General features: G+C 36.3%; 4 protein-coding genes across 5 annotated transcripts in view; 3 read left to right on the top strand and 1 right to left on the bottom strand.

Moving 5' to 3' along the window:
- Nucleotides 1-20,696: 20,696 nt before the first annotated feature.
- On the bottom strand, nt 20,697-53,313 carry LOC149566151 (cytochrome c oxidase subunit 6b-3-like). 2 transcript variants are annotated; one of them, XM_089819573.1, is made up of 5 exons: nt 53,156-53,291; nt 52,758-52,883; nt 21,702-21,793; nt 21,361-21,442; nt 20,697-20,837 (listed from the first exon to the last, which is right to left on the bottom strand). In XM_089819573.1, the coding sequence occupies exons 2-5, from the start codon at nt 52,791-52,793 to the stop codon at nt 20,784-20,786; spliced, it is 264 nt and encodes an 87-aa protein (XP_089675699.1). In that variant the 5' UTR covers nt 52,794-52,883; nt 53,156-53,291; the 3' UTR covers nt 20,697-20,783. The 2 variants fall into 2 exon arrangements, with proteins under 2 accessions (XP_089675699.1, XP_089675700.1); XM_089819574.1 differs by lacking the exon at nt 52,758-52,883 and having other exon boundaries at nt 53,156-53,313.
- On the top strand, nt 26,757-27,683 carry LOC149566153 (uncharacterized). The gene is made up of 2 exons (XM_089823360.1): nt 26,757-27,139; nt 27,279-27,683. Exons 1-2 carry the CDS (start codon nt 26,757-26,759, stop codon nt 27,541-27,543), a joined length of 648 nt encoding a protein of 215 aa, XP_089679486.1. The 3' UTR covers nt 27,544-27,683.
- LOC149566152 (uncharacterized) lies at nt 27,765-29,589 on the top strand. The gene is made up of 3 exons (XM_089819572.1): nt 27,765-28,320; nt 28,458-28,863; nt 28,998-29,589. Exons 1-3 carry the CDS (start codon nt 27,931-27,933, stop codon nt 29,576-29,578), a joined length of 1,377 nt encoding a protein of 458 aa, XP_089675698.1. The 5' UTR covers nt 27,765-27,930; the 3' UTR covers nt 29,579-29,589.
- An 18,057-nt stretch (nt 53,314-71,370) lies between the features above and the next one.
- The window catches only part of LOC149566150 (uncharacterized), a 1,266-nt gene continuing 547 nt past the window's right edge, over nt 71,371-72,089 (top strand). Inside the window, exon 1 of the mRNA XM_089816437.1 lies at nt 71,371-72,089. This exon is cut by the window's right edge and continues 547 nt beyond it. Coding sequence (XP_089672563.1) covers nt 71,371-72,089 — 719 coding nt within the window.

Below are 72,089 nucleotides of genomic sequence, written 5' to 3'. Positions count from 1 at the left end.
TCAAGAAGCAATATTTAAAAACCTACTTCCTTGTACTTATTCAAGATATGTTGTATTTGATATGCAAAAAAATTTCTCATTTAATGGTACCATTCCAACTATTGATATTTAGATATAAATTTTCCATTAATATATTCTTCATTAGAGATATAACAATCAAATTAAAACACTTTTTCAGGTTGAAATTCATTAGTGAATTCCTCCTTGTTGATTCAAAATAGTATGGATTTAAAAGAGTATGCAGTAGATCTTATTACTAACTCATGATTAATCTTCACTTTTTGGTACGTGGGGAAAGAATGGCTCGGCTTGGATTTATTTATACTCAACATTATTAAGATTTTCTCTTTTCACTTTTTGAATAACTCCAGTCCCACATATATGTGTCCTTCTTCTAGTAGTCCGTAAAGAGATATTTAATCCTACTGATTTAAGAACTAACAGGATGGTACGTTTTCATCATTTCTATTACCCTCAACTTGTGCTAGCTATCACTTTTTTGTTAAGAACTCACCATTTTTCCAATGCTTATACATGAACAATAAACCACTAAAACACAACGCAAGCAAGATTTGAGGATCTTCCTGCTATGAAAACTCTAGAGGATTACCACTAATAGTATATTTGAAATACACATGAAAACATAGTCACGTCCCTTTTCTTCCAGAGGAGGAAGAAAATAAGTAAATGTCCTTAAGGTCTAATCACCCAAAAGGTTTTCATCATCATCTTGCACCATTTTTAGTCCAACATTTCTTGTTATTTGGGAAAACAGAAAGAAAAATGAACCAAAATTTAAAACTTCATCACACTAAATGCTAGTTCACATTATTGGGAATCCTTAGTGGACCTTACAAATCAAAATTATAGTCCATTGGAAAAATTTAACTTTTGAGTCCTTTACTGCAGATTTTGTCAATGGGTATCTGTGTTATAATACAACATTAAAACATTATCAACCAAGTTCATACCATTACAGTTTTGGAACAGAGATATAGCTAGGCCATATATTACATCAGTTATGATACTTATTAGGAACTACTATAAATACAACAGGTTCTCAAATTGATTTCATAACTTGGTGGGAAACCAAAACCTTCTTTTAAGTAATGAAAATAGTCTATTTTTATGTAGTAAGCACCATTGATTAAATTCAAGCAGTCATAGTATTTTCTTCTTGTTATAGCATTAATAAAAAAATTTAAGTCTACTTCAATAGATGCATTAACCAACATTTTCTTTGCCAAGTTTGGTGACTTTACCCTAGTGCTTTTTCTTTTCTCGTACCATTACAGTTTTGGAACAGAGATATAGCTAGGCCATATATTATATCAGTTATGATACTTACAAGGAACTACTATAAATACAATGGATTCTCAAATTGATTTCACAACTTGGTGAGGAACCAAAACCTTCTTTCAAGTAATGAAAATAGTCTATTTTTATGTAGTAAGCACCATTGATTAAATTCAAGCAGTCATAGTACTTTATTCTAGATATAGAATTAATGAAATCTTTTAAGTCTACTTCAATAGATGCATTGATCAACATTTTCTTTGCCAAGTTTGGTGACTATACCCCAGTGTTTTTTCTTTTCAGTTTAAAAATAAAATAAAATATGAGAAATTGTTTAAGTGCATTGGCAAATATAATACAACATTAAAGCATTATCAACCAAGTTCATACCATTATAGTTTTGGAATAGAGATATAGCTAGCCATATATTACATCAGTTATGATACTTATAAGGAACTACTATAAATACAATGGATTCTCAAATTGATTTCACAACTTGGTGGGAAACAAAAACCTTCTTTCAAGTAATGAAAATAGTCTATTTTTATATAGTAAGCATTGTTACCCATTTTGCCTCCCGCCAAAATTTGAACTTTGAACGCTTGCCCCACCCAATGGTCACCTTCCATTTTTTATATTATTTTAATGCCTAGGAAATACCAAATAAAATGATTAAAACCTTATAAATTTTTCTTCGCAGGCCTACAACTTTTTGTGCTATAGATCTGGTTCACATCTACGGTGGGCGCTTTCTCGCATTCTCCAAATCTATGACCTTTACACATTGCGAAAAAGCCCCTTTATGACATGTGGTTCGATGGGTCCTTGTTGTTCAAGTGGGTCCATTTTCTCTGAGCCATCACAGATAGGGTAGACAAGGTGGTTGCTGAGCTGGCAATTCAATTGGTGCCCACTTTCTCGCATTTTACCTTTTGTCAGACCTTTTGACAGTGTGAGGAAGCACTTTGGTGACACGTGTGCAGATGATGTCATGGCTGATCTCACAGAGGTTTAGAAGGCACAGATTCTAAGCACCATAGATTCAAATTAGATCAACGGCTGGCGCATGCCCTCAAGATGAAGATGTGAGGATTTTAAGTAATGCAGGTATGCGCCCTTGCGACACGTGGCTAGTGTGACATCATGGGCCCACTTTTCTCAAGAGGTAATGACAACTCGTCTTCCATGGCAATTGTCAAGTGAGTCATAGTACGACAAGGGCATTTCATTGGCCCATCCAGCTGACTAGGTATGCAGTCTTGCAGAGTTATGATCATCGTAGATTTAAAGAAGATCAACGGCTGGCGCATACCCACAAGATGAAGTTGCAAGAAGATTAAGGAATGTGGGCATGCCCCTTTGTGACACATGTCCCATGACCTCACATGTTCTTGGCCTTCCACCATCAGATCTCTCGAAATCAACGGCTGGCGCTTCCCCGCATTAACAAGATTCAAGGAAATTAAATAATACGGGCAAGCGCCTCGCTGACGCGTGTCCTTATGGGGTCGGGTCCATTCCACATGTTGCAGAGCAATGCCAGTTGATTTTCAGGTCAGATGTTGAGTGTCTCTAGGGCCCAAGAATTTTGAGGGGACAAATGTAGTATATGGGGATCTTTCATGAACGTTGATCTCGTAGAGATCAACGATCCGAGCTTTCCCGCATTATGGAGTTGCATGAAGATTAAACATTGCAGGGAAGTGCCCAAGTGACACATGTGTTTGCGGGCTCGACCAAGGTATTGATAGTGAAGGCAGCGTGATTAAGGCTGGCAGTTAGCGGTTACATCGTGGTTAGGGTTTAAGGAGGTGGCGCAGTCAATTATAAAGACATGGTCAACCATGTGGAGACTTGCGAGGTGGCAGAATGAAATAAATTGATTGGTCCATGTGGCCCATTTTGCTTGCAAAGTTTGGTTGACCTACTGATCTTACTGATTGATGAGCTAGAACTAGGGGAAAATCAACTTTTCTCACGCGATCTGATCCTTGTGATGAATTCCAACCATCCTCGAATGAATGCTAATCCTAGGAGGACACTCCAACTCCCTAGTTATCCATCTACCTGGTTCAAAACTATTTAATGGCGTTATTTCTATCTTCTCAGGGCTTGGTTCCAACAAGGTCAGATATCATTACATCTAGATTTGTACCCAGATCAAATTTTCTCCATGATTGTTCTCTGAAGGACTTAATGGCAATGGTTGTGGAGTAACTTCAGTAAGAGGACATCTCAGTTATGCCTGAACTATAAAGGCAATTTTTTTAGATTTTGTAATGGTCGACCCTTCTCTAACTTCTTTGATATTGCTTTGCAATTTCATGTGTAAATTCCCTTTGTCTCTGAACTGAATGACATCCTGCTTATCTCCTTCAGCCATTGGTGTGAAAATGCAAGAATCCTTTGCCTCTCATTGATGTTTTGTGGATATCTGCAATCTGCATGACTGTATCTCTGCTTACCTGTGAATGATATATAAGTGAATCTTCTCTTTCCTTGTGTCATTCATCTGGGTTTTTTGATCTGCATGTGGTTGTTAGATTAAATCAAGTCTGAATGTGTATATCTTTTGGTGTCATGACGGTTCAATAGTGCATGTATGGGTAGAGATTGGTTTGAACACTCTATTTTGGTGCATCACCCCCTTAGACTAGAATAGGTAGATTTTCTTTCGTGCATTCCTTCTCCCTTTTCCTCTCCAAGAATAGTTAGGTGCACCTTGATAGTAACAGGAAGTCGGCCTTCTCTGAAGATTCAACCTCACAGTTCAAGTCCCACATCTTGGAGGTTGTTTCCATGTTTCACAAGGTTGTCCTTAGGTAAGACTTTGGACAAGGGTGCAAAACTCTGTGACAACAAGCACCATTGATTAAATTCAAACAGTTATAGTATTTTTTTCTTGATATAGCATTAATGAAATGTTTTAAGTCTACTTCAATAGATATATTTATCTCACATGAATTCACCTGTAGACTAAGCATCATAACCAACATGTTTACTCAGGAATTAGATAAGGAGAGAAATCATTAGTGAAAATAAGAAATAAATTTAATCTCCTTTTATTATCTCTTCCTTTGCTATTATGAAGATAATTGTAAGCCGTATGAAGATAAGTCTTTCTAGTTCCTTTCTCATCCTCACAAAAAATGAACGGAGGGTGTGGGACATAGAGGGGACAAAGGGCAGGCATAGATGGATAGACAACACATTGAATTTTGGGATCCAATATAATTGAAGCAACTACAATTTATGAAATTAGAGCATTGCTATAGTTCAATAGATGGAAGAACTACACTAAACAACTAGATTAATCAAATGCATGAGCTTTCCTTTTGTGAAATTTATCATTGAAGGATGAGAAAGGATTACCTTGATCCTTTCTCACAACTTAGTAATTATGGTGTCTATCATTGCCATAAGTTCATTATTTGCAGTAGGATGATTATTATTTTTAAGTCTTGCTCTTTGACAATTGGAATTGGTCATAGGAATACATGGCTCAACAATATTTTCCTTTGTGTTTGCTTTCCATATCAAATTGTTGTCATTTTTTCTGCTCTATCATTCCACTCACCATAAAGATAGAAACATCTTTATTTTCTCCATATCTTGATTCCTTCCTTGTTGTGACATTGACATTAACTTGTCATAAATTTTCAACCTTGGATCTCCTCCAATATGTTGAACATAATTTTTTTATTAAAATTCATTACAAGTTATGGCTCCAAGGTGGACATGTAAAGAGGTTGGCCTATTGCTAGTGCCACAATCCTCATCTTTAACACCTATATTTATATTAGAGATAGGAAATGGCAGTGTTGGGTCTCACACAACTTTACACAACTCCAGTTCTGGCGAGGATGAAAAACAAGTAGATGGTGGAACTGAAGAGACACAGGATGGAAATGTAAAAGAATCACAAAAGTAATAATGTAAGTTGTTGCATTTGAATTAGGCTAAGAGCAACTTGTTTATGTAATACAAGATTACAATCAAAGAAATAAAGGTTCAGCTGCTACAGCTTTGTTTTTCCTATATTGACTAAACTTCGATGTCAAGTATATGTTTTTGTTGTTTCCTATAGTTTTTTAATCTCGATGAACACTCTTTTTACTGATATATTTGTCCTCGAGTGAGAGTTATGAAAATCTTGCCATCATTGAATGCATAGTCTTGTTTATAGTTTCCTTAATCAATGCAATCAACTTCAAGATAGTTCTTTGGCAGTTTCTCCAAAATGTGGATAGTCTCAAAACCATTTTTAGTAGTAACTAACATCACGATGTTTCACTTTTTAGGCCAAACATATGTTTCAAATGCTTTTAATTAAATACTAACCACAATGTAAAGGTGAAGTCAACAACCCAAGGCATAATGAGCATAACTAAAGCAATTGAAAGTTAGACCAGGCAGTCCATTATTCAAATTGGTTGAGTCCAATCTACTCTGGTTGCATGTGGTCCAAGTCTTTGTATGCAAGTAATTGACATTTGAAGTAGTAATAAATCAACTGAGTTATCTTTCACAAGATAAGAAGCTAGAAGATTGGAACATAAGAACAAAAATAGAATCAGTTGCTTAAAAGGAGTTGAACCGTGCATCACACAGTCAACTCATAGATCATAAAGCAAGATGTAAAATTCCAGTAGTTAGCTGGATGAAATCTTTCATCTAAAAGCAACAGATATTAAACTAGTCAAACATGGACATTGGAGAAAGCTCATTGTTTCTCCATGTTTGAAAGAACTTCCAAACAATATATGATGAGGCGAATCATTAATGACTTCAAGGAAACAGGGACCAAAATTTTGCTTCTTTAAAACAATCATCCAAGAATGATCAAAAGGCAATTGACCCTGTTCTATATACTTGGATCAAAACAAAGCGAAACACAAATTTAAGATGTCAAATTCAAGGGAAAATTTTTGAATAAAAATTAGCTAAAAAAAATCTTGGAAAAATCAAGATACTTGATTATTTTCATCAACGCCAACACAGATCAATAGTAATTTTGAATTTAAATCAATCTTGGAGAAACACTATTCCTAGCCTATTTTCATTAACAAAAAGCATAGATCCATAGAAAATCTGAATTTCTTGAACTGAGTGGCATCAAAAGACATTAAAACAAATCGAGGCATGTGTTATGATCAGCAATTTTAACTTGCAGCAAGTTTATCGAAAAGTCACAGCTGTATTTCCATAAGACTACTGAACTAACTATGTACATGTATACTACAAATTGGAAGAGAGACAAAACACTAGTACATATCCAGTGACTTAGATTGGGTGGTCATAGAATCTAATTTTACTCATAATTCCAGAACCTAACCTGTCATATAGTGGTTAGCTAGTATCCTAGAAATTTCAACATAAATTCATAATTAGGTGGAGCAAAAACCTAAGCTTTCCTAATGCCATCAAATTCAACACATTCTATCAATATACACAAAATTTCACAACTACTTGTACCATAAAAAGTATTGAAAAGAAATCAATAATACGATTGATGAAACTAAAAACAAAAGCTAGAGCGGCATAAATAAAAGCAACCAAAACTCTCAATTCAGTAAAATTAAGCAACCCATATATCTTTCTAGTCTAAAAGAAACTCAGTCATAATAGTAGATACCTTAGTTTTTTGTGAGCTTTAACATGTCTATCAGTATGCAGTGTTTTCTTCTCATCCCTGCCATGGTTCCACTAAATTCTAAAGGTATGAAAAGATGAGCTGGATTTTAATGTCCCTATCCAAGGGTTACAAGTAAGAACTGTGCTAAAAGCACTACTCGTTATGTGTTAGGGTTAGAAGTATGCAGAAGGCATGGCACAAAAATAAAAACACAGGATATTGGCAGCTACAATAAGCACACTATATAGTCATATTTTACTCTACAATCTCTACCCTAAAAAACTTATGAATGGTTAAAACAATTTTATAAATCTAAAACCCTTTAAATAAAATAAACCCTAAAATGGGGAAACGTGGGATGCCTAAAAATTACCAAAAGACCTTGACCCTAATCCAAACCCTATGTCAAATCTCCATTTACAAAATTTCTACAATGCCAATGCCCACGACTTTGTGTTGCATTCGGATAATATTTTCACCAAGAGAAGAGGAACTAAGAAGTTGTTCAAAAGTGATTCATTAGCCAGGGAAAATTTAACACTGTATAAGGGGCCAGGGACAACTGTGGTGGAAAGAAATCGACCCCCTCATCACCAGGCATTCACCAAGCACTAGTCCTAAGTATTTTCTCATGTGTCCCTTCTAGCTCATACAAATAGCCCAGGAAATATAAAATACTAGTCGTATGCCATGAGAGTAGTTGTGTTACGAGACTACCACAGAGACTATTACTCACACAAGATGAATGAAACAAGATGTGAATCCTTATGGTCATGAGTCTTCAACCACTCTCAGCACTTGACAATAGGCATCCATGAACCACAGGTCTGAGAATATTATAGGGAGAAATAGTCATATAATCGAGGCACATATTCACAATCATGACCTAATCAATTATAAGGTTTCTCTCTTAATTCAAGTAAATCCAATAACCCATGTTGAATAAAGACCTAATTAAGGTCTTAATTGATGTGCGCAAAATTGAATGAAGCTGGTGTTGGTCAAATTTTGACCAACATGAGATGGATTTTTTAAAAAAACATATTTTTCATTGCATAATCTGACCAATTTGACCCCATTTTAATAGATGGTCAAAAATGTTGGTCTAAAAATGGGGTCAAATGTACTAGTGGTAGAGAATAAATGGCATTACTGCCTTAATATGGAGAAAGAAATAAGGGAGTCTACATTGGCACATGTAATGTCGGACCTTACAAAAGGTCAAATAACTAAGGCTAGTAAGAAACATGGGAGCAAATTTGCACCCAAATACAAAGCCTTTAGTATTTTGTAGAATAAAATAGAAGATGTTGTAAAGAAATCCGCACAAATGTGGAAATTGATTTATGGATTAACTATTATCAAGGAAGGGCAGGAAGATCCCTTTGAGGGAAGAAACAATGAGGAAGAAGAAGAAAATAAGAAATATGAGGAAGGAGAGAAAGAGAAAGAAGAGGAAACAGTGGAGAAGACACAAGGTGAAGAGGCAATAGCTGAGGAGCAGTAGCCAAAATAGAGTGTCCAAGACACCCAATTGCCACCACCAAGTCCTCCACAGACAGCACCTACAGGAACTGTAATTGTAAAGGATGTTCCTAACACCTTAGGTCAGAACATCAATCCATTAACTGTAGAGGATCTCAAAAAGATCCTTCACCAAACCACATTGCAATCACAATTGTGCACAAATCCTATTTTGATGAGTGTGGAAGAATTGCAAAAATCTATAGCAAAGATTACTAGGGGGAAGGTGAACACACAAGAACCATCTTGAAAACCTCCCATAGCTACAGAAGATCAACCAAAAGAGCAAGTAGCACAAGATACAATTGCTAAGGTTGATCACATAGTCATAGCAATAATAACTACTAAGGAGCCAGCAAAGGAACAAACAGGACAAGATGTTCCTACAGCACAAAGCCAAGGTGCACCTCCTCAAATCATTATCATTGATCAAGGTAGTAGAGAAGAAGACCAGGAAGAGGAGAAAACCCCCAAGGAAAGAGAGCAAGAGGCAATACAGACATTGGTAAACTTGCCTAATATGGGAACTCCTACCAAGCAGTCGAGCACTGATGCAATACCACTGCAGATTTTAGCACCAAGCTCGAGCTCCACCAAGGTAGCAAGGGTACTTCACTATGGAGACCCTGCACTTGATGAGGAAATAGTCATACCTAGTTATGACTACAAAACAATGAACCTAGCACAAATAAATGAAGTGCAAGAGGCACTTGAGAGAAAGAAGAAGCAGGAGATACTCAGAAATGAGTATAGACAAAAGCAAGCATTGGTGGAAACCAAATATATATTCTTTGATGCATTCAGCTTACATGTACCTGATGAAACCAAACCCATCATGGAGCAATTGTCCAACATAGTGGACCAGGTGCAAAATGAAGATCTTGATACAAATGTTAAGTTATTAGAGTGGTCTGAAAAGAAATTTCAAATGAAAGTTAATGAGAAGATATCTAGTGAGATAGCACTTTCAAAAGTGGAATTGGATAAGAAAGCTGAAAAAGTGAAAATAATACTTGAGAATATATTCTCATTGTACTCCAAATTGTGTGACTCATCATTCTTCAAATAAGAAACTAGCCAAAGAATACTGAGCTTGGAACGAAACCTTAAGATTTTTAGCACACATCTACCCAAAGATCTAGCTCAAAGTGAGAAGTATTTTGCAACAACGCTTCACACCCAAAAGGAGTTAGTTGTATTGACAATAGAAGAGGCCAATGTTAAGGCCAAATTGATATAGATTGAATCTACTATTACCCCACATCTAGAAGTACTACATAAGGAAATGGCCTATGTAGAAAATGTTTTAAAGAAAGACCCTAATCTTTCTACTTTAGAAGGCCTAGTACATCTTGCAGCAGAGACAACCATCCAATACAAATCACTGGAAATTGCCTTATATAATTGGGATGCTTCTTTGAAGATGATAATGGAGGTAGATAAAACATTTTTGGCTAAATATTCTATTCATTCTTAGGACCCTTTGACATAAGTGTCAAAAAGGGGGAGATAAGAATTATGTAAATAAAAGGGAGAGAAATTGCATTCTTTGATGGAAGTAATAAAGAATATCAAAAGAGGGAGATATTCAAATTCAAATTTTGAGGAAGTAATAAAGAGATACAACCAAAAGGATGCAAAAACTGCAAGAAGACGTGAAAAGGGGAGCAAAAACAAAGGGGGAGTACAAACAAACACATACACAGAAACAAAGGCAAAGAGTATCAGACACATCAACATGAGACAAATTCAACACAAGAGTCTTTAGTTACAGGAATGGAATTTTGGTTACAGAAATGGCACATTAGCTCAAGGGGAGTTATAAAAATTTTGAGGTATACAAAATTTTGAACAAGTTTTTAAAATTTTGTACATATACCGAACAGAATGTGTAGTATACTCAGAGATTAGATTCATAATGCTTAGTTAAGTTTTTTTTCCACTCATGTCAAAGGGGGAGATTGTTGGTCTCAGATTGGTTTTGACAACTGAGTGTCAACACACTTAACCAATTCTCAAGATGATGTCGAGTATAATACAAAAGTCGAGCTACAGTGTGTGTCGAGCCAGAGATTCAATAGATGTCGAGTGAACTTGAGGTGCCAAGTGATAAGTGATGTCAAGTCACTATAGGTGTCGAGCAGAGGATAAATGTCGAGCAAAATTGAATTGCCATAGGAGCTGGGTGAGACAGAATTCCTATATGTGTCGAGCATTAGCAACTAGTAAGTGTCGAGTAACACAGAATCAACATATGAGTTTGTGTCTTCACAAACTCAGATGTAAACCATTTTTGAGCCAACTCAAGATGAATCTCGAAGGATCTTGAAGATAAGATCAAATCTTTTGCATTACCTATGTAATTAGCATGCAGCCAATAAGAAAAATGGAGAAGGCATGCAACCAATAGGAAAAGTGCAAGAATTGAGCCGAAAATATAGAATGAATATTGATTGTAGATTCATACCTCACCCTAAGTCTTTGAAGCCTTTAAAAGGAGGATGAAACCCCATTATGTGTGCGCATGAGAAAAGTGTATGGGTGAATTATAGTGAAGTGTAGAAGGGTGTAAAGACTTCAAGAGAGCAGAATAGCATTACAGAATTCAATTGATCAAGAACAGAGTATCAAAGTTTCAAAGAGAGACATATCAAATCAAGTAAGGATCAAAATAGACAAAGCAGAACGAGGATCTAGAAGTAGCAATTAAGGATTGCAAGTCATCAGGTCAAGACTTTCTAATACTCTCTAGCCATTGTATTAGGAATGAAAATCCTATGATGATAGGTTGGTTTAATAGCCATGTTGTAAGCCTTTAAACAAGGTGCTAAATCCTTTAACAGGGTAACATTCCAAGTGAGTGTTTGTAAATCCTTTAACCAAGTCGCTTTTAACAGGGTGTAAAGTATTTAACAAGATAGGCCTTTCATAGGGCAGAACATTGAAAGTGGTCAAACTTTGTAACCTTAAACAATTACATATTGTTGCAGTGATACTTTGTGGGTGTCATCCCCACACCAGTTTTACCTTCTCATTTTGGAGGGTTTATGGGTCACCAAATTCTTGTGTTATCTATTTTTATGCATGTCTTTACTTTTATGTTTATTAGATGAATTAGATGCATGTGAATGATATCAACTAAAAGGTCTTGAAAAAGTTTAAAGTTAGTTACTTCTGATTCACCCCCCCTCTCAGAAGTAAATCTTCCCACTTGTAAATTCCAACAATGGGAGCCTTGATTCATCCGTTGATCTTCAGAATTCATGCCACACAAATGAATTCAAGGAGATATCCATTGGATAGTAAATGTGATAGTTCAACAGACAACTAGAAGTCTTTTCACTGTTCCATTGAACTCAACGATAACTTTCTATATCTTCATTACTTACTTTCTCGTTTTCCTTTAAGTTTCGAAATGTTACCATTAGGGTACTCCGTGGGAGATTGTCTGCCAATTAAGATCCTGACTATCATTTCTTTTTCGTAATGGTTCAATTTTCTTTAGTATTTTTCTAACATGTTCTAAATACAACTTACGAATCAAACTCGATCATTAACTTGATTTTTCTTTGAAATTCGGGAAACTATCCTCTTGGGTTGAAAACCCGCCGAGGAGAAGATAGTTTCTATTTTTCTACTAATGTTTCCTTTTTCAGTCGAATTTTGGACAATCCCCCCTCTTGAAGTCGAAAATGTTTAAATGAAGTGCGAAGACTTTTCTGATGACCATTTAACATCTCTTTTCACTCCAAACTGCCTTTTCAGGAAAATTAACTTCATTGGTTGAAAACCCGTCGAGGAGAAGTTAGTCTTCAATTTTTTGCCTAGAACAATTATGTGGGTTTCAACGAATCTAAAGCATTTTTTGGAGTCATAATCGTAGATGAAACATTGATTGTCTGCATGATGCCTTTTTATTTGCATGTTTTTGATGTGCATGCATCATTTAGTGCCCTTCGTGAGAAATCGTCCTCATGGGTAGGAAAACCACCAAGGAGAAGATGATTTCCAAATTTTTGCCAGCATTAGTTTTTTAAATAGTGATAAGTCGTAAACGGATATAGCATGTAGTTGATCTTTGAATGAGTAAAATGAATCTCCATCGAACTAGGAACTAACCTACCCGTAAGATCACTTCGACAAAATGAAAAACCACCTAGCTAGGAATGAGCAGAGGGAGAAAAGGAAATTTTTATAGAGATTCGCCTAACCTAAAAGGACTTACACTTTAAAAAAAACTAACACTTCGCTCTTTTCACTTAAACACAAGCACTCACTTTTGCTAATCAGTTTGAGAACAAGAAGTGGGGCAACATGCTCATTAAACTCCGAGTGTATCAAAAAAAGTTGAAATACAAGCTAAAAATATAAAAGGTGAAAAATGGTAGTAAAATGACATTAGAATTACATATCTAGAAAATGGTTGAATATTGTTAACATTCAAAAAAATATCACTTGCAGCAGGTGTATATTAAAAGCTCGAAAACATATAAGTAGAATTCTTTCAAGAATTAAAAACTCTTTAAAAAGATGTTTATTTTAATTGTTATTGTGATGTCAATACAAGTAATATAGATTTGGTTATTTTTCACATTATGATATTACAACACCATAAAAATTTAAATATTTAAAGATTATATTTTAAAATTTTCTATCCCTATCACGCAAAAAAGATAAACAATGTTCATGAAAATATTTATAATAATTAAAAAGTAATAGACTATTAACTATTCAAACATATTGAAATTATATCCAAAATAAAACATTAAAGAAAGCAACAAAGGGTGGAAATGGGCAAATGATGATTGCTTACCTATAAGCTAAATAGCTATTCCAAATTAATTTAAATACATGCAAAGAAAAATTATTAACTAAGCAGGAATGAAAAGTTCTCGTAAGGCATAGCCATGAACCAGAGAAAATAACTTATTTTGATAAATAAATATTTTGCAAATCAAATGCTTAATGAGATCTTGTTTGCTAAAATATCTAGAAATTTTTCTACTTCAAAACTTTGTTACTGTATATATATTTATCCAAGTCATTAATAAAAGGTCTTAAAAAAACTCAATTAAAAGTAAAAAATTTGCCACCTAAACTCATCGCAAGATTTATTAGTCTGGAATTGGAGCTAAAATTAGTTATCTAAGAAAACATTATTTTTTAAAAGAATAAAATAATTTTATTTGTTTATCGAAGTGTTTTACGAAATCTACAAAATAGCTACTAATCCATAATCAGAAGTGAGTCATAACATGAAAGCATAGGCACAAGAGAAGTAATAATATGAATCTCAAAATCTAAGAACATGAATGAAATATGAATACAAAATCTAAGAAGAAAAATATGAACCTTGTAATCTAAGGAGGAGAAAGAATTATAAATATGAATCTGTTTAATGTAAGGAGAAAGAATTATGAACATGAATCTCATAACGTAAGAAGAAGAAAGAATAAAGAATATGGATGCCTCGATCTGAGAAGAATCAGATGATTTAGACAACAATAGGCAAAGAGTACGATATTGTCTTCCCTCCCATGAAAATAAACATATAGCTCAAGCCATGATTCCCAAACCTCCAAATCTTGGACGTAACAAAAATACAAGAAGTCTATCTTTCCTACTCACATTGAACAGGTGGAACCCTCGCAACATAGAAGTTGCAAAGATGCACTGCACTCTTTAGAAACCCCTCAAACAATCTCCCCTCTACCGCTCATCCAAATCAGTGCTATACCAGTACAACTTAACCCTAATTGTTGTGACCAGCCTAGGCAAAACGCCTTGAAGAATAATCTCAAGCTTATCCTTTGGCACACCTTAGAGAAGAACACGATGAGGAGGAAAAGAACTCACCTTCAGCAAAGAAAAATCATCCCTAGAAGACACCACCACTTTCCTCATCCTATCCATCCTAACAGCCACGTGGTAGAACCTCTGCCCATTCAGAATGCACTGCTCGTGAGAGACATTGCTGATAAACACAACCTGTTTGAGTGTTCCCAACATTTGGTGGCATCTTACAGAATGGTATTCTCTGTGGGGAAGCTCTCTTTCAACCACATCTCACACTCTCTTGCCAAATTTCTCCGCCAACATTGATTTACAAAAATGTGATGTCACTAGAAAACCACATGATTTTCTACTAAAGAAATGAAATGACAGTAAAAAGTTATGTCCCTAGTCTTCTGATCATCACGTGGAAGCCTTCAACATGTGTGGTGTGGTGTAAAACCAATTTCAATTCTAAAACTAGGTAAGAAGAGTTGAAATATGAATAGAAAGTGATCAGTATATAAAGATCCACTATGCAGCAAAAAGGATTATCTAAACGCAAATGTGTCAAATCATGGATCGATTCATTAAGATCACATATAGTTGTCACTATTACTTGTCACTCCTACTTGTCATGACTACTTCTCTTCTCACTACTACTTGTCATGACTACTTCTCTTAGAATTTGAATAGAATTCAATAACAAGTTCATGACTACTTTTGTTGTCACTACTACTTGTTATGACTACTTCTCTTAGAATTCGAATTGAATACACCAACGAGACATAAGCATAACAATGTGTTGGCATAAACATACACATTGTAATTTTTGCATGAGACAGTTGACAGTATGTGAGACAATATTTTAGAGCGTTCACTCCATAAGAGAAGTCTATCAACTTAAATATTTCAGAATGAAAATATAAAGAAACAAAGAAGGAAAATAATATTGTTCATTCCCCCTAAAGACCACACTCATTGATAAGGAGGATAAGTGTCGATGTCGTTTGAGTGAAGGGAAATTAATCACCACCAAACATAGGAAAGAAAAGTAATATAAAGGGAAATTTCAAAATCCAATCTGAGTCACCTGAGTCAAACAGATTTCATGAAAGATTTGGACAATAGTTTGAGATAAAGATCGAGTAGTAATGACTCTCCTTCCAAGTACAAGGCAATCCCAATGTTGGACATGTAAGCATCAAGCCCATCCATTAAGGTAAATATACAAGGCAAAATGCATTATTAATATGCATTCTATATTTGTCCTTATTAATGTTAATAATTGCTAAATCAATAATATGCTATTAAATATATGGTGTTTATACATGAAATTAATTGTATTTTATAAATAATTTGAGTCAAATTGGTCACCATAGATTATTATGTGGCATTAATAAAAATATTTGTTGAAAATATAGATTTAATATAGATCTATATTATATTGAAATGATCTTATTATGCAGAATTATTATCTTTTAGTATTATAGTAGTCTCTCCTTTATTTATATTTGATGAAGGGTGCTCCCTTTAATACTATAAACTAATAACAGAAACAAAGAAACAACAACAAATGTGAGAACAAAATATGGACTTATTATCACCAGAAATGTGGAATTACAAAATTCACAAGTACAATATGCTAACCCACATGGGCACCTTCCTTACAGTAATTTGCAAGACTATGTTGTGAACTACCACCCAGAGTTGTCCTAGATAATGTTCAGGTCTTTCTTAAATAGGCAATTGTATGCCGCCCTAGAAAGGTTCTAGATATTGAAACTTAATACCTAGGGCTGACAAACCCTGACAATACATATAGAGTCAACCAAATACATCTTTGACAATTATTTTAGATATTTCAAGTAACCCAACTTTGGAAGGCCATAACTTTCGAACCATTGCTCTAATTGGCTATTATAACCACTTTTCATAAATGTCAGTTCGTGATCTACAAACTTGAAACTATGCTAGCGCCCTTCTATCAAGTTTTCAAACCTCAAACGAACACTCTAAAGCCTCCAACAGTGAACCTGGAGATTTTTTTACAAATTTTTCCACCGAAAATCCGCAATAACTTCTCTGATACTTAAGCTAGGGCAATGAGATTTTGATGGTAGGCTTGTAACTCTAAAATGAACCTTCACATAGAAAATGAGAACATTCCAAGTTCATATGACACACTTACTAAAAATAGGAAGTTCTTAGAAATAGCAACCCCCCTGTCTACTAGTCCTTGTTAAAATAGAAAAGACTAAAATAAAAAATATTTTTGGGTGATGCAAGATTGCTCTTACACCCAAGATGCTTATGCACTAATATTTCTATACAAAATTGTTTGCCTTGATCTTTTCCTCCGAGAATGTTCTTACAAGAAAAAGAGGGAGATTGAAATTCAAAGGAAGACTAACATTTTAAGCAATCTTGAAAGATAGATAGAAGACTAGGGATGTTATTTAGTTAACCTTTAGTGATCTCGGTCTTATTGATTAAGAGGGAGTAAACCCATGTAGAGATGGATTCTCTAGTGATCAATAAATTGTCACAGTCAAGAGGACTATGATTATACATTGTAACCATGTGATTGTAATGGCCCTACCCCCTGTGTACATCATGAGGAAGTGACGACTTTCAAATGATCATTACTTGTATTTGAAGAAGTTGTTGTAAGGTGACGATCTTACAATAACTTGTATTATGAGATCAAATAAATTGAGTAAAGAGTGAATGTCTTGCATATCAATATTATGGGAGATGAATACTCGTGATGTCAAATGTGATATCAAAATGTTGAATATCTCCTTATCAAAGATATTCTTATATTCAGGTGATATATGATCATGTGTTTATCCTCCCTAACGAAGAGAGAGGGTAAATTTTGTGCTATACATTTTGAGTAAGTGTTGTACTCAAATCATGTGAATATGTATTTTGTGAGACCTACAACTATGTGCTTAAATGTCATTAAATTGACTATCTTCGAGTTTTTGGTCTAATTACATATTAGAGATATTGATAAGTATGCCTTTTGTGAGACTTATGACTAAGAGCTTAGAAATTAATTAAAATGTCTTTGCATTATTTGTATAAATGTATACAATGTGTTTTACCAAGAACTTAGATATCATTAAATTGAATGTCTATGAGTTGAATAAAATAGTGACAGACCATTATCCTTAATTATCAAATTGTATTTATCCTTCCTGACTAAAAGGGAGTGTTAAAGTTTTTAGTCAATTTGGATGTCTTCATTGTGTGTGTGTGTGTGTGTGTGTGTGTGTGTGTGTGTGTGTGTGTGTGTTATAATATTATATTATTAATTAAAAAATAGACATGTCCCTTAAGGGACATGTCTATTCATGGCTTATGATTATTAATATGAGGAGAGTTGTCTTTGGAACATACATACCACATATTATGGTAGTGTTAGTGCATTTGCAGCAATCCAAAATTTTAATGGGGGGCTTGGTCACCTCCATTGGGGGTTCACTCAGTCTTACACTGTGTCATTGTGGATGTTTACTTATTTGACTCCAGCAAATCTGGGCTACTAACCACTTGCTAATGGTAAAGGTGCCTTGTGTAATGTAAACACTCAACTTCATTTGATGTTCAATCTTTGGTTTACATCCAGTTGATGACGTTGGAAAGAGGATATTGATGTGAAAATCATTTGTGTGTTTCATAAAAGCTTGCATTAGGTGGGTGGAATAGCTAGTGAGATTACATATAATAGAGTACAAGTTCATCCATGATTCCTTGCATTCAGAGTAGAAGTAGAAGTAGAAATAGAACTTGAAAGTTAAAATTTGAGTTGAAGTGGAAAAGTTGAGCTATATTTTTATTGCACATTGTAGAGCCAAATCTTTAGAAGTGCAAGAGTTGATATCCATTGAATGAGTAGCATAAGTCTCATTAAGATAATCAACATACCACATCATAAAATTTAGCAAAGTCCATAATTTAAAAAGAACGTTGAAGTCATTTCATGATCTTACTTTACAAACCTAGCATGAGAGATGACTTTATATCAAGAGAGGATTGAGCATTTTACATTTCTCCTTGAAACATTAAGTATTTGATTATGCATATGTTGTAGTGGAACAAAACTCACATCAACAAGCCCTAACACCGTTATTAAATTTTTGAGAATACCACTTGCAATTGAACCTTCTACTCAAGACGTGAATGTGGATGTACTCCCAGATTAAAAAGAAGCATATTAAGTGGCAAACTTGTGGTACCTTTAGCAAGGAGAGTGCAAGTGATTCATAAAGTACTAGCATCTCATGCTATATACTACTCATCTTCTTGGCTTTTTGCAAAGTACCAAACCAATAAATTGGACAAGCTTTTGATGGATTTTTTGTGGTTAGATGGTATGGGCAATAGAAGGAGACATTGTGTCAATTGTGAGTGGTGTGGGAGGCTGAGAAGTCCAGGGGTATTGGCTCTTGGAGACTGTAGAATTTATGGGATTGCTCTGGCATCCAAATGGATCTTCAAAGCTAAGCGAGGAAATGAACTTCGAAGAAAAGTATTGGTGAGAAATAATATTAACAAATCCACTATTAAGAAGGGTAAACAATGTTAGGTTGACTATCTTTGATCTTATTTTTGGTGAATTTGATATAAAAGTGTTTAGCTCCAAAAAAAATTGTTTCACTAAGGAATGCAAAGTCTAAGGTGAGGCAACTGCTCTATTCCAAGATGTTGTAAGTGAGCCTCCCACATACTCTATTTTGGATAGATCTATTTGGTGGGGTCTACCTTAATAAGAAACCCCTAGCCCTAACACAGTGTTCATTAGCCAAAATATGGAATGCTAAGGATATTAAGGATATTATCTTATTAGTGACATTTTGATTGACATGTATAGTATTATCTGATTAGTAGCATTTTGATTGACAAGTATAGTATTCATTCTCCTTAGGAAAACGATACTCCTTGATCACCAAAGTTGCAAGTAGTTATTTCCCAAGAAAGATGTAGAACAATAATAGTCCATTATAGTCGAGCAGATGAAAATGGCTGGATGGATTTTTTTGTTATTTGATGTTGCAACAGAACATTTTTACAATATGATTAAAAATGAGACTGCTATTTTTAGTTGGATAAATCAAAGTTGGGGGCTTTATTTTATTGGCCAAACTTTAGATGACACTTTTATTTTGATTATATCTAGCATTCTCCCTTTAACCAAAAATAAATCAATTGTTTTGTTGGCTACTATTGTTTTTTCCTAAATGGATGGCTCAGTCCTTTCTTCTGTTGGCATTAAACCTATTATGTGTGTTGTATGTAGATGTCCTTGAACCAAAAAAATATTGTTTTGTTGGCTACTATTGTTTTTAAAAAAATGGATGGCTCGGTCCTATTCTTCTATTGGCATTAAACCTATTCTGTGTGCTGCATGTCGTTGTCCTAAAACTTTGAGCATTTGTTTTGTTAATATAATTTTGCAAAACATATGTCGTCTCTTTTTTTGGATTCCTTGTTGTTTGGAAAGTAGATGTAGTCTGTCTTGGCATGAGATTCTTGGTAGTTTTGTCGAGTCCTTTGATCTTAAGATGAATAAATTCTAGTTTGTTCATCTGCGGAAGTCTTGTGCTATCTTTGGAAGGGTGAAGTTTTTCAAAAACACTTCTTTTGTCATGTCTCTGGTCTCTGAATTGTTGGAGATACCAAAAAGACAGATTTATGACCCTTGTTCGCAAAGGTGCCATGATCATTTATGAGGAAGATATTCAGTCAACACACTACTTTGATACCTGTAGTGATATGCTCAATCAAAAGGAATTGGATGTTCTTAAACACTTCAGTGTGAACAAAGGTATAGACAGAGGAAGAAAATGCAAAGATTAGGGAAGACGGAGACAAGAAGGGCCTTGGCTGGGAAGATGAGTCCAACATACCTCCAGCAGTGGAGCCTTCTACTGGTGCCTCCTACAAATGTGACAAGGCAGTGCACAATAACAACATAATTGGGCCATGGGAGCAATGGAGATTTTAGTTTGGGACAAAACAATATGTTTTTCAGTCACTGGATAATCCTGATATGTATGCATATTGAGAGACAAAGCATATTATTGAAAATGTAAATAGCAAAATGGTATATAGGGTCATAGGACTAAGGTATAGATGATGGTATAAACTATTTGAGTAGTCTTCTTTTTGTAGCTAAGCTTTGGTACAGCACTGAAGGTTATTTTATGTACTCAAATCATTTTTTTTTATGTACTCTATTTGCACTTTTACAATGCCAAGCAAATGTAATGCTACTATGATATAACCTTGCCATGAATCCAATCTACTGCAAAATTTTCAAAGAACTTTGAAGACTGTGCCAGTCCAATTTGGTCAGCGTCGAAGTTATTGAATCCATACAGATGCAGTCAGTTTCTTCATTTAGTATCTCATTTTGCGAACATGATGTCAAGGATGTCTTTAAAACAATAAATGCAAATGATAAATAATCTCCTCAATTTTACTTTATTTAATTAAAAATCATAGTATTTTCATAAAAGCAAAATATGATGTCCATAAGATTGCATTATAAAGGTCCAGGAAATGTTCCAGCTTCTCTCTGTTCATTCCACCTTTCAACCTGCAAGTAAATAACACATCAGAACTCTTAAATGAAAAAATCATTTGAACACACGACACAAACACATTTAGAATATTAAATTGGCATTGTGTAACGAAGACTAAACATACAAATGTAAATAAATCAAAGGTGAAATGAAGTTTAAATAAGGAATAATCAAGTTTGACGAATCAGTATTTGAAGAAAGTCTCACAAGATTGTTAAAAAGCATATAACAGTAAAGTATAGTTTATACAATCAATTTATTCTATTAACAATCAACAGCAAAACTCATTGATACACATTCAACAGATAAAAACATGGAACCCTTTATAATTGTCCCCCTTAAAAAATTAGTTCACTGAGAACTTAGATGGGGGACTGTAAATACAATATACTTATATTTACTATTTTGTATCGTGTGACGCTCCTCGTGTCAAAACAATGGCAAATCCAAATAAACCAAGACATTTCAACAAGATTTTCTACAAAATTACAGCATTAACACTACAGACAAAAACATAAGAAATGACAATATGCTTACCCATTCACTCGGACAAAGAGAGCGATAGAACCTAGCAAATTTGTCACATTCTGGAGCACCTTCACCTTTTGCTGCAAGGCACCTACATTGGCCAAATGAATTATCATTTAAGATTAATGTTATAATGCAAATCAAAATTTGTCACAACCTAGTCTTACACTATTAAACAATTAACTTCTCAAGCCCTATACCAGACAAATGCAATAGCATAACTAACAATTGATTCACCCCTACCCCATCTCCCAACCAAAAAGAAACATAACTATCCTCAAAAGCAACCCATTCAGAAACCTACACAGGAAAGGGAAAACAAGAAACCAACTAGAAAATAATCCACATACTTGTGGAATTCAATATAATGAGTAAAGCAGTGCCTTGTTTGATTTGTAGTGGGAAAACGAAAATCTGCTGGTGCTGTCTTTATGTCTTCAATCTGGCATCAAACATTAATTTTATAGATCATTCAAACTAAAATTGAAGCATATGCTAGATATAAGAAAGTCAAATCAAATTGAGACTAAAATACTACAACGTGTACTAGATAATTCCATAATTCGTGACAAGATCATGGTGAATCCTGATGCACTAAAACACCAAAATAATTTTACATTCAGTAGAATATATGAAAATTACTCTATAAAATATGTTGAAACTTTCACTTCACTGATTTCTATGTTCATTAACAGCATGTGTTGGTTCTACTTTTGCACATTTGTTGTCTAAAACACTAGTAAAGAAACCAGATATTTTTACTTCTAGCAGAATCTACAATGATTAAGTCATGAAATATGCCAACAATTTTCACTCCTTTCAGTTTCATGGCAACTGACTTATGGTAAGTAATGAATTCCACTTTTACATGTCACTCATCAAATGCCTAATATCATTGAAAGTTGCACTGTAAAAATGCCATGTTTTTAAAGGCTTGGAACTAAGATAAATGAATTTTCAATAGAATATCTTATTTCCCAAATATAAAGATAAGGAAAGATGAATATTTTGATAATACCACATCCACCTTCAATATCAGTGCTACTAAGCTTTCCCATCATCCAGGATCTACCAGTTTTTATACCACTTTTTATAGTGGATTTCTTCAAATTGATGACAAGTAGGATCCAAAATCACAAATATAATAGTCTAAATCATAATTAAATGACATGGACTTGGCAGAGAACTGAAAAAGACTTGGCAAACTTGGAAAACATGAAATATAGAAATTTTGTAAAGATGTAAAAATTTCAATATGCACTCTTCATTAAAAGAACTTTAATCACATAATAAACAATTAGACGCTACTTTGATAACATGTAAAAGTACGCATTGATCAAATAAGCATAAAAACAGATTTAAGTTTAAGGAAACATCATTTGTAAATGTTCTCAAGTGTGACTTGAACAAAACTCATTATTGTGGTATATCCTTGGCATCAAAAGCAGAAATCACACTATGGCTTGAGAAACAATAGTAGAGAGGAGCTTGTGTCAATATGGCTAGCATCATTAGCTCTATGTGGAGCCATATGTTTTAATCGAAGACTAGTTTGCCAATGCTGCTACAACCATAAGAGATTTATTTAAGATGGAGATTGACACTAAACATGATTTAATTACTTACGATTTAATTGGGAAAATATCCCACAATAGCAATAATAAATATTAAGTGCAGAGAACAAGTATAATGATGCAATGACTCCAAACGGGGACAATGAAAGGTTTTTAGAGAATCTTAACAATGTAAGGTCTTGAAAATAGTGGCAATGCAAACATCTGGAAGCTATGTTCCTTGGCATTTCAAAGATGGAGATGGCAGGTGACATGTTTCTAGTACATTTCATAGAAGGCCAAAAATAGTGGTTGGCAGTGTGTTTGTGTGTGAATTTTTCAAAATATATTGACTAATTATATGTATGTGTGATTTTTTTTAAATATAATAATATACATATGTGTGTGTGTGTATATTATTTTATTTTCGTTTCAAAAACTGTAAATAACAAAAATTACGGTAAAATCAGAAAATTTCTTGTCTCAGACACAAAATGAGCCCGCAACTCCAATACTTGGATCCATGCAGAAATATAAATCAACATAGTGTCAGCTTAGAACCATTAGTAAATGTCAATGGTCACTTGGACTTGTAACATTGCTGTCATAAGAAAAACATTGACTTGCATTGGTTTTTAAAATGTTTCAGTGTTACAGGGACAGGGTGAGGGCGACCTGTTTTTGGGACATTTCCTAGGGGACAGGTCCACAAGTAACATAGTCTGTAAGTTATACTGATGTCACAATATCTGAGGATGATAAAATTACACATCATAACGTATCTGCATTTTGTGTTGCAGTGGTTCCGGGTGCACTGGGTGCAATATAGGTGAACATTCACATAACCAAGGCACCTGGTACACACCTAAGCATACTCAATTTTGAAATTTCGAACCAGAATAGCATAAAATATAGAACAAATATTGTAAAAATACAAAGAACAGATAGATGAAAGGATTTATCCTGGGGAAACAGTCCGCTTGAGGGTGAAAACCCCAGCCACAACAAAAAGAATCCTTTATTAAACAATAACATTAAACAAAATCTACAACAGAACTCACAACCTCTTCAGTCTCTGCACTCTAAAAACAATAAGCAAAACTCTCTTTACAATGAAATGAATCTGCAACGGAAAAACTATGCACCTGAAGAATCCTATATACAATGTTAATATCAAACTGCACTCCCTCTATCTCCTGCATACAAAAGCTAATCACAGGATAATGAAAAATACTTATGAACAACAACACTGAATTCTCCAACAATCCTACAGCAACACGCTGCACAAAGAATTATCTCAGAGTAAAACACTTCGACAGCACAGTGATAATCTTTCCAACAACATAGAAGAACCACACACCACACCATTTTCTTTGGTTCCCAAAGAATACAAGACACGAAAAACCAAGAGTCCTGTGCTACAAAGAAAAACAGCAGTTACTAAAGCTGATTATGCTGAGTGGAGTCACGTCAGATACAGGGTTGTGACTCTACATAGTCTCCATCATCTCAACAGCCACATGAAGTCTTTTCAGATACACAACACCTCTTTTCAATGTCCTTTGAATTCTGATTGCTACGCATGAATAATGCTCTTGCATTTATGATCCTCAACATAATGAATGGACAATGATAAGATGCTTGACTACTGTGGCACACAACCTGACAACAGCTAAAAATAAAGACCATCCATATGCCAATTGATGAAGACTAAAAGATTGCTTAAGTTTAATTAGAAATGCATTGTTTTTTGCAAAAATTAATATGAAGATGCATCCAATGAGTCAATAAATTAGAACAAAAAAGAAACAAGCTTAGTCTAGATATATTTAAACACAAAGTAGGTACAATATCGCATTCTTGTGAGGGAATGTCATGGCTGCAAGCATAATAGTAAATAATTTATGTAAAACTGAAAGTAAGTACATTATTCCAATTATATCTTCCTCTTCTCAGCTCTGGTGAAACTAATGGAGATGTAGAACTAGAGGGTCTAATCCTAGAAGTCTACACTAGGCATGATTGTGCCTCCTCGCTTGGTATGTCTGACTCAGTCTGTGGCTCGTCCTCCATCCTGGATGTAGCTGTACCTCTAGCTTCTCCTAGCACTAGCAATGACTACTCATTCAACTCAATGTCTTCCAATGTGAAACCAAATCAACCCCTCCTCCATAGCCTGGCCCTCCAAATTATTAATGTCATCCTCTTCAAAAAAATTGTTTCAAATCTGCCTCAAATCCGCTTCAAATCAATAGAAATCAATTTGCAAGTGTTTGGAAGACTTATTTCCCCCTCTCAACAAAATACAAGAGAAGAAATGAGAAATGAAATTAATTTGGGCTATTTTTTGTCTTTAAGGGTTGTTAAAGAACTACAACTAAATTTTTGGCAAAAACTTGGTAAGTACTCGACATGCCTTTGGCACCTGCAAAAGTTGTAAAAACTCGCCACACCAAAAAAATGTTGATGTATCCATCCCAAGTAAGAAAAATATCTCCTTTCAACACTCTTAACAAACAATATATCATTTCCAAATTCTCATGTCATAGAGTATAGTATCCCAACATGACAGTAACGATGGCTACACCCATTTGTAAGAAAAAACAATTTTTATCACAGATTCTCTCAACGAGATAGCACCATGGAGTCGCTCAACATTATGTTCTCCATGGCTACTCCCATGTGTGAAATAAATACAAACTCTCATTCGAAGTCACTCAACACGATGTTGACATGGAGTCTATCAACATGATATCCACTATGGCTACACTCATGGGTGGAAAGAGCAACAAGATCTGTCACCTCAAATTTCTCCATCTTGGAGAAAAATGCATTACATGGGCTTTCATCTCAATTTTTCGTCTCAAAGAAAAATGCATCACAAGGGTTTTCACCTCAAATTTCTTCGTCTCAATGAAAAATACCATAGTTCCAAAAATCGCCATGAAATCGCTGAAATCGCGATAAGATTCATGGCTCCCGATTTTTTTGGAATTGGAAATCGCTGGTGGCGATTTTTTCTTGTGAATCGCCTGAATCGCCAAAATCGGCGATTCATGGCAAAAATCGCCAAAATCGCCATCGTGAATCTCCAGAAATCGGCCGCGGCAGCAAGGGTAGAAAGTTCAATTTTTTTTAAAAAACACATGTTTTATTTGCTTTCTAAGTTGACTTTCCTCTTTGTTATAACCCTAAAGAGCCTTCTATTTGCTTAGTATGAGTAGAAGAGAGGAAGAGTGAGAGAGAAGAAGAGAAAAGAGAATCCATAGGTTTCCAACCGGCAAGAAGGAAGAGCACCAAAGAGATCAGAAGTCCATTTGGGGAGGCCATAAATTGCATTGGGAGCATTAAGGAGTCAATATCAACACTCCTCAACTCATTTGCAAGAGGTAAGTGTTGGTTTTTTTTTTGCATGTTAGTGTAGTATGCATTTTTTGTTAAATTTTTTTAGTGTTCATTTGCAAATCTTGAATGTTTTTTATTTTTAGTTTTACTAAATTGCAAACTAGGGTTTGTTGTTTTGTAGTTTTTGTTTATTAGTTGCAAACTTTGATTTTTTACATGAATTTTTTTATTGCAGCAGCCCTTTGCTTTCATTTTCCAATTTCCACAATGGGTAAAAAAGATGAATGCTGCAAATATAATAAAGAGTTTCCTGGGAGAACCAAATATCAAACAAAATGTATATTTTGCAAAGAAAAAATAAATTCGGGAGGTATCTATAGATTGAAATACCACATTGCTGGCATACCTGGCCATGATGTCACAGTTTGCACTCAACAAACTGCTGAGGCAAAGCGCTCTTGTTTAGTGGCATTAGAAAAAATTGAACAAGACAAGTTGACTAAGAAAATGCAACTTGAAAGGTTAAGAGGTATTGGCTCCCATGCTCCCACATTCGCAACCGCATCTACATCTGCAAGTGCATCTGCATCAGCTTCCGCATCCGTAAGTTGTGTTGGAGAGGGTTCTTCTAGGCCTCTTTTTCATCCTAGTGCTAGTGCTCATGTGAGTGTTAGTGGTAGTCGGTCTCATACTGAGAGAGAGTCCAACACCAACCTATTGCGGCCTAGAGTGCGGAAAAGCAAAATGGATAGTTACTTTGTGCCCCGCACTACTCCTGGCTCCCAACCCACGCTTGAGGGCATGGGTTTGAACAAGGAGATTCATGATGCTGCCAGAAAAGAGATTTGCAAATTCTGGTACTTTTGCAACATTCCATTTATTGCAGCCAGGTAATTGATTCTTTTTTCTTTGTTATCTTCAAAGTTAAAGTTAAAAGTAAAAGTAAAACTTTAATTATATCTACTTGTTTTATGATTTTAGTTTTTGACATCTAAATTTCTAATCAATATCATTATCTATTTGTGACAGGACTCCTTATTGGCAGAACATGATAGATGCAGTTACCATTTGTGGTCCGGGGTTTAAAGCCCCAACTGAGGCTGAGTTGAGTGGATACCTCCTGGAGGAAATGGTTGAGGATATGAGGCATGAGCTTGAGGACAACCGAAAGGAGTGGATCGAAAAGGGTTGCACCATCATGACTGATGGTTGGACAGATAGGAGGGGAAGGCACTCCTCAATTTTCTTGTATCCTGTGGAGGTGATTGATCATTCTACTTTCCTACATACATAATTTTGAATCGTGATTGACTATTTCAAATTTTGATTTGTTGATTGCTAATAGTAATTATAATTCGTTGTTTTGTTACTTGTAGGATATACCATGTTCCTCAAATCCATTGATGCTTCTGCTCATGTAAAAAACGCCACATACTTATGTGAGGTTATTGAGGAAGTTATAGCAGAGGTGGGGGAACAACATATGGTGCAAGTGGTGACGGATAATGCAGCAAGTTATGTTGCTGCAGGTAAACTTTTAACTTTTTAAGTTTTGAAAATAAATTTATTTGAATTTTGAACTTTTTCTAATTCTAACTTAGAATTTCTAAGTTTCCTAAGTTCTAACATGTTTGAAATTTGAATTTCTAATTATCTTAAAATTGTTGTAGGCAAACTTTTGATGGAGAGGCACCCCACCATATTTTGGTCCCCTTGTGCAGCACACTGCCTTGACCTCATGTTGGAGGAAATTGGCAAACTTGAATGGGTCAAGTCATGTGTGGAAAGGGCAAAAAACATATGTAAGTTTATTTATAATCATTCATTTGTCCTTAGCACAATGAGGAAGTACACAGGAGACAAAGAGTTAGCTCGTCCAGGGATCACGAGGTTTGCCTCGAATTTCATCACCTTGCAGTCCTTGTTGACATCAAGGGATGATTTGAGGAGCATGTTTGTTGGGCGGGAGTGGATTTCATCTTCCTATGCTACGACCACTGCAGGGATAGATGTGGTGGATTGCATATTTGATGATGATGGTTTTTGGAAACCTGCTAGAGAAATACTTAAGGTAATTTTATTGCAATTTAACATTTAATATTTTACAATTTACTATGCTAATTGTTTAATGATTTAGTTTTACCTTATATTATTGAATTATTCTATGTTTAAGTTTTGACTCAAATTTTTGTTTTACTTTATATGTAGGCCACTGAGCCTCTTGTATCTCTCCTACGAACTGCTGATGGGGAGAAGCCCTCTATGGGCTACATATATGAGGGCATGGATAGGGCCAAGGAGGCCATTAGAGCTCAGTATGCAGGAGTGCAGGAGAAGTATGCCCCTATTTGGGACATCATTGATAGGAGATGGCAGAATCAGCTCCACAGACCCATCCATGCAGCAGCTTACTTTTTGAATTCGGCATTTCGTTTCCGTCCTGACTTCAAGGCAGATGAGGAGGTTCTCACCGGATTATATACAGTGATCCAGAGGTTGAGTACTGATGAGGATAGCAGTGCTGCAATTATTGAGCTTGATAAGTTCAATAATAAAGAAGGGCCACTTTTCTCTAGCAGGGTAGCCATAGATGCTCGGGAAACAATACAGCCAGGTAAAAATTAAATAATATATTCAATGTTCATGAATCTAGATTCTAAACTTAAAGTTGATTATGTAATTTTAGAGTTAACTTGTAATTTGTAATTTGTAAATGAGACTAATTATTTTTGTTTTCCCTTATTTCAGATAGATGGTGGCAAATGTTTGGGGCCACAACCCCAAAACTTCAAAAAATTGCCATTCGTATTCTGAGTCAGCCAAGCAGCGCTTCTGGATGTGAGCGCAGTTGGTCCATGTTCGAGCACATCCACTCGAAGAGGAGAAACAGGTTGACAGTGCAGAGGTTGAATGATCTTGTCTTCGTTCATTACAACCTCCGTCTTAGGATCAGACAGATTTTGGGCACTGACTCCTCTCCAATCATTCTGGAGGAGATTGATCCAGAATCAGAGTGGCTCACAGAGGTTGTAGATCCAGTCTTCACTGAGGAAGACCGTGCGTGGATTGACCAGGTGGATATAGAGGCTGAGGCAGCTAGAGCACGTTCTTCAGGCATTGGTAGACGCACACGTGCACGCATAGACATAGGCCCTAGCGACATTCGTGAGCCCATCTTATATGTGGGAGATATGGCTCGACAGTCCTCTAGGACCTACATTAGACGCCTTGCTACTAGGCAGACTGGATACTCAGAGGCTAAGGCTGAGGCTGTAGCCGAGCTTGAGGATGATGTTGAGGATGATGATGACTATGAGCCTGAGGCTTGAGCTGGAGCCTTGTTTTTATATTTTGTTTACAGATATTGAGACTAAATCATTGATAGACATATGTTTCAAAGTTTCAAACTTTCATGGATCTTCATCTTAGATTCTTACATAAATTTATGATTTGATGTCTTATGGATCATCTTACATACATTCTATGATTTAAATCATTATGATCATTTGATTTCTATTTACTTCAGCTAGCCTACAATTTACATTTTAGATAACATAGTTACGTATGTGATGGATTTTATGTTTCATGTTTATGTATGTTAAGTTTTAACTTCTATTTGATGATGTTATAGTGTGCTTAAGTTATATTCAATAAAGGGTGCATGAAATAAGTTTTAAATTGTTAAAATCTTTAAATTTAAAGGGTTTTTTCAAATTTGCCGATTCATTGCCGATTCACGATTCGATTCAGCCTTGCCGATTCCGATCCGATTCCGATTCACGTTTCTTTGAAAAATACATTACAAGGTCTTTCACCTCAAATTTCTCCGTCTCAGAGAAAAATGCATTATAGCACATAATAAGAGTAACTACTGATGAGACTCCCTCTCAATGAGACTCGTGCTCAATAAGGACATCATTTTCATGCTAGAATTATAGAGATCTTTATATAGCTTAAATTACAATTGCCTCTAATGTTTGACCAAACAAGGAGCTTTCAAAGCCAGACTACACTTCTGGTGCTTGCTGATCCTCTCCAAAGGACATAGCACTCTCCATGTCATGTCCCCTATTTAGCTCCTTCTGGCAGTGATATGTGAGTTAGCCTATCAAGGAGTCTCGTAGGCTAGCAAGAGTGTTTAGAGGCTCAATCAGGGTTACAGTGTTCGGATTTGAAGTTTCTGACAGTGAGGGCACGATTCAGAGGAGTTCCTTAATTATAGGAGGAGACCCTTACTTTCTAGGAGGTGGAGGTATCATCCAGCATTGAGGTTATAGGAGACCGTCCCCTAGTTTCAATTTCAAGAGATTTAGAGGTCTTCCTACTTTTTAGGGTTATCTCTAGATTTGAGGGATGAGACTGTCGATTATTTCTTGATATCCAGCATCAATCACAGGTGGTGGCAAGTTCAGTTTCACCTTCTGATGGTTATTTGGCTATTAGTTGGCTCTTGGGAAATATTTAAATATTTCCCTAAGTTAGTAATTAAATATTTAAATAAGGCTAATTTATTAGCCACTAGGTTGAAATAAGGAGATTTTTGGCTCCAGTTGGTCAATTGTGTTGGGGTGTGATAGTCCATTGGAAAGTGCCAGACCTCTACTATTTGATTTTCAGCTACAGGAGCTTTAGTGACACTTGATACTTTTACCATGATTGAAATAATGTTTTTTCCTCTATGTTGGACGCCAATAATGAAAATAAACATTATAACCCAAAATTTCCACTTAAGTCATATTAGCTCATTTTTAGGGTTTGAATGCCTAGTAGGGAGTTATAAGGAGAAGCAAAGGAAGGAAAGATTATCTTTTACATTATTCATCCATCATTTTGGGCGCTTGGCTCTGGTAGAGCATTCCTCCAACTAGGATGCCAACCCTAGGTTGAGAGAGTAAACTGTTTGGGACATAACCCTCAAGCAGCTGTGATTCAGCAAGTCTTCAGTACTATTCTCAGGCAGAAAGCGAGCATTCCTCCAACTAGGATGCCAACCCTAGGTTGAGAGAGTAAACTGTTTGGGACATAACCCTCAAGCAGCTGTGATTCAGCAAGTCTTCAGTACCATTTTCAGGCAGAAAGCAAGCAGTTTCAGCAGCAGCCGCCATCTCAGATCTGATCTTCAGCATTGGGCCGCCTTTTCTGCACACCTGGGCGTTGGAATAAGAACAGATCTGCTGCAGACCTGTAGCTGGCCGCCTATCCATATCTGGCGTTGACTGTAGCTAAGGTATTGGGTTGCTTTTATTTTTGTAACAGTTATTATTGGGTTCGTTTGGGTATTCCCAGCTTTCAAGTGCTGTGGTTTTGGATTATTACTATGCTGTTTAAATATTGCTGTTACTAGTAGATATTGTAACACATCTATTTTGAAGAGAAAATATCAAAAATCAAACACCAAACTTCTGCACTTCTGTCTACTAGATAAGAACACTTAAAAATTGCAGGTGAATTCTATTTATTTAAATAAAATTACAGCAGATCAGTGAATCAGTCTGCTAGGGATATTTCACTCCATCTGCCACTTAAGCTACCTTTGAATCTCTAAGCGCTTGCATCAACCTTGTGACCTCACTCAAGATTGCCTGGAATACTTGCTTTAAAGGAAAGGTTTTCAACACACATCTATTCTATGAAAACCTCTGGCATGCTAAAGTCTAAGACTCCTCTACCTCGTTCCAAATCACCCTATTCTAAATAAGTTTGTGGAGCTACCAAAGTCAAATTCATATTGATAGTGCGAATTTGTTCCCTACCGCTTTAGTATCTAGCCTTGCAACACTACAACTCACTTATAGCTCATGTATTTACCTCTTCACGAAACTCCCTCTTGATACCTACCTTAGATATTGCAAATAAATTCTCTATAAGTGAACACCCCTCTACAGATCCCAGAACCTTAAAGCTCTCAACTCGTGCCTTGAATTCTTGGAATTTAACACCCTCTGAATGCCATTTCCTCCTCTTTGAAGAAACTGATCACAAGACAATTTGAATCGGTCCTTTTCAAGAGAGATGTCTTGAGTTATGTGCCACCAACTCAACCCTTTGACCAACTCAACCCTTTGACAAGAAGCTCTTTCTTCATGTATATTCATTTCTTTCAGCTGGCATAACTTCCTCACTAGATGCTGAAGCTCTTTCTCCTTTGAATTCCTTATGCAAATTCAAATAATTAATCCATCATCCTTTTGCTCCTCGATCCATCCTGCATTTTAGAAAAATTAATAATAGTTTATAAAATCAAACTATCCTGAAGAGAAATAAATAGATAAATGCTAAAAGGATACACGATTCACTATTCTCAATATTATTACATGAATCGTTCATGAGCATTACTCAAAGGTACAAACACAAAATACTTATCTCTTTACTGTTGAACAATTTAGCAGTGTCCTTCAGATTTCGATCTTCGTATCTTTCCCTACTACGGTCTCTTTCACCATATAAGCACTATAATGGTCCCCTCCAAAATGATCTCCACGACCAGTTGAGAGTGGGAAGCCAACTGTTGATTACTGGTCATTGAGCATGCATCACAGCCTTGCTCTCCAATGCACTCTCCAGGTATGAGCCATACAAATTCTTAAGATATGAGCTGTAAATATCTACAGAAAGCTGTAGCAGTCTTCCACAGGATTCAATTCTGAAACCAGAATAGATACGACATGAATAGGAAGTAATTAATGATGTCAGCCTTACTCCTCAGGAATCAAATTCGGTGCTCTGTCTTCCACACACCAGAATGGAGAACAGATTTATAAAATAGATCTAGAACTATAAATCCCCTCTAGAATGTAGGAATTCTTGGGTTCCCAAACTCCTACAGGCAGCCTCACTCATTCTTGAATGTCGTCAGATTCCACACTCGTAGAAGTCTATTCATATTGCATGCAGTCTTGGTCATATTGTCGGCAGCAAGCATGTGGCAATATTCTAAAGTCTAGAAGTATGCAAGCATGAAAACTATTCCAGCAATTTTCATTAAAATTCACTAGCCATAGTGACCTTCTCTATGCCTTCTAAATCCTATACAACATTAATCTCTTTTGCGTGGTTTTCTTGAAACCCACACCACAACTCCATATTATTTTATAACTCATCAACATGATATATTTATTTGGTTGCTTACATCCAAGAAAAGGATCTTCAAGTCAGCTGCGAGATGTAAATGACCTGTAATAATGGACACAAAGCTTCAGAATACATCTACCAGCAATATAGAAACTACACGGCACCACCAAGGGTGGAATCCATGGAATAAGTGTGATGGTATTTGTTTTTTGGAGTTACAGAAGTTTATCTCTCAAGATTCACATTCCTCTTTCTGCTTCATAAGATTTCCAAGACTTTGTTTTGGCTCTAATAGATGGTTCATATGGTCCCTTATTTCCATACTTGATAGAAGAAAATGAGAATCATATGGGGTTCTTGTAGCTCCCATGATGAAAACAGTATCTCAACCTTGCACGGCTCCAGACATACGCATGGCATATCCAGAAATCACTAGTTCCCTCAACACTGTCCTTCAACCATGAGAAATCACAATAGAAGTCGCTTAACAAACAGAAACCACCATATCATTCATAACCACACTAGAATAGATTTTTGTGTGCTTTGTAGTCTAAATCATTCAATTCATACAAAAATCTCAAACACAATAAATCCAGAATTTCCAAATACTCAGCAAATAAAATCTACATTCACACACATCGAGCATGCTCATAAATTCATGATAAGACCAGGAAAAGATGCGGAAAGACAACAGTATATGAAACAACTATATTAATTCTACCACAGCCCACCTTAACTCTTCCATGAACTGTTATTTTACGGCTTCCAGAAAACTGACCTTCTAACTTGATTTTTTATATGGGTTACAACACCCCTCAGATATTATAATCAATAAGGGCTCGATATTTCAGACGATTCAGACTGACATCACAGGAACTAGTTGAATTACAAGGCACATAGGACTTCATATATCAGAGTTTTCATGATTCTCTAAGTCTTAAAATAAATATAGACACCAACATTTCATGTGAACCTTTAACCTAAATATTTCCCCAAATATTTAAACCACAGCATTAAGCTGCTCAATAATGTGATTTCTTGACAAGTGTTAAATAATGAGGATCGCCGCAAAATGTAGTAGCACTGCCTTCGCGGTATGTACTTTCCAAATGGCAACCATCTCTCTTATGTTAGATGAAATATGGATACGAGACATGCCTATTCATTAGTATTTAATGTAATAGATTTTATTTAACACTTATGTATATTTGTATATATATCAATATCCCATATATAATATACATAATATATATATATATATATATATATATATATATATAGTCAATTTTAAACTTGTATCCAACTGAAACTACACTAACATTAACACTCCCTCTTAGTTAGGGAGGATAAACACGAGACCACGTATTATGTAATGTCCCCACTTTAGCAGTTGTCCAGTTGTGCGACCATTAGCCTTTTCTTTTATTTTATTTTATTTTAATTATCCCACGTTGCTTGTGTAAAGTGGTCAACGCTGTGAAGTAGGAATAAAAGGAGACCTTGTAGCTATTGTTAGGCACAGTGGAAAACGACAAGAACATGGATGTGTGAGTTACAGATCTATTCTTGGCATTAAAGGACGTTTATCCTCTCTTGTAACATTCTAGACGTCATTCCCTTGGGGTTTGGCCTTTGGAATTCATTGCTATCAACTTCATTAACAGGCAGCTTGGGCGCATTTCCAGCTATAGGCAGAGTGGGTGTAATTATTCTTGGGCATTTCCAGGGTGCCCACTACAATGGTATCAAAGCTATAAGTCCTACCATCCTGTGGAGGTCTTATAGGGAATTTGGGACAGCCTGATAGAGGGAAAAGTGTTTGACAAAATGTCAAAACACTAAAATCAGAAATTAAAAGGGCTAAGCATTTATGTTTGAGCATGCGACAGGGGCTTTATAATTTCCGCAATACCAGAGCAAGACAAAGTAGGAGTTCAAACTTGCAGAGCAAACAGTCTAGTTCATCCATGCAGAGGGGCATACAATCCAATTATACAGACACAAAGGAGATATTCTTTCAACAAGACAACAATATGGGTGACTGAGATGACAGGGATATAGCACTAGGTGGAGGCAGGAATACTGGTCCAAATCAGGAGGAAGTAATGTTCAGACGGTTACTTGCTACATTAGAGGAGGGGCAGCTTATGCAATAGGAGCAGAATAGGCGAATGGATATGATGTTGCAGCTTATGGCTAGATAGATGGGCATCAATATTAATCCAAGTGATGTCAACAATGGAAACAATAACAATGGGGGAAACGACAACAATATTGGCAATAATAATGGAGGCCGAGGCTACAACAACAAACCTGAGAATAACATTAATGGTAATAATGGACATGGCAACAATGGGAATGAGGCTGATAACTTTAGACATATTGCACGACCAACTCAAACAGCGAGCTTGAGACCTCTTCTACCCACCTTCCCACCTAGAGATCCAATTCAACCAATTAATGAACTGCATATTACCGAGTTATAGGATCAGTTCAGGAGGGACTGGGAGGCTAGTGGATCGAAGTTTCAGGCGGATATTTCCCTCAAAGATTATATGGACTTGAGGATGAGACACATGCCCAGATTAGGAGAGAGAAATCAAAACTTTGAGCTGAGAAAAAAAGTTGGGCAACTTTCTTTACCTTATTATGATGCTTAAGAGAAGATGACTGCACGAGCTTGGGTGCAGAAGGTAGATACATACTTGCAGTTGAATCCGATGCCTGAGGAGGAGGCTATAAAGTATGCAGCTATTCACTTTGATGGACCGGTGCATGAGTGGTGGCACCATGGCATGGTAACCTTGGCGCATAATCAGATCACATCTTACGAGGAGTTCACTGAGAAGCTCATAGAGAGATTTGATACCAGGGATCCCGAGTTACAATTTAAGGAGTTGGCACAACTCAAGCAATGCGGATCAGTTGAGACGTATATCAATGAATTTCAAAGGTTAGTTGTGTTGGTCACGGATATTTCACGAAGGAAGTTAGTAGTGTTGTTTATGGATGGACTCTCAGATCCCTTGCAAGGTTGGGTCAAGGGGCATGACCCAGCTATATTATAGGAGGCCACTAAAAAGGCTCGTGACTTAGCACCTTCTTCTTTTAGGAGCAGATTTCAGCATAGGGATTTATATATGAAAAAGGACAAAGAGAAGGACAAAAAATCTTTTCACAAGGATGCTCAACCAAAAAGGGATAAGTTGAATAATGACATCCTGAATGAGTTGAGAAAGAAGAAGCTATGTTTTCATTACAGAGAGCCTTCAGATTTATCTCATAAGTGTCCTCTCAAGGCTAAGGCAAATCAAATGGAGTATTTCTCAGCAGAGGAGTCACAGTCAAAGAGGGAGGATCAGCACTCTGATTCAAACAAGGATAGCACTACAAAGGAGAGCAGCATTCCTGAGGATGAGAAGTCATTGGCACGATTAATGGGGGCTCAAAAGGTGTTAGAATCTGATAAGATTAATAACCCAGAAAACTAGTGCAAAGAATAAATATCTAAACTATGAATGCAAATGATACAAAATCAAAATAGCATCATAGAGTTAGTCTCCAAGAGAGTAATGCAAATGCTGGAAGCAAAATAGCATTAAGAGGATGCAAAAACAAAAGATGCAAATACAAGTCAAGTAGCATGCTTATATAGGCTATGAAGAGGGAGGAGGTGGCAACACCAACCAATGAGGAGCAACCATCTATCGGACTAAAGATAGCAAAGTATCTTCCCAAGATAGCTAATGGATGCTCACATGTAGGAAGGTGACACCTCACAACCATTCACCTAATAAGACATGCTTTATTAACCTAAGCGAGATTATTAAAAGTGTAGGAAAAAACTAGCAAAATAGGAAAAATAAAAAACTACACTAACACCCCCCCATAAGCGAAGCTTAGGTGGATGTAAAAATGGGTCCTGACAAGTCAAGCCTGATGAGGTACCCATGTACATAAAATTCCCCCAAAAGAGAGAGAAAAGAGACTCCCCAAATAAAATTAGGACTCCAAGTGAGAGGAAGAGGCCCCCCCAAAAGATGAAGCATCCCGCACCTCCAGCAAAGCTTGCAAATTTTGTTCGGTAGATCCACTTACATCGAACAAGTTTTCTTCCCTTAGGAAAAGGGACAAGATCCCAAGTGTGGTTCCTCATCAAGGAACTATACTCTTCCTGCATAGTTGTATCCCACTCAGAAATACCAGAAGCCTCGTGAAAGGACTATGGATTTGAGATAGTAGCAATGAAGATATGTAAAGCATCATGGAATTGTGAACAAGTCTGCTTGGTGTCTGATGGATCCCCAACCCAATCACCTGCAAATTGCAAGGTCTGTCTAGCCCAAAGTGGACCAGAAGATGGAGAATCTAGAGGAGAATCATCAACCTGTAAATGATGACTAAAAGAGGAAGGAGGTGAGTCCTCTGAATCACTCTCTACATCAGAAGTGGAGGTAGAAGACTGCTCAAGTGAATCTGACCCATTAGAAGATCTATCATGTATTCCAAGTGACTCCAATGTCAAAGTAGAAGGCAACCTTGTGACCATGCTCTGCTGGTTAAGCTGATGCAAGTAGTGGAAGTTAAGATGGCCAAATTGCTCATGCCATAATCTGCTCACATCATTAGAGTGAGTGAGTGAAACAGTCAAAGGAGGATCAGGAACAAAGTGAGAAAACATATAGAGTCGTGACTGATGATCTGCTCTCCCAACTACAGCTGTAGAATCATTGTGCAACTCACGTATCTCCACTGAATCAAGAGTGAACTCAACCCACTTGCCTAAACCTGTGTGAGTGATCTGGTGTACCGATAGGAGATTAGTTGACAATGAGGGTACACAAGGAACATCATGGAATGTGCCATCCCCCACATCAACAGACCCTCTCCCACACACCTCAACAAAAGTGTTATCACCCATCAAAATAGAAGGCATAGTACACGGCTCCAAGGATGCAAGTTCTTCCTTAGATGAAGCCATGTGGTGTGAAGCACCCGAATCAAGAACCCAAGTGGATGGTGAGGAAGCAACTGCAAAAAGGGCCTTGCCCTTTCCTTTCCCCTTGCTATTTTCTTTTTCCTTGTTAGACCTTTCATTAGAACTTTGTTTGATAGACTTAAGAACGCTGATATTTTTCTTCTCAAGAATGTATGTCAAGTGATCAAGTTGTTTCTGCAAACATTTATGTTCATCATGACCAAGTCTTTCACAATAGGCACATTGACCTTTTCTTTCTTAGGCTTATCGCCCTTGAAAGATGGTGTATCAATAGTTGCTTTTGAAGAAATTGATATCTGATCCTTCTTCTCCTCGCTATTCTTTTGTTTCTTATCCTTACTATTGTTGTTACTACTTTGTCCTTGTTGTTCTTTTGCGCCTTGGTTGGCAGCCAAGGCATGTGACTTAGAGGACTTAAGAGTGCCCATCTGGATTAGCTTGTCCTGTTCTCGAGTGAGATTGACAGCAAAATCATCTAAAGATGGCATGGTGAATTGAGTACCAAGTGCACCCTTAGTAGCATAGAAGGTAGATACAAACACAGAATATTCTGAACTTAGCTTAGAGAGAATACTAAGAATCAGTTGTTCATCTTTCTTTTCAATTCCACATTGTTTTAACTGCAGCCTTAGTGATTTTAATTTGGTGAAGAAATCTTGAATTGTGTTGAAATTGCCTGGACTCAAACTAATTAATTCATTTTCCAACATATGACCCCTCATTGAATCTTGTGTGCCAAATAGTGTTTCTAGCTTTGTCCATACTTCATTTGGTGTATCCAAAGACTCAATGTGAAATAGCAAGTCAGGAGAAACAGACAAACACAATGTTCCAAATGCCTCATCACATTTGTTAAACCACTTAGGCTTATCTTCATCTTTAGCAGGTTCAGTTTCAAGTCCCATAGTTATCCTATTTAATCCAACTTTCCTTAAGTGAATTGTCATGCGTGATTTCCACTCAAAGTAATTGTATGGAGTTAGGATGGGCATATTTGTTTGATCCATGATGAAGAAATGCTAAAAAGAAGAGAACCCAGCCACGACAATGCCCCCCACTTTTTACTCAATCAAAGAACCCCCCCAAAGAAATATGATTTGGCACTTTATTTTAGTGCGTTTACAACTACCACTAGAAAGAAATACTTAGTGGTCTTGATTTCAATGCATTACAAACCCTCATGAAGAGCATATGCTAAAAGTGAAACTTGGGCACAATAATCAAAGAAACAAATAGCACCACTGCGATCTACTCAAAAAATCATGCACTTTCAAAAATAGAATCGCCTTGATACGAGGTCGTATGAGAAAGTTATGATCCTCTCAAGTTTCCAAAACGAGAACTGTGCAGTCACGGCTGAGAATCTGCAATTTCTGAAGAATTCATGCATGAAAATCAAAAAACAACTCCACTGGTGGATAGAGCACAAAAAAATAGCCAAGTTCATAACAAGAATCATCAAAATCGGAGTCTGTATGAGCAAGAATGAGACATTTGAAAGCTGCGTTCAAGTCTGCGATTGCCAATGGAGAGGGGTATGGCTGTAGCTTTGCATGCTCAATTCTGCAAAATATACAGCTTGCATGCAAAATCTAAAAGATACCCATATGGTTTTTCGGGGCTGCGAACAAAACCCAGAAAGTGTTTTTCTTACTGATGTATAGAAGATGTTGTTGTAGTGTAAATCAGACGCCTTTAACAGTAAAAAACGGCTCCAAAAATTAAAAAATGACCCCAGCAACCAGAATATGACATGCAAATGCTGGATCAGCTTCCTAAGTCCATCAATGGCATGCTAGAACCTGCAAAACTAATTGAAAACTCCAAATATGCAAGTTGGTTGTCAGATTTGAGAATGAAACCCCAAAGAAAAACCCTTTTTGTCAAAACTTTTCTGATTCTCAAGATCATCCAAAGATGCAAGAGAAGAGCATACTTCGTTTTTCAAAAAACTACAATAAAGTTTATTTGCCCCCCCCCGAATCTCTCAAATAAGGAAACTAAAACCTACTCTTGCACATAGAAAAGCTCTAATACCATGTTAGAATCTGATAAGATTAATAACTCAAAAAACTAGTGCAAAGAATAAATATCTAAACTATGAATGCAAATGATACAAAATCAAAATAGCATCATAGAGTTAGTCTCCAAGAGCGTAATGCAAATGCTGGAAGCAAAATAGCATTAAGAGGATGCAAAAACAAGAGATGCAAATACAAGCCAAGTAGCATGCTTATATAGGCTATGAAGAGGGAGGAGGTAGCAACACCAACCAATGAGGAGCAACCATCTATCGGACTAAAAATAGCAAAGTATCTTCCCAAGATAGCTAATGGATGCTCACATGTAGGAAGGTGACACCTCACAACCATTCACCTAATAAGACATGCTTTATTAACCTAAGCGAGATTATTAAAAGTGTAGGAAAAAACTAGCAAAATAGGAAAAATAAAAAACTACACTAACAGAAGGCAATCACATTTAAGGTCAGGGGTACTATCCAAGGGCAAAAAGTGATCTCACTCATTGACATTGGGGCTACACATAATTTCATAGATGCACAATTGGTAGCCAAAAGAGGTTTACAGACCAAGGAGCACGTCGGGTTTAGAGTCATGGTAGCTAATGGTGACAAATTATTATGCACTCCAAAGATATCTAATCTTCACATCAGGTTTGGAGATGGCTATGAGTTGGAGGATGAGTTCTATGTAGTAGACATGAGAGACTATGATGTCATCCTTGGCATGACATGGATGGCCTCACTAGTCGAGTTCACACTCAACCTAGCAAAATTGGAGATGAGGTTTCAGCATGAGGGGAGATGTTGTACTTAGACGACTTTCAGATGGGAATTGCAAAGTAGTCTCCCTAAAGAGAATGCAGAGACTTTTTCAGCATAATGACATAGAGTGGGCAGCAGAATGTTTCACTATGCCAACTTCACGAGAGCCACAGGTGAAGAGTCATCCACCAAATATCTAGGAGATACTTAACAGGCACACTAAGGTATTTGGCGAGATTCCGCATGGGGTTCCTCTTGACAGGGGGATAGAGCATGTTATTGAGCTCAAAGAGGGAGCCAAACAAGTTATGGTTACTCCCTATCGTCATCCTAAGAAACACAAGGATGAGATAGAGAAGGCAATTAAGGAGTTGTTGGAGATGGGGCATATCAGGCCTAGTAAGAGCACCTTTGCTTCAGCAGTAGTGTTGGTAAAGAAGGATGGGATGATGTGCATGTGCATCAATTACAGGGCATTAAATAAGAAGATCATTAAAAACAAATATCCCATCCCTCGGATAGATGAGTTGATTGATGAATTGCATAGTGCATGCTTTTTTACAAAGATTGATTTACGGTCAAGGTATCATCAGATCAGGATGAGGGAGGAGGACATTGAGAAGACAGCTTTTTGGTGTCACTATGGCCACTTCAAGTTTTTGGTTATGCCATTTGGGCTAACCAATGCCCCTACTACGTTCCAGAGTTGCATGAATCAGGTATTCAAGGGGTAGCTTAGGAGATTTGTCTTGATTTTCTTTGATGACATTTAAGTCTTCAATAAGATTTTGGGGAGCATTTACAACATCTTGAGATGGTGTTGTCCATTTTGGAGAAAGAGTCACCTATATACCAAGGAATCTAAGTGTGAGTTTGGGTTGACTGAGCTACTATACCTTGGGCATATCATCAGGGCAGACGGAGTTCAAGTAGATCCCAAAAAGACTAGCGCTATTGTTGATTGGCCTACTCCTACGAACCTTACACAGCTTAAGGAGTTCTTTAGTCTCTGCAAGTTTTATAGAAGATTTGTTAAGGGATTTTCACAGATCGTTGCACCCTTGACAGACTTTACTAGGAAAGGGGCCTTCACGTGGACAAGGGCAGCTCAAAGAAGCTTCGATCATTTCAAGAAGGTGATGTCATCATGTCCAGTACTAGCTCTACCGAACTTCATGAAGCCATTTGAGCTTCATTGTGATGCATCAAGAGATGGGATTGGGGTAGTCTTGATGCAAGAGAAGCATCCCATTGATTTTGAGAGCAGGAAGCTCTATGGAGTGGAGAGGAGCTATTCCATCCATGATCAGGAGATGTTGGCTATTATGCATGCATTGCCCAAGTTTCGGCCCTACCTAGATGGGGGAAAGTTTGTTTATCAAGACTAATTACAACAGCGTCAAAACCTTCATGAGCCAACGTGATTTGAATGATAGACAACAAAAGTGGATTACAAAGTTGCAGGCTTATGACTTTGACATTGAGTTTGTCAAAGGAAAGAAGAATGAGGTGGCAAATGCTTTATCTAGGAGACCTCATATTTGTGCTCTAGCTGAGATTATAGGAGATTGGAGAAAGAAGATTATAGTAGAATATGCGAGGGACACTTGGGCTTCTGGAGTGATTGCAAGCACCATACAGGATGATCGTTATGTGGTGATGGACGGATTGATCAAGTTCTAGGGTAGGATATATTTGATTCCTTCATCACAATTTAGGGAGGTAATACTGAAAGTATTTCATGATGCACCTACAATTGGACATCCAGGGGTCTTTAAGACCTACAAGCAGATCCGTGAGCGATTCACATGGAAAGGGCTCAAGGATGATGTTCAGAAGCATGTCAAGGAGTGTACAATTTGTCAGCAGAATAAGGAAGAGCACACATATCCGCAGGGTTGTTACAACCTTTACCCATTCCGGATAGGAAATGGGAAAGTATTTCTATGGACTTCATCACTGGGATACCACGAGTACAGGGGAGAGATTGCATCTATGTGGTAGTTGATCGGCTGATGAAGTTTGCTCACTTCTTTGCTATTCCTTCCACCTACACAACAACATAGGTGGTTGATCTTTTCTTCAAAGAGATATTCAGGTTATGTGGGCTACCTATTTTCATTGTTAGTAATCAAGATAGTAAATTTAAGTGTTTTTTGGCAGAAACTGTTTGGGTTGTGTGGTACAAATCTTACACCTAGCACTAGTTATCATCCGCAGATAGATGGGCAGACAAAGATTGTGAATATATGAGTGGAAGGATATCTGAGGAACTATGTGACTGCACAACAGAGGGCTTGGGTCCAATAGCTACATATGGGAGAGTACTATTATAACACCACTTATCATATGTCCATCAAGATGACTCCATTCATGGCACTGTCCAGTTATGAAGCACCTAGTTTCATGGATCTGGTTTTGGGGGATAGTAGAGTGCCCAAAGCAAAAGCCTTCTTGCAGGATAGTCAAAATATTTTGAGGGTGCTCAAGCAGAATATACAGCAAGCCCAAAATCAACAAAAATTGTATGTTGACCAGCACCGGACAGAATGCAGCTTTGAGGTTGGGGATATGGTTTACTTGAGGTTACAACCCTATAGACATTCATCACTCAAGAAGAGCGGAGAAGAGAAGTTGAAGCCTAGGTTTTATGGCCCCTACAGAGTGATTCGCAAGGTGGGCAAGATTGCCTATGAGATTGAACTTCTAGAGGGCAGTCGGGTGTGTAATGTGTTTCATGTGTCGAGGCTCAAGAAAGCCACTGGTCAGAGAGTTGTGCCTTCTGCAGATTTTCCACCATTGGATGAAGAGGGGAAGCTCGTATTGTTTCCTAAGGCTATTTTGGATACTAGGGAAAGGACTCTGCGGAATAGGGTGATTAAAGAATACTTAGATGGAGAAACCTGCCAAAGGAAGATGCTACTTGGGAGAGTGAGCAAGTGTTACAACAAACAGGACTGAGATTGCTTGAGGACAAGCAATTTCAAGGGGGGTGCACTGTAATGTCCCCACTTAGCAGTTGTCCAATTGTGTGACCATTAGACTTTTCTTTTATTTTATTTATCCCACATTGCTTATGTAAAGTGGCTGACCCTATGAAGTAGGAATAAAAGGAGAGCTTGTAGCTATTGTTAGGCACGGTGGAATATGAGAAGAACATGGATGTGTGAGTTACAGATCTGTTCTTGGCATTAGAGGACGTCTATCCTCTCTTGTGACATTCTAGACGCCATTCCCTTGGGGTTAGGCCTTTGGAATTCATTGCTATCAACTTCATTAACATTTTCAGCTACAGGCAGATTGAGTGTAGTTATTCTTGGGCATTTCCAAGGTGCCCATTACATATTACCTCAATGTAATATCGTTGATCGGAAGATATTCAACATTTTGATGTCACATTTGATATTATGAGTATTGGCCTTCGAAATATCAACAAATGATATTCATCAAATACTCTGAGTAATGATATTAGGAGTGATGGCCTCCTGAATGTCAAGTTGCAAGATATTCATCAAGTATTGTGCGTAATGGCACCCTGAATGTATCTCATATGATATTCACCAAGTAGTCTATGTAATAGCCTCCTAAACATCAATTTGCATAAGGTATGTGCACACGCATTTTCATAAAGCTTACCATATGAACATCCACCATTCAAAGTATAATCTATCATGATCTGCATAGACATCATAAGGTATCCATCATAATAAAAAACTAAGTTATTGTAAGATCCTCCTCACCTTTCAATAACATCTACAAATACAAGTGATAGTCATTTGGAAATCGTCACTTCCTCATGATGTACACAAGGCTTAGGCCCAAATAATCATTAAGAATTCCTGAATCACAATCCTCTTGACTACTACAATTTATTGATCACTGGAGAATCCATCTCAACATGGTCTACTCCCTTTGAATCAATACGACTGAGATCACCAAAGGTTGACTGAACTATATCCTTTATCTGCTCCCTCTCTTTCAATATTGCCTCTAATGAAATGCCAGGCTCCCTCTAAATCTCAATCTCCCTCTCTTAAAGATTATATCAATCTCTTATTCAACAACTATATCATTTTCTCATAGGATGATATGTTGATCTTCTTTCTTTTTCCCTTTAAGCTGATGGGGCCCCCACCTTTCTTGATGCCTTTACTACTTATTTGAAAGGTTTATACAGGCTTTGATGACTTTTCAATGACAAAACACTTTTGAAATGTCTGATGTGGAATGTTCGAACCCATTTTCATGATGCTGACATGGCCTCTATACCCAACGATAGACAATGTATTCAGTTTGCTCGGTAATGACAATTTATTCTTTGTTTTTAGTTTAATTTCTCCTTTTAAGTTAATTTATTATCCACCTACTAACTCCCATGCGCCTTCTCCTTGCATTCCAAAACAATATTCTCTGTCCTGTGTTTTTGTTCAACATAGATGTCCCAGTCCTTAAAGTGAATAAATATTTAATTTGGTCTCGTTGCATTCTTTTCCAGGAAGCGTCTCTTGCTTCATTAGGTAACAATTGTAAATGAATGTCTCAAATGTGTTTACTTGACTCAGGTCTAAAATATGCTCACAGACCGCACATTCCAAGGGATATGTTGCACTATCAATGAATATATGAGCTTCCAAAATATGTGTTGAGCTACCTCTCTTTTTACTACCATTTTCCAAATGTTTCGAAGATCCATCAATCTCCAAATTTGAAAGCCATTATATTGCCACTATGTTTCCTGTTTTCTAAGGTTTTAAGCTATAACACATTGTCAATTCTGATGTCTTCTTTGTACTATTTAGATGTTTACATATAACGGTGGCTGCTGGAGTCAATATCCTTTTACAGTCATTCTTCCACCATGCAAACAACATGCAACTTAAATTTGTCAATGCTCGAGTTCTTTCTCTAAAATAGAATATGTGAACCACAAATTCAAACATGATACAAAGACAGATGTGAGCCCCCAGATGCTTTGATTTGTTTTCAGAGAATCGATGAATTTGATACAATAGGTTTATTTCCACACAACATGAATTACAATACTTCATGTCCACAACAATATCAATTACTTCCTCATAGAATGATTGCAGTGCCTTGTATAATATATGATTTTAAAAAACATTCAACTTTATATTGTGCCAACCTTTTAAAATTAGTCACAGACTGCAAACATAATTCGATATTTCTCAAATTCAAAGGTCATCCCCAAGTTTCAATAAATCTTAAGTTTGAAATTTTAAACCATGGCTCTGATACCATATTAAATAATGAGGATCGCTGCAAAATGTAGTAGCACTGCCTTTGCAGTATCTACTTTCCAAATGGCAGCCATCTCTCTTATATTAGATGAAATATGGATCGACATGTCCCTTTGCGAGACATGTCTATTCATTAGTATTTAATATAATAGTTTTTTACTTAGCACACACACACATATATATATAAGTATCACATATATAATATAATATATACATGCAATATATCTCATTTCTCTAATTAAATATATTTATATATATAGTGAGTTTTATCCGACTGAAACTACACTAACATTAACAACAAGTGCCCTTTATCTTATGAAATATAAGACACTCAATTAATTATTACTCAGAATGTACATGTAACACGTCTAAAATTGTATAGTCAACAATAGCTTTGCAGATAATAATAAAATAATCTTCTGCTCATGCCCCTCTATTAATTTAAACTTTTCAATATGACACTTAAATAATTTCACGAATCTGAACAAATTTATCTGTAAAACCTTTTGAAAGATTCCCAAGTTAAATCCTCCAACTGGAACTGTCCATGGACTTAGTGCAATTATAACATTCCAGCAATTGCTCTCTAAAAGGAACACAATAAATAAAGAGCCTGAAGAACGCTTCTTGAACTAATCTGATTCTTGATCTTGCTTAAACCTGCTTCGACACTGAGTTGAAATTTGGAATCATAATAGCATAAAATATAGAATAGATATCTTAACATTACGAAGAACAGAGTGACAGAAGAATTTGTCCTAGGAAACCCCTCCACTTGAGGGTGAAAAACCCAGCCACACCAAAAAGCATCCTTTACTAAAAAATAACAGAGTCTACAGCAGAGCTCACAACCTTTTGAGTCTGTACACTCTAAAAACAATAAGCAAAACTCAACAAAGGAACTACGCACATGAAGAATCATACAACAATGTCAATGTCAAACTATGCTCCTTCTGTCTCCTGTATACCAAAACTAATCACAGGATAATGAACAACACCACTGGATTCTCCAACGAACCTGCAGCAACGCTCTGCAGAAAACATTCTCTCAGAGTAAAACGCTTCAACAGCATGCCAATAATCTCTCCAACAACAGAAGAACCACACACCCTGCCTTTTTCTTCTTTTCCCAAAGATTCAAGATGTGGAGAACCAAGAGTCCAGCACACTAAGAGACACTGCAGTTACAAAAACTGATGACACTACATGGAGTCACGTCAGATGAAGGGTGATGACTCTACATAATCTTCACCATCTCAAAGGCCATGTGAAGTCTTTTCAGATACAAAGCAGTGTCTCTTCGATGTCCAACAGTTACAAAACAAGAGACCCTTTGAATTCCAATTGCTATGCAGTAATGGTCTTTGAAGTGCTAAGAGAATGGATTTCCAATTTGGTACTTCATCCTAAAGAACATGGATGTCTCTCAATCTATATAGTGAGCTTTGGTAGAAAAGATTTAATGGATACTGACAAGAAGGTCCCACTAGTTATTTGTATTGTCTTTTTTGTCTTGATCTTTGTTGGTTATCGAACGAGTCGCTGCAAATGTACCAAGCACTACCATTGCATCTGGCATGTGTTTTCCAAATGCACAATCACTTACATTTATATTGAGTAGTAGACATAGGGACATGTCTATTCATTAATCAAATAATTAATATAATAATATTTTTAATCATATATATATATATATACAGAAATTTCCCTCAATTATTTATATCTCAATTATATAATTATATATATGTTTATCCGACAAAAGCTATCAAATATCAACACTCCCTCTTCGCTAGGGAGGATAAACATGTATTACCTCAAAGCAATATCAAGTTAGCAAGATTAAGGATATCTTTGATCAGAAGATATCCATCATTTTGATATCAAGAGTATTGGTCTCCCAGAATATCAACATATGATATTCACCAAATACTCAATAAGGTTTGATATCACATCTAATGTCAATGATATTCACCAATTACTCAAAAATGTTTGCTATCACATCTGATATCAAGAGTATTGGCCTCTAAGAATATCAATAATATTCACCAATTACTCAAAATAAGGTTTGATATCACATCCGATATCAAGAATATTGGCCTCCCAGAACATAAATGATATTCACCAAGTACTCTTTGAGTAATGGCCTCCCAGAATGTTGAGATGCAAGACATTCACCATATACTCAATTTGTTTGATCACATTATGCAAGTTATTGTACGATCGTACTCAATTTGTTTGATCTCATTATACAAGTTATTGTAAGATCGTCATCTTACAGTAACTTCTAGAAATACAAGTGACATCATTTGGAAGTTGTCACTTCCTCATGATGTACAGAAAGGGATAGGCCCATTAAATCACAATCACGAGGTATATTCATGAATCACAATCCTCGTCTGCTACAATTTATTGATCACTGAAGAATCCATCTCAACATGGTTTACTCCCTTTAAATCAATATGATTGAGATCACCGAAGGTTGATTGAATTATACTCTTTATCTGCTCCCTCTCTATCAAAGTTGCTTGAAGTGTCAGCCTCCCTTTGAATCTCAATCTCCCTCTTTTTCCTACAAGAAAATAATCGAAAGAAAAGATCAAGGTATATAGCTCGTATAGAAATAAGAAGGAAACTACTATAATACCCAAGGATAATAATTTTGCATAATAAGATCATTTCAATATAATATAGACCTAACTTAAATCTATATTTTCAACATATTATTTTCTTATTAACACCACATATAATAATCTATAGTGACCAATTTCACTAATATTCTTTACAAATTATTTAGAAAATGTATTTGACTTCATGTAATCATCATATATTTAATATCATGCACACACACACATATTCAATGATTTAATAATATAGAAGAAACTTTAATATATATTCACCTTATTCTATATCACTCAAAAAAATCATATTCAACATACTGAAATGAGATCATAAGAACGAAATAATACATACATATGTTTACTTACTTTAGCTCACAAGAACTATATATTTGGTCTAAGTCCCTTGCCATCAGTCAAATCTATCCATGAAGTGTCGTGTGACTCTTATGTTTTTGGCCGATGGAAAAATAGCAAGTGCTTTTCATTATTCAACACACCCAAAATCCTTCTGTGTTGTCTATTCTTTAACAATTTTAAGACCCTCCAAAAGTAAAACTAAATTGACCACTCTTGCTTTAGAACTTTTGAAATCTGTAGAGAATAGTAAAGCCCTAATAGATTCGACCATTTTGATAATCTTCATAATCTTTGAGAGGAAATCAACCTATCAAGACTCTCACGCTATAGTGAGAAGCCCTCCAACTTCATTCATCCTCGTGACCATATATCCTCAACAACGAACCTCCTTTTCATCTAAATATAGGCTTCTGAGCAACATTCAATGTCAGACATATATCATCTAACAATTCCTCTTTCTAAAGCCAAACTAGACAAATGTTTATGCTCGAGAATTTGGCCTATTCTGCCGAGATTTTCACGGATCTAAGTATACTTGTAAATCTATTGTTGTATATACCCAATAAAGAACACCAAAAATTAACACATTTGTAGCAATAACCGTCATGGTGAGCGCATCTATCCTCAATCTTTTCCGATTTGCAAAATTATGAACATTACTTAAAAACGCCAACCTAAAATGTGATTTCCTGATGATTGTGTCTTGATGCACGTTACAAGACAATGCAATATGTTCGTCATTTCTAAGTCAAGGTATGACTTTTATAATTGTATCACGCGCTACAAGTGCTTATTGATATTGGCAAACATGGGTCGAGCCTATTCTTGGTCTTCTCCATTTTATTTGTCTGCTTTTTATCAGGTGATAAATAATATTGGGCTCTTAACCCAATATGCTTTCTCTCCTTTTACCTTCTTTGTTTGCTGCTCGCCTTCAAAGTACTTGGGAAGGTTGTAGAACTTTTCATGTGTCCACTTCTCTTTTGTAAAGAACTCTCATCTGGTCTTATTGTCAAAATCTTTTTAACCCTTCTTGCATCAAGATGAGAAGCGAGGAATTCAACTGGATGAATGAACGACAATGACTTCTGCCAGTTTAGCATTTCGCCGAACACTTCATGTAGTTCCACTATGACTGCCTTTCAAAGCATTCCATGTCCAGAATTTGGTGGAAGAGTTCCTCTCATGGTTGTGCAAGGGTCACGTAAGTTGAAATGTTTTATTTACTCTCTATTTTTCACATTTGCAGTCTGGTGCTTTGATACCATGTTGGTTATCCAAGGCTCGCCTCACTGCAAATGTACCAAGCACTACCATTGTATCTGGTATGTGTTTTCCAAATGCAACAATCAATTACATTTATATTCAATACAAGTCATGAATAGACATAGGACATGTCTATTTGTTAATCAGATAATTAATATAACAATATTTTTAATCATATATATATAGAGAGAGAGAGACACACACACACACACATAAATTTCTCTCAAATATTTATATCTCAATTAGATAATTATATATATGTTTATCCGACAAAAGCTATCAAACATCAACAATCTTCACATGGTGGTGAAAACTCTGCAGATGTCACATCGGAAAGATATCTTGGAAGTGGCTTGCACTTTTAAAGTTCCTTCTTAAATTAAGGATGGATTACCTCATGGCAAGAAGAGACGAGGTCATTTATGTCATTTGTTTTAATTCCTTGGACAACTCTGGTATTGGTGGAAATATGAAACACTAATAACTTGTAATGGTTGCACAAGACTGGAATCTGAAGTCTGTCTTTTCAGGGGCTTTATCAGATTATGTTGGTGTTGTGGGTGGTTGGGGAATCACTACACCTTTGGTCTGTGTTGTTTTGAGGCTTTTTTTTGTATGTCATTATGGTAGTGCTCATTGTATTCCCCTGTTCACAGGATTTTTGTGTGTTTTATTTCTGCTTTTCTGGCCTCTTGTAGTTCTGTTAGGCAGCTATAGTTGTTCGTTTAGGATGTTCTTATCAATTTTTTTGAAATTAAATTGTTGATGGCCCCAATATATCACTTGGTACTACCATCAAATTAAAAATTAAAGTTGCTCAACCACCAGTTTCTATGAAGAAAGAAATTTAATTTATTGGCTGACAGCTACATTTAATCATTTTATTCATACAAGTAGTGACCCAGTTGAAAACAGCATTTTCAGCTATTGCTAAAACCTGGTTTGATGCAATATGCAGACTGTATTTTGAAAAAAGGCAAGGTAAATTTTTAAAGCATGAGATGCCTTGATAGAAGCAAAATATTCAACAAAAAGTGTACGAAAGTAGGTAATTTCTTAGATTTTTAAGATTAGCCTCAGCCATGGAAGAAATATTGCAAGAGCTAAGCATTGAACTGTAGAATCCATTATAAAGTAATAAATTTTACTTTAACCAAAAAAAAGGGTTCTATATAAACCAAATGGATGTGTAAGAAAGATTAATTCTGGAATCAACTATGTATGTTTTTGTATCAAGGTTTCACTCACAAAGATATTTTAGTCCTTTTGTGCGGCATGGTTAATCCTCAATCTCCACAACACACTATAACACCCTAGACCAATATTAAATATAGTTCCAAAAATTTGATTTACTAAAAGTATAAGGGTGTACAAATCTAAATTGGAAGTATATCATCCATTCAAATAGTTTTGAAATGCCCAATGTATTAACCCCCAAATAATAAAGTGAAACTCAATTGGCAACAACATGGTGGCAGTTCGCTTTTGAGACAGAAAAAACCATATTAACACAATGGCCCAGTTTCAAAGGCTAGAGGAGATGCTCTCTGTGATAGTGCAGCTTGGCATAGTTGGCAGAGAAGTTAAATTTGCATGATCGATCATTTATATGGGGCCAGACATAATTAATTATCTTACCATCTAAGAACTACACTCCAATTATAGTCAGGCATTTAAAGAAAAATCGAACAAATCAGACTCAATGACTGTGGCCTGATGGATATCCATGAGGCCAGGCAGCTAAGACAAAAGGAAGCCCACACGTGTGATATAAACCCTAAAGAAAATGCTTACAAAAAGAGCAAAAAAATGGAAGTACATAGACAAAAGGTCACAGTTATCCCTGCAAACATTTTTTATACCCCTTAACGCCACAAATACAGCAGCTATGTTATCAGAGCAGTTACATCTTCAAAAAAAGTCCCATCACTTTTATGAGTTCAGTGAATCGACAAAGTACAGAATTACAAAATTGTCAATCGTTACTTCACTAAATCCACCAAAATAAATGCTAACCATAAATGACAACAAACAACATCAAAATTTATCAAATAAGTGAACGAATCACATGCATTTTATTTTCGGTAAGCCATTTGCAAAGCGATTGAAAAATGAAATGAATAAACTATTGTTCGGGGCACAAAAATCACACACATAAAAAGAGCACATGCACAACAAGATCTTGCGCATTTGTATTCCCCTGGAATTCGCCAAGAACGTCAATTGCGAATGTAGGAATTTATGATCTTATAGGGCCAAGAAAGAACTCGGATTCATGTGCTGTTCAAAATATATACCATGGTTAATATAGTTCAAGGGTCTCGATTCATACTTTAAAAACAATGAATATGATTAAGATCTGATGCACTTTCACTGCCCTCGGAATTTAGAAAGGGAATAACTACTGCAAACGAGGAAACTGGAGTTTCAGAAGGCTTTAAAAAATATTTTATAAAGCTTTTATATTTAGGGTTTCTACCAAATTGAAGATCTTAAGTTTGCAGATATTGAGAATCTAAATTAACCGGTTCTGTGAAGAGGACTATTTTCACCTGCAAAATTCTTTGTTGGACCTCTGCCATTGCGATCACCCCTGAAACCTACAGCTCCAACCACGAATGCGTTTGCAACCGAATTAGAGCCCTGAAGGTTTTTTATTTTGTTCTCTTTTTGGTTTATATTATTTAATCTACCCAATATTCTTCTGAATTTATCAAAAGATTACTTTCAAAACGAATGAAGGGTAACCGTGTGACCCCTAAACAAAATAAATCATATTTTTTTAAATAATTTTTATATCCTCCCTTGAATTATACACATGTAGCTGTATTTTATATTTTATTAATATTTACTATTTTAATCAATTTGATTAGAGATTTTTTTCATGTTTTAAAAAGTTTATTGCTTTTGATTAATAAAGTAGCATAATAAAGGTTTTGACCCTTATAAAATGAAAGTGAAAGGTTATACAATTAAAAGAATCAATAAGCAAGCTTTACAATATCAAAAATGTTATAAAAGTGAATACTATATACGCTAACAAATACAACAAAAGATAAAGAAACAAACAAATAGAGGATTAATGGTAGACATAGCTCAAAGGACTAAATTGGTAACATGCCCATGTCTGAGCCATGAAGTCATGGCTGCTTGTGTCTAATAAGATCAACTAATTCTGTAAGAATTTGCCTTAGGGCAAAATTCACCCAAGAACTAAGAACTCAAACACAAGCACAACTGTAGACCAGAAAGGAGTATGATCAGAATAACAATGTATTCGATTCAATATGCACTGAAAGTACACTAGGAGTGTCTATATATAAAAGCCTCTGAGATGCATCTAGAATGCCTAAGAATCATATACATGATAAGTCATACAACAAGGCACATGTCCACTAGATATGGGTTATCCTCCATTAAGCATGGAAATAAGTGTGATGATGAGAGGATAAGCCTACAATAGTGAAGCACGCAAATCAATGTTGTAGACAACATGTGCTAAAAAAAGAGTGTGAACAACTATGTTGTCTGCATGACAACTCAATGAATGATGCAAACTCTAGTGTTGTAGACACCATGTGTTGAATTATAGTTGCGTACTTTTGTGTTGTCAACATAACAACTGAAAAAGGTACACAAACTCCTAAGTGTCTCACAAAATAAAATAATGCAATATAATAAAATAATGCATTAACCTAAGTAAACTTAAGTAAGTGTAAATAGTAAATATGTATTTACACTAACACCCCCCCTTAAGTGCAACTTAGGGGAATGCCCTTAAGCTTATGAGAATTAGGATGAAATGCAAGATGAGTCCTAGCTACGAGGTCATGTTAGGTACCCATGTACATAATGAAAATGCAGTCTCTCATAAAGTGGAGAAAGAGGAAAAACCTCATGGGAAAAACCCTCCCCCCAAAAAAGAGATGAATAGTGATGCATGGATGGATGGAGTAATCAAGATCCCACCCGCCCCCCAACATTACAACATACATCCAGTATATACAATAGTGAAGAATGAGAAGAACAAGACCTCATAAGAGGAAAAAGTCCCCCCCCCCCCCCATAAGAAAGAAGAGGAAGAGAGACAAGGTAGTCCCCCTCCCCCCAACCCCAAATGAAGAATGTTGACTAGTGATTGTTGCTCCAAGGAAGAAGTTGGTCCATGAATGTTGGATGATGTTCCTCCCCTTTAGAAGAAAAAAAGGCAAAGGTACAAACCTGAAGATGTATGGTGGCCCTGAAACCTACTCAAGTGTCCCTATCGAATGCAGATCTGGCAAGGATGTCTATTGAACCTGTCCCAATGAACCGTCTCCTCAACTGATAAAGAGACCTCCTCTAATTATTGTTCATAAGGATCCACAATCACGTCAACCTGTGAAGATAGATCATGTAGAGAATGGACATGAGGGTCAGAGGGAGCCCTTGCAACAACTATAAAAGGATCATCATCATCAAAGAGAAGATGTAAATCATCAAGGTCATCTCCCAAGTCTATAGTGTGTGACTCCACGAACAAACCTGCAATGTCTACCATGTAGTCATCCCCTGTTGCTAGAGCTGGAAGACAATGTGTACCCTATTGTGTTGGACCAATCATTGTGGCAATGTAAGCATGTAGACTATGCTAATGTCGTGACCTCTCGCTGTAACTGTCGATAGAACCCCACGTGTCTGAATCTGTTGAAGCATTATCGCTGGTGTCACTATCAATTTCCACAGTGTATGAAGTGCAGAGAGGAGTAGAGGATAAGGTTGGTGAACTTTCCTCAAAGTGTACATCCTTCTCCATAAAGATCTCATGTGTCTCTAGATCCATAAGTCTATAAGCCTTCACATTGTCTTCATATCTTATGAAAGTACAAGGCCTAGGTGGTGCCTTGCATCCCTTGGAAGATAGGTTTGCCCATGTTGGACAACCAAAGACTCGGAATTGACTTACAACTAGTTTTCTGCCGCACCATGCCTCAAAAGGAGTTTTGCCATCTAAGGCATTATGTGGAGACATGTTAAGTATGTGAGTGGCACTGCTAATGGCTTCAACTTCAAGTGTTGGATCAAGAGACTTGGCTTTAATCATGCAACTTGCCATGGTCTTAAGGCTCCTAATCCTTAGTGTTGCAACATTTGTCTTGTGTGGACTAAATTCTAGTGGATTATGAAGATCAATTCCCTCAAGTTTACAAAAGTCCTTAAGTTTTTTGTCCACATATCTACTTTCATTGTCCATCCGTAGAACCTTGATGGCTTTCCTTGACTTTTATTCAACATGAACCTTACAGGCTTGAAGATTATCAACTACTTCATTCGTATGATGAAGGAAGTAGACCCAAGTGAATCATGAAAAGTCATCAATGAAAGTAAGGATGTAGCGGCCTTGGCTGACTGAAGTCACTGCAAAAGGACCTGTTAAAACTATGTGAACCAACTAGAGAACAACTGGTGCTCTTGAAGACTTCCCTTTATCATACTTCTCCTTGAGATGCATATCCACTAAACATGATGAACGCTCACCCTTGGAAAAGTTGATGTTAGGTAGACCTTTGACCATGTGTTTTGAGCAAAGTTGCTAAAGAGAGCGAAAGGCAAGATGACCAAACTGCTTATGCCATAATTTGATTTGTGAATGTGAGTGAGTCAACAAGGCTTGAGAAGGAGACTCAGGCACAAAGTAAGAGAAGGAATAAAGCCTCTTGTCATGATTGACTTTTCCCACTGCAACCAATGAATCATCTTTTAGACTTCGCACCATCACTGAATCTGGAAGGAACTCAACTTTGTGACCATCTCTAAGGTGAGTGATTTGGTAAATTGAGAGGAGATTGGAGCTAAGGTTTGGAACATAAAGAATGTCTTTGAATTCCCCATTTTCCATTTCCACATGTCCTTTCCCTTCAACTTCCATTTTGGTATCATCTCCCACAAAGATGTGTGATACCTATGACTACTTCAATGAAGAAAAGTCACCCTTTGAAGAACCTATATGGTAGGAGGCACCTGAGTCAAGTATCCATTTCGAAGAAGAACTTGTATTTGCCATAAGTGCTTGCCCTTTTCCCTTTGAAGATGTTGGAGTTGAATCCTTGGAAGTACCTAACGCTTGAATTTTGTTCTTCTTGAGTAGGTTTTCCAACTCATCGATCTCTTAGTCTTGCAATGATGCTCATCATGATTTGGCTTTTTGCAATATGCACAAAAAAGTTTGTCCTTCTTTTCATTACTTCCCTTCTTATTGGAAGAAGAATTGCCATGTTGTAAGGAGGATTGTTGTGTCTGAGATTGTGATTTATGCTTCCATTGCCTCTTCTTCTTGTTGCTAGAATTTTTCCCTCCTTGACTTGATTGGTGCTCATCACTAGCCACCAATGCTTTGGTCTTTGATGTCGTGAGAAGTTCCAAATCTATCAAGTGAGATTGTTCAACAATCAACATTTCTACAAATGCATCAAATGTAGGCTTCTAGTAAGCACTTCCCATGGTCAACCTGAGTATTATAACTCAAAACAAATGAAGCACACTCCGAAGGTAGCCTCTTCAGGATGTGATGAATCAACTTGTCATCCTTCATGAGATTTCCATAATCTTTAAGTAGTGTCTAATACTCATTGGCTTTGTTGATGTATTCTTGAATTGTGTCAAAGTTCTTTGGATCTAAGAGAAGTAGATTGTCCTCAATTTGAAATCCCTTTTCCTCATCCACCTTACCATACAATGATTCAAGTTTGTCCCATGCAGGTTTGAATTCCTTGAAACTAGAAATGTGGAAGAAGAGATCTCTATGTACACAACTCCTGATAATTCTTAAAGCTTGATTGTCCATAATTTTCCAATCAACGAGTTTGTTAGCATCAGTGGGTTTTGGAATTGTACCATCAACATAAAGATTTAGACCTTTTGCCATTAATCTACTCCATACAATATCTTTCCATGTAGAATAATTGCGTGAAGTTAGAAGTGGACATTTAGGCGAACCCATGATGCAAAAAATGAAAAGAGCACACAAGAGAGACACAAAACACAATACCCCCCCCCCCCCTCCCCCCTTCACTCAATCAAAAGACCCCCCAAAAAAGATGTTTTTGGCACTTTATAAGTAATGTGTGTACAATAGGCCACTTGTCAAAATGAACAAAGTGGACTTTTGATTTTGCTTTTTACAACTACCTTTTGAGGCCCAAATCTGTCACTAAGCATTGTAGCTCAGATGTACAACAATTCTGAAAAGTAATCAAAGCATTACAATGCAGAAAAAGCCCTAATTCTAAAAGTGAGATTTTTGTCCACACAACCCTAGAATCTAACTATAGATCTAGAAAGTAGCCAAAAAATAATGCACTTTCAAAAAAATGGAACCTATTTTTGTGTCCAGATGAGCCTGTATGGAGCGTTTGAAGTTCCAAAATGCAGGATTGAATAGGTATAGTCACTAAAAAATGTAATTTCTAAAAAATCCTTCCACCAAAACTATAAAAGAGCACCACCACTGAAAAGTTCAGGAAATTCTACCCAATTTCAAAAAAAAAAAACCTAATTTAGAGTCTAGATGACCAAGTTATGAGCTCGCAAAGTTAGGCTGTCAAATCAAAAAGCAATCTGAAGAGGGGTCTGGAAGGAAAACTACTAGCTTAAATTTGACGGTCGAATAGCCATCACAATAGTTATAAAAGGCCTAGTTTTGACGATCAGATGGTCATCAAATTTAACTTCTTTAAATGATGATGTTAGCAAAAAATCCACTTGGGTGACATGGCAAGTGATTGGACCATACCGTATTGTATGGACGAGACACGTGGTAGTATCATATGCTTAGGTGGCAGTACGGTCTAATGACTTAGCGTAGAGGCTGGACAATGTGGCAGTCTGGTTGACTGTACTCCACATGGTAGAGAGGTCGCAGTCCGTGTGTCGACATGTCAAATTTTAGGATCTAATTGATGTGGCACACTCACAATGTGTTGCGCGGCGGAGGTCGAGTGTGTAGGTTGCTAAGCTGGCAGTTCCTTGCTGTCGCAATGGAACACATGGCCGATTGTTGATAGTCCAATGGGTGAGTGAGAGTTTGACGTGGATGAGTTGGCGTGGAGGTTTCATGCCTCACTATCAGAGTAACAGAACCAAAGGTAACAACATGTGTTGATATTTTATTCTCAAGCACCATAAACATCTATGAATGCCAGATTTTTTGTGGGTTTAATCCCACATTGGTGGTGGGATGGCCCTTCACAGATTTTAAATTGTGAAGGCCACCGAACGTAGTGTAAATAAAGCCCACTAGATTCGGGGCTCGGTCACTAATGGAGTGGTTGTCGTGCCTTGCTCTGTCCGCCAAATTATGTAGTGTGTGGTTAGATTTAATATATTGCCTATCAAAAATTGATAAGGAATATTCTCTTTAGCAAACTGAATATTCCTCCTTGCAAGGTCGAGTGTCACTACCTAGTTCTGCAAAAAAAAATTCTCTACTACCTCGACTGGGTGAAAAAAAAAAATCCAAAAATTTGCAATAAAATTGTGATAAAAATACAAAGAAATTAAAATTAGATCTGAAAAATTAAATTACAAATCTAAAAGATCATACCCGAGTTGCAAATCAAGGCCTCTAGGTGTCAATTTGCAAAAAAAAATTGCCTCACAATCGACTTTGGCCTAGTGTAGCCAAATTTATAGTCGATTTGCACTGAATCAACATTTTGGACGTAATGGCAAGGTCAGATCTGGCTCTAGACACTCCCAATTTTTGTAGTACTCTAGATTCAGGCTGAGGTGTTGAAGCAACAATAGTCTCGAATGACTATGTGAAGACAAAATCTCCAAACTCTGATACCATGTAAGAATTTGCCTTAGGGCAAAATTCACCCAAGAACTAAGAACTCAAATACAAGCACAACTATAGACCAAAAAGGAGTATGATCAGAATAACAATGTATTTGATTCAGTAAGCATTAAAAGTACACTAGGAGTGTTTGTCTATAAAGGCCTTTGAGATGCATCTAGAATGCCTAAGAATCAACTACATGATAAGTCATACAACTAGGCACATGTCCACGAGATATGGGTTATCCTCCATTAAGCATGGAAGTAAGTGCAATGATGAGAGAATAAGCCTACAATGGTGTAGCACACAAACCAGTGTCTTAGACAACATGTGCTAAAAAGGGAGTGTGAATAATTGTGTTTTCTACATGACAACTCAGTGAATGATGCAAACTCTAGTGTTATAGACACCATGTGCTAAATTAGAGTTGCGTACTTCTGTGTTGTCAACATGACAACTCAAAAAGGTACACAAACTCCTAAGTGTCTTGCAAAATAAAATAATAAATAATGCATTAACCTAAGTAAACTTAAGTAAGTGTAAATAGTAAATACATATTTACTCCAACAAATTCCCTTTTCTTCTCAAGCTCATTGTCCTCCAAGTCTTCATTTAGAGGACTGAAGATTATAGTTATCGTATACAACATCCTGCTCACAAAATTGATGAAGTTTGGCATTCCCCTATCCATATTAGAGAATCGGTCCACCATGTAGTCTAAATTACCCACAACATTTGGAAAATAGTCCATTACATACTCTACTTTTTCCTTGAGGGATGAGACCTATTCCCTAATGTATGCACAACCATAGTCTATATTACACTTTTGACAAGATCTCTTCCCTATTGATTTCCAAAATACCCTTGCAACTATAGGTACCAAGGATTAAAATTTGTTTTCACTGATCTATTGCATTAGATTGTTGGCCCATGCAATACACTTCAGTAGCACATTGGCAACACACTATTCTAGAAGATTGAATGTAATATTCCCATCATTTTGCAATGTCATGTTTTACAGTTGTTTGTCCTACCTCATTCTTATTCTTTGTCTCCATGTAGCAAAGTCTTCAATAATGGCACAAGGGACACTCCAATGACCATGTGCCCCTACAAACAAGTTATTATCAACCATATTGGCATTGTGTTTTCATAGGCCTTACAATACAAATTGAAGTTCATCCTTTGTGCTGTGTCAACATCTCAAGTCCCCCCAATCTAAAGGTGTTCTCCTACCCATTGATACACATACCACTAACAATGAGTTTGCTTCTTTCTCCCCTGGCAGACATCACTAAAACCTTCTATCTCCACTTGCATACCAGCTCAAATTGTTTATGCATGTGCACATGACCGTTAGTATTATGCTCATTGAATATCATTTGAAGTGGCTTGTGGGTGACCTTTTTTCCCATTGAAATAACATTGTGAATGTCAACGTTTGCCATTTATTGGGAAATGGAAGCAATGAATTTAACAATGTCAATTGGATGAGATAAATTCATTAACTAACAATTTCCACACTAATATTCAATAGAAGAGTATGAGAGGCTTCCAAACATAACTCTCAATATAACTCAAGTTAGATTAGCAAAACCCAATGAGATAAAGGGATGCTAGTGCTAAACCCAAATTTTATTAAGGGAGTATACAAGTAAATCCTCTTTCATGCAATGTAAATTTGATTAGAGATATATGTAAAGGTAAATGTGTAATTGAGCTAATTGATTAAATGAGATGTGTAAGATATCTCTAGGTGCTGAATGTATGCAATTAGCCCAATTAAGATATGAAAATAGGTCAAGACTAAAAGATGAAATAAATGATAAAGTACTCAGCTTGAAATGTGTGGGGAAATATGCTTTTTCACTCTAAAAATCACAGATCTATGATTGCAACAAAATTTTCAACTTTGAATTTGTGACTACAACCAAAAACCTAGAAAATGTTATTTTTTCTCATGGCCTTAGGAAGATGTCAATTATGTCACTGTGTTCCAGACATTTTATGATAAAGTCATTGTGTTCCTAGGGGACAATAGAAAAGTTGACCCAACTTCTTTGGAAATGGTCCAATGATTTTTTTTCATATCTATAGTCACAATTCTGCCATCATGTTCCTGCACACTAAAAAAATTGTTTCTGGTTTTGGGTGGGTGAGGTCTTCCCTTGGTCAAGTCCTAGTTTGAGTAATCAACCTTAAAATTGAAATATAAATATGTAAAGGAAAGCAAGACAAATGTATGAATTTACCTTGCTTGTAGAAACTGTTGACAATAAGGATTTGCATGCTTATGTGTTGATGATGTTGAATTTGTAATAAAAGATATAGGAAATCTCCATAAATTCAATAGATCTACCAAAATTGTATCATAGAGCTACAAATGTAGATTTTCATCAATGAAGAAGATGGTGAATGCCTCAATGTAGATCTCCTCTCTCGATGTCCAACAAAATGCTAGATCTTGAAGAGGAAATGCTCACAAAGGATCCTTGAACCTTGAATGCTTGATGAAAAATCTTCTTCCTTGAATGTGTGAATGCTTGAGCTTTCCTTGTGATTGATTAATTGATGCTTTATGTGAAATGAGGTGTCTAGGTAGTTCCTTTTATACTAATTTTCAATTGTGAAAATAAAGCAAGTCAATGTGATAACTTGATTATTAAATTTAAAACCCAGAGACAAATTGGGCCGAGGATTTAAAATCGCTAGGGAATAGGTTGACCTGGTTGATGTATTCTTGGAATAGGTTGACCTAGGTCAGTGTGTTCTAAGGCTAGTCCACAAGGAGCTAACCCTGAGGTCTTAGATGCTACATTGGTAAAAGTGAAAGATATGAGGTAGGATAGGAAATAGAGGTGATTGAGAGTAAACCCATCCATGGTCTCTAAGGTCACTAATTAACAAGTGCTTCCATTTTAAGATGGTACACTTGTAGAAGTGTATGACAAAGTTTTTTTTTTTTTTTTTTAAAAAATTCAAGTGAGTCCTTCTTTTAAAACTCAACCATATTCTTCCTTAGTTTTTCCTTTGTCCTTTTGTGATAAAAAATGCTCAAATTGGATTTGTTTGATCCATATAGAGTAGTAATTATGACTCTACCCTTTTGGCGATGTTGACACTAGTCATTTGAGATGTCCAGGTTGAAATCCATCCTTGGTTACCATATTTCTCCATTGAGTGGATAATTTCATGCACTATTTTTATAGCATCCAAGATTTAACAATTTGGAGTAAAACCCTTTTAGTTACTATTACTCATGTACTTTTGAGAAAAGCCTTTAGTTGATTAACCAAAAAATTTGAGACTGCTTTGTAGATAATGTTACATAGACTTACGGGTCTAAATTTCTCAATTCTATTGGGTTCTAGTACCTTAGGGATAAGAGAAATATATTGTATTATTAATTCTACTCAAATTTTTAGATTTTTGGAAAAAGTTGCGAGAAACCAAGTGAGGACAGACTAGACAATCTCCCCATAGTCCTAGAAGACAAGCACGAAGCCATTAGGATTGTAGCCCTTATAGTCTCCCATGAAAAAGATAGAAGTCTTAACTTCATCCTTAGAGATTGATGCCAAATTTTTATCATAATCCTTTAAGGTAAGCGAGGGTTTAATGCATTGCAAGAGCTAGTCCTCCAAATGATAACCCCCCTGTATATAATAATCAAACATTCTTTGGAAACAATCCATGACCAAAGAGCTAATTTTCTTGTAATCAATTATCTTTTAATTCTATTTAGGCATTTGGGTTATATATGTATAATTATGTCCTTTAGAAGAAGGATTTTTATTGTGTTTTTGCCCTAAATTTTTGGCATGACAACAAGTTCCTCCCTTTTAAGTTCTCCACCCATGGTGTGATTAGAAGTATAAATTATAGTCTTAGAGCTAGACATAGAGAAAATGGTACAAGTGAAAATGAGTTTCATGTTAACTAAGAAAACCCTCAAAGTGTGTGTGTCATAAATGTCCTTGATGATAAAATGGTCTTTTGGACAATTATACAAGCTAGTTCTCATATCAATGATCATATGTGTCCTTTCCATAATTACCTTTCTCATGCCTACTTTATAAGTTGTCTTTTATTCGAATAAGGGATAATAATCCATCATTAAGGTTTATGTCTCCTTGCAAGGTCATCATAACTTCTCATTTAACGTCAACATTTGCAAGGATATTAGCTGCCTTATTTATGCATGAAAAACATGTAAAATATAACACTCTTCAAAAGTTTGGATAATTATTTTGGCTTCACTAATTATATTCTCTATTGTCCACAAAGGAGGAGTTTCCCCTTTGATATACTTAATAATGTTTGTAATGTCTCCTTTCGAGACATTACTCATTTCTTTTCCTTCGATTTATATTTTAGATTTTATAAAATCCATTCCTATCCCCTATACTGACATAATACTTCTTTTTATATAGTAATAAGAGAAGAAACATGTCTTTTCATTTATTAATATTAATATTATATTATTATTTATTAATACAATATTATTAATATTAATTCATTATATATACTTTAATTAGATAACTGATAACCTATATGCTTAATATATTAATATTTATTATTATATAGTAAAATATAATAATAGTTGATATATATTTATATATATTATGTTATTATTATTTCAATATGTATATGTCTATAATGATATGTTATTATATATAAAATATATAATGTTAGAGTAATTATTTTGTTTCACTTATTAATTAGATCATCTTGATTTAATTAATTAAGTGGTTTATTACTCTAGTTCTTAAGCTTGCTTTTAGGTGCATATAATTAATATTTTATATTAATTATAATGTGCAAATCTAGTTAGGGTTTCGTGATTCCTTTTATAAGGATTCACCTTTGTATTTTTTCATTCACTTATTGGATCATAATAGAAATTTCTCTTTGCATGTCCATAAGATGTCTCTGGCTTTTTGGCCTCCATGATTTTTCCTTGCCTCTGTTCTTTGCTTCATCCATGTGACAGGTTTATGCATGCAGGTGTTCTTGGGAGATTAGTTTTTCACCTAATCTAACATGGTATCAGAGCAAGCTTGCTGCTCGATGTTCGTGGTTTGTTGAAGTGTTTCAGAAGTAGGAGTTTTTAAAGGGTTTCAAAAGCTTTTTATGTGGATTTAGGGGGGACCTTTGTTTTTGGTCACTTTGGGCTCAAACGGACTTCACTGTTACGTTCAGAGTGCCCAAAAACCCCAAAATCCATATAAAACTTGTCCATTTTGGACAACGTCGGTCTGGGACGCAATTTTTTTTGCCCAACAGGGCCATATGGCCCCCTGCACACGTTACGAGGCAAATATTTCAAAAAAAATTGCAAAAAATTTGTCTGCGGCTTATTTTTTGCTACCGCGATTATTTAACCGCTAGCGGCTCCGCTGCGGTTACCACAGCGGACACCACTGGCGGTCACCATTGGCGGCCCACTTAGCAGCCACCGCTAGTGGCTCCGCCTGCGGTTCCGTGGCGGCTCTGCCGAAGCGGACCTCCACCCTCCGCGGCCACGGCTCTGCCGCCCAATGCCGCTCTGCCACCACCCCTATGGTGGCATGATTTTTTAAAAGAATTTTGTTTTTTTAATTTTTTTTTATTAAAAAAATATTTTTTTGCATTTTCAAAGAGCCTGGAGGTTTTTCTTTCGTAACTTGAGCATACGGACGTGTTTTTTCGATCTGAAAAATGCACCGGAAAGCTAGTTCCGAGACAGAGATGATGGTACAAGTTTTTTTGAGTTTTGATGCAATTTGGTTGCCTGTTTTGGCAGTCAAATCCAAATATTTTATTTTGCCTTCTGGGAGCCATATCTCGCTCATCCGAACTCTTTTTTGGGCTCGCTAGATATCAATGGAAAGCTGGTTCTGTGAGTTATTCAGTTGCAGGGGTCTTTTATCCAGATTTTTCTCTAGATTCTTTCTTCTCTGAGTTTTGCACTTTCACACTCTGGCGAATTACTTGGATTCTACAGGTCCTGGGATCTCTTCTTCTGTTCTTTTGGCTCACTCTTCTTTCTGACTTCTAAGCATTGTATGCTTCTCTTCTCTTGCATTCTTTTTTCTGTAAACACACTAAGATAAAGTGCCTACTTTTGCATATCTGGGATCTTGTTCACCTTGTGTTTTTTTTTACTCGCACTCAGTTATAAAGTGCCATGGGGGGTCATGATGTTTTGCCATTTTGTGCTCATCCACCTTTGTCAAGTGAGCGTTCCTTCCACAACATTAGCCCATGCAGTGTGTCGGTGACACTGCTCTTTATCCTGTGCTTTTACTTCTTTTGTACTGTTGGTGTTCTTGATTCTTCTTCTTGCAGATGTTTTTGGCATTGCATTTCAGTGTTCCTGTCACCCCTCTCCCTGTTCAGCATTATGGGGGGGTTCACCTATTGGCTCTATTGCTTCCTTGGTTCGGTTGAGTGATCTACATATTTAGTTTTTGTTCCTATGTACTAGGCGGATGTAGTGGCTAGGCACCTATGCATTTTAGTGAGATGGTTCATCTACTATATAGACACTCATTCATTCCTACTTTTGGAGGTCACCTCTTTGATTGATCAGCTCTTCAGACTTTGTCTTCTCTACCTGGTCATGCTCTATTTCAATGGGGGTTCTAGCAGTTTCTTCTGACAGTGTTTATAGCTTCATGCTTCAGAGATGCTTCATGCTCTTTCTTGTTCCTTTCTTTGGGACATTTCCTAGATTGGAGGCTTTGTTTCCTTCATCTAGTTCATTTCCTTGTATTGGGTACCTGATCAGGCCTTGTTGCCGGGACCCATTTTTTTCTGCTTTCATAGCTTTGCTAGGTTAGCTTCCTCCCAAGCTTCGCTTAAGGGGGGGTGTTAGAGTAATTATTTTATTTCACTTATTAATTAGATCATCTTGATTTAATTAATTAAGTGGTTTATTACTCTAGTTCTTAAGCTTGTTTTTAGGTGCATATAATTAATATTTTATATTAATTATAATGTGCAAACCTAGTTAGGGTTTCGTGATTCCTTTTATAAGGATTCACCTCTTTGTATTTTTTCATTCACTTATTGGATCATAATAGAAATTTCTCTTTGCATGTCCATAAGATGTCTCTGGCTTTTTGGCCTCCATGATTTTTCCTTGCCTCTGTTCTTTGCTTCATCCATGTGACAGGTTTATGCATGCAGGTGTTCTTGGGAGATTAGTTTTTCACCTAATCTAACATATAATTTATATTTAACCTTAATATTATTATATATATTTTAGATTTAAATATATCCAATAATACATATTAAAGATATTCAATATTATGGAGAAGGATGGTGAATGAGTGGGAACAAGGGAGCTTTGGACGCAGGAAGCAACGACTATATGCAAATGGCGGGGGAAACTACATAATGAATGCAGAGGCTCGTTCTAGTTTTCGTCAACATGAGGGATGGCTTTATGGACAACAAGCCAGTTACAAATGGCCTTTCAATCGTTATCACAACTTCCAGAAGTCGATGCCCTATCCCCAACAGAATGATTAGTTCCATCTTCCACAACGAAGACAAGCCAGATGGAATGAGAGGAGATGGGGAAATCAGTCACAAGGAAAACAACCAGTCTACAAGAAGTTTGACAGATTTTATTTCACTAAGATTTCCCACAATTTTTATCAGCCTAAACAGCAACAACGAACTGGGGAGACAGATAAAGTGATAGAAAAAGACACGACCCAAAGCCCAGTTGAGCATATCACTTACGAGGTAATGTCCACTGTCCACATATATAATGAGAAATGGCAAGAAACAATAGGCGTTTTAAAAGAAAAAGCCTTCTTTTTCAAATGGTTAGGCCCATGGCCCTCTGTAAAAACCATAAGGTTAGGATGCAAAGCCATATGGGGTAAGGATTGTTGATTGAAAACCTTAACAAACAGTTTTCACATGTGGTTGGCTCCATGTAAATTAGATAAATGGGAAATTTTAAACAATGGCCCTTACCTTATAGAAAGAAAAGGCATTTTTATGAAGTACTAGGAACCAAATTTTGACCCAGGGAAAGAAAAGGTGCAGACATTTCCCTTATGGATTAATCTCTACAACCTACCAACGGAATATTGGGGGGAGGAGGTATTGGCAAAGATAGGGAACACGATTGGATCTTATGTTAGAGCAGAAGAAGTTCTAAACATTAAGAAATCCTCCTCTCACCCAAGGATTCTTATCAACATGAAGGAAGGGAACCCATGCTCAAACTTCATCACTCTAAGCACAAAAAATGGAGTGTAGAAACAACCAATAGATGTATGGGAAGGGGAAGAAAATCCAATCCCTGAAGACGCCTTATAGGACAACCACTTTAAGAAAGGGAAAGGATTAGAGGTGGACAAACTCTTAGAGGTTTTGGAATGGAGGGAAGGTCAGCTAGAGAAAGAAAACAACAAACAGTTGAAGGCTCATGTTAACAATCACTGTGAAAACCAGGAGCTACCTACAACAAAAGAGTTAGTAGTGGTGGAGCAAGTTATCTTGGAAAAAGGTGTTAGGGAACATGAGGATAAAGAGATTTAAACTCATGTGGTGATAGAAACCCCTTTGGAATAGTGGGTAGCTAATAGGGAAGAGAAGTTTAACACAAAAAATCAGAAGCAAGAAAAGGAGTTATAGGAATTGGTAAATATCACTCCCTCAAGGCTTATGCTGCATGAAAAGAACAAGGAAATTGCCTAGCCTAAAAATTTTATATCAGAAGACTGTGCAGGTCATATTATGGAAAATCCTTTGGAAACACAAGTTCACAATGGTAAGATTATAATGGAAGAGGAAAACCAAATTTTCAAGGATATAGAAGTATCTCCTAATAGGAATTTAAGTGAATCCTTTGAGGAAACTTTGGAAAGTGGCAGTCTAAAGGAAGATGAAGATTCATCTTAGGAGTTTCTAGAATAGGAAGATAACTTAAAATGATCTCGGCCTATTTGAATGCCCAAGCATTCAGGAGGAAAGAACAATAGAGCAAACAAGTTCAAAAAAGAAGAAACCAAATGTAGGGAGCAAAAAGAAAAGGGGCCCTAAATCTATCAAATTAAAGTTGGAGGTGGCAGGAAATGATGCAAGCCAATAAAAAATATTGAGATCGGGAAAAGGTTTAGCCTTTTCCTGGGTGCCATGAAAACCTTATCATGGAATGTCAGGGGCTGCAATACCTCTGACAAGATTCGATTGATCAAAAGATGTCTTGATCAATTGAAACTGGACTTGGTACTACTTCAGGAAACAAAGATAAAGGAGGAGGATTTCTTCTTTTTCAAAAACAAATTCAAAAGATGGGAATGCCTGCTATTGGGAGCTCAAGAGGCTTTAGGAGGTATGGCTATTTTACGGAGATCAGATGCTTTAGAAATAATTGATTTTGTCTTGGATGGTAATTAGCAATGGGTTAGAGTTAATATTAAATAACTACACTGTTCTTTTTTGGTTTTCAATGTTTATGGCCCAAATAACAATGCTCAAAAAAGAATCTTATGGCAAACTCTAGCCACAAAAGTGCAAGTCTTAGTTAATGAAGTGGCAATCCTAGGAGGGGATTTCAATGCAATTTTGAACCCGAGTAACAACACGGGTGGGAAAGGTTGGATTTCAGAAAGCTAGAGAGATTTTAGCAATTTTGTTAATGATAGTGGTCTAGTGGAAATTCAGTTCAGGAAAGGAGATTTCACATGGACAAATAGATGAGAGGGTTTTGTGCATATAGTGGAAAAGCTGGACAGATTTCTTGTAGCAGGTAACTAGGCAGGAGCAAATTGGTCATGTTCAGTGGAAATCCTCCCCTACCAAGGCTCAGATCACTTCCATATATGTTTGAGGATACAAGATGAACATACTCCGGACAAATGTCCTTTCAAATTTGAGGCTATGTGGATGAAAATAGAAGGTTTTACAGACCTCATTACAGAATGGTGGAAAATGCCCCAACAAGGAAAGGTAATAAAGCCTTCATTTTTTTCAAAAAATTACAAATTCTTAAGGAAAAGCTAAAGATTTGGAATAGAGAACATTTTGGTAATATCTTTGATAAAAAACGGGATGTAGAGGAGAAACTTAAAATTTTAAGTCTTAAAGTCATAGTAAATGGAATGTTTGAGGAGAACTATAAGGAGGAGAAATTGCTTAGGAAGGAATTAGAAGCATGTCTAAGTAAAGAAGAAGTTTACTAGAGACAAAAATCAAGAGAAGTAAGGCTAAAGGAGGGGGACATAAATACTAAATTGTTTCATAATTCAGTTAAAATATGAAGGGCAAATAATAAAATCTATGAGATTCAAAATACTGAAGGGGTTCTCATCCACAATAAAGAAGCAATTAATCAGGAAGCAGTTAATTTTTTCTCTCATAGAGGTCAACAGGAAGCTAAGAATCAGACTGAGGTGGAGGAAGTGTTGAATGTTATCCCATGTAAGACTACAACCCCTCAAAACAAAGCATTAATGGACCCAGTCAAAGACAGTGAAGTGGTGGAAGCTCTAAAAGGTTTAGGAGGGGACAAGGCCCCAGGCCCAGATGGATTTCCAACTATGTTCTTCCAAAAATTGAGTTTTATGTTTCAAAAAGATTTATGAGAAGTTGTTGAGGAATCCGGGCAAGGCAGTTTTGTCCTTAAAGACTTCAACAATACCTTTATAGCTCTAGTGCCAAAGAAAGAAACAAAAATAACCTTTGAAGATTTTAGACCAATTTCCTTATGTAATACAGTCTACAAGATTATTTCAAAGGTTATGGCAAATAGGCTTAAACAAGTTCTTAGCTCTATCATTTCAGCAGAACATAGTGGTTTCTTACCTGGGAGATCTATTTTTGAAAGGGTGGTGGTAGCACATGAGGTAATTCACACTATCTGAACCTCAAAAACATAAAGCATGATGGTTAAATTAGATATAAAGCAGGCTTATGATGAGGTGGAATGTACTAAGGAGGTTTGGGTTTGGTCAGGAATGGTTGCAATGGGTAGAAAGTTGCTTATTTGCACCATGCTTCTGAGTGCTAATTAATGGAAGCCCTCAAGATTTTTTTGAACAAGAGAAAATTATTAGACAAGGGGACCCCTTATCCCCCTTTCTTTTCATCATAATGGTGGAAGTGTTAGGGAGGCTTATACATAAACAACGAGTGTAGGGTTTTCGGAGAGGAATCAAAATTATAGAGATAGTGGAAGCCCTAACTCACTTACAATTCATAGATGACACCTTTTTAGCAGGAGCAACAAGCTTAGAAGAAGCCAAGACTATGAAGGATATTTTAGAACTTTATGGAATAGTCTCAGGGCAATTTATCAACTGGCACAAATCAGAGATCTTTTTCTTCAACACCCCACGTAATATCAAATTAAGGATATGCAGGATTTTGAATATAAAAGTAGGGCTATTACCAAACAAATATCTAAGGATCCCCTTTTTTGCAGGAAGAAACAAAGTAGAGTTATGGGATAAATTGATAGAGAAATGTCAAAGAAGATGGAAGGTTGGAGAGGGAAATGGTTATCCTTGGCAGGCCGAATTTTGATGCTTCAAATAGTAATCTCATCCATGCGTATTTTTGCAATGATGTGTCTTGATCTACCCAAGAAGCTGATCCTTATTTTAGAACAAAAGATGAGGAATTTTTTTGGAATGGCTCTAATGAAGGTAATAAAATTCCCTTACTAGCATGGGAAAAAATATGTAGACCTAAGGAAGAAGGGGGAGCTGGAATAAGGAATTGGCAACTAATGAATAAAGCACTAGGAGCCAAATTAATATGGGCAATGTTTGAGAATACACAACTCCATTGGGTAAGAATTTTGAAAGGCAAATATTTAGAATTTGATGTAGACAGCTAATAGTTAAACACATCTCTTGGAGTATTGGTGATGGAAAACAAGTGAAATGTTGGGAAGACTCTTGGAATGGGCACAAAGTTTTGGGGGACGAGGATAGTAATATGGATCTAAAAACATATTTCAAAGATAGGTGGGGAAATTTAGTTGCAAATTATATGATAGAAAAAGTTGGGCTTCTAGGGAAAGAATGGTGTTGGAAAGATGTTTCAAATGAGGAATTAACTGAGTCACGGAAGCAAAGAATGCAGAACATCTTCAAAGAGAGAAAGCTCATGGTGAGTCTTAAGAAGGATAAAATAATTTGGTGTGGATCCTTATTAGGTAAATACTTAGTTAAATTAGGATATAATATTCTATTTGGAACAAATGAGGAGATCTTCACTTCAAAAGATCTTTGTTGGAACAAGGACATTTTACCTAAGGCAGGGGCCTTTACATGGCTAGCTTATAATGGGAGAATTTTAACAACAGAAAGACTTAGAAGAATAGGCATCATAGGTCCATCAAGGTGTCCTCTATGTGAGAAGAACGAGGAGACTACAGATCACCTTTTAATTCAATGTCGGTTTGCAAGAAAGTATTGGGACTTGGTGCAATGTAAATTAAGATGGCAAGGCCCTAGAGCTCAAAGTGTCAAACAGGTTATGGATGGATGGCCAAGGGAGCAGAGGAAAACAACACTCTCAAGCATATGGCAAGTTACTCCTTCTCTTATAATGTGGGAACTACGGAAGGAACGTAACAAAAGAATTTTTAAAGGAGTTAAAGAAAACCTAAGAAGATGCTTAAATAGAATTGTAAATGCTATTAAAGAGACAGT

The sequence above is a fragment of the Cupressus sempervirens genome, chromosome 3, assembly GCF_028749045.1.
Source record: "Cupressus sempervirens isolate cs-2001-9-10 chromosome 3, ASM2874904v1, whole genome shotgun sequence".
Taxonomy (NCBI): domain Eukaryota; kingdom Viridiplantae; phylum Streptophyta; class Pinopsida; order Cupressales; family Cupressaceae; genus Cupressus; species Cupressus sempervirens.
Note: the sequence above shows the minus strand (reverse complement) of the source record. Positions and strands in the feature narration are given on the sequence as shown.

Coding starts and splice junctions, on each gene's coding strand:
- LOC149566153 (XM_089823360.1), top strand. CDS start 26,757: ATGCAACTTGAAAGGTTAAGAGGTATTGGCTCCCATGCTCCCACATTC. Junction 27,140..27,278: donor ATTCCATTTATTGCAGCCAG/GTAATTGATTCT, acceptor TATTTGTGACAG/GACTCCTTATTGGCAGAACA.
- LOC149566152 (XM_089819572.1), top strand. CDS start 27,931: ATGGAGAGGCACCCCACCATATTTTGGTCCCCTTGTGCAGCACACTGC. Junction 28,321..28,457: donor CTGCTAGAGAAATACTTAAG/GTAATTTTATTG, acceptor CTTTATATGTAG/GCCACTGAGCCTCTTGTATC. Junction 28,864..28,997: donor TCGGGAAACAATACAGCCAG/GTAAAAATTAAA, acceptor CCCTTATTTCAG/ATAGATGGTGGCAAATGTTT.
- LOC149566151 (XM_089819573.1), bottom strand. CDS start 52,793: ATGCGCAAGATCTTGTTGTGCATGTGCTCTTTTTAT. Junction 21,443..21,701: donor CATTATATTGAATTCCACAA/GTATGTGGATTA, acceptor TGGCCAATGTAG/GTGCCTTGCAGCAAAAGGTG. Junction 20,838..21,360: donor CTCTTTGTCCGAGTGAATGG/GTAAGCATATTG, acceptor ATTTACTTGCAG/GTTGAAAGGTGGAATGAACA.